The following is a 56,040-nucleotide window of genomic DNA, read 5'->3' on the forward strand; positions in this document are numbered from 1 at the left end:
TTCATAAGGAATAACATAATGAGTTACAAGGCATCTGACACACTGGCATGCTCTAACTTTTGTGTGTTGAGTATCAAACAAATGATGAGTACTGAGACAAAATTTTTGCATCAAAATGCATTGAGTACCAAATGCAATGAGTTTCAAAGCAGTTGAGTATCAAGGTACCACTGTACATGTGTGTGTGTGTGTGTGTGTGTGTGTATGGCCTTCCGAAAGGGCCTGAAAACCTTGCTCTGCCAACTAGCTGTGGGCCCCGATGGGGATTTTCCACTTTGGAGGTGGTTCATGTATTGGTCCTTTAAGCTCTTGTTAATCTTTAATGTTTTAATTTTAATGCTGAGGGTTTTAAATGTTTTGAATGCTCTCATTGTTTTACACTGTGCTTTAAAGATGTTGTAAACTGCCCAGAGTTGCTGGACAGAGAGATAGGCAACATATGAATTTAATAAATAAATAAATGCATTTAGTTGCTTGGGGAAAACAAGGAGGAGATAAGACAGTACTGTAAAGGAAAGACAAAATTAAGAGCAGGCATAAAATGACTAGCACTAGCACTGATGATGTTACCTCATTTGGTAATAAAACGTCTGCAAGAAAACAACCAAGCTTCGAGAGCACCAAGGACCCTTCATTTCCACCCTGAACTACAAATATTCTCCTTTATTGATAAAATAACTAAACTAACAAAAAATGGCTATTATGTGCAACACGGACAATATTAGGTTTTCAAATTCATTTGTTTGTTTATTAGGCTTGTTTTCCACTCAACTTTATTTCTTGTCCTCCAATTTTCTTCACCAATTCCCCACCCACACTCTCCCTCCTTTCCCCCTCTTCTTGGAAATAATTGTGCATACACCCTAACTCCTTGGCAACTTCGAACCAAGCATCTGAGAAAGTATATTGAAATCCACAGAAATGCATGGTAGTGATAAATAGACCAATCTTCAAGGTATCACTAGATTCTTGTTTGCTGGGCGGCTGCAAAAGACCAATGTTTTGAAATATGAATTAGAAATACATGTTAAATGAAAAATAAACATGGCTACATCTCCAGAAAATGTTATAATGTTTGCAAAACACTAGAGGGTATTATAACACCAAGCACCAAGCCTAGGGAGCACCATACCGTAATAACTAATTCCACAATTTATTTGGGTGGCTTACAACACTACACTGATCTGTATTGGTGATTATCCTAGTAAGTTGCTCTTGTGTGGCATATTTAAAGATGGACAGCCATTAATTCCTAGGATCAGCCAATGGTGGTCATATTAGCATTCTTTATCCAGCTAAGCTGATTTAATTCCTAAAATATGTATAATACTGAAACCGCTATAATCAAGTTTTCTTGGGATCACAAAAGCAGCCTCACAAATACAGGACTCCATTGCAAGGAGTCTTACAAATTCTGGTTCAATGTAGGCTATCTGTAATGTACCATAAGGCACTCTGGTAAACTCCAGAGAACAGGAAGTGTTGGGTGGTTGCTTAACAGTTGTTGAAGTGTTCCCCTGTGATTTTCTGTAGCTCCATTCACGGAGACGTCATAGCGGTTACTGAATGTGCCCATTTCCTGGATTTGAACAGTATGCTGAATCATAAATTAACCAACCGATCATCATAGATCAGAAACCCTTCAAAAGCTCATGTATGCTATAATTAATTAAGCTTACTCTAATATATGTTGCAAATAATGTTAAGTGAGCGCTGTTGACCGATGCTGTTTTTGGAAAACTGGGATCGCTTTTTATATTCTTGGACATTTGTTACTTGGATTGTGGTCCCGATTAAAAACCAAAAGTACAGATATAAACTGAGTGAAACCAGGCTTAATAGCAGTAACTGTGAGAGGGATCTTGGAGTCTTAGTGGACAACCAGCTAAATGTGATCCAGCAGTGTGCAGCGGCAGCCAAAATAGCCAATGCAATCCTAAGTTGCATTAACAGAGGGATACAATCAAGATCAAGTGAGATACTAATGCGACTCTATAAAGCCTTAAGTAAGACCATACCTAGTAGTACTGCATCCAGTTTTGGTCACCACACTATAAAAAAGATGTTGAGACTCTATAAAAAGTGCAGAGAAGAGCAAGCAGGGTGAATAGGGGACTGGAGACTAAAACATATGAAGAACGGTTGCAGGAACTGGGCATGACTATAGTGAAGAGAAGGACCAGGGAAGACGTCATAGCAGTGTTCCAATATTTGAGGGGCTGCCACAGAGAGGAGGGGGGTCAAGCTATTTTCCAAAGCACCTGAAGGCCAGACAAGAATAATGGATGGAAACTGACTAAGAAGAGATTCAACCTAGAAATAAGGAGGAACTTTCTGACAGTGAGAACAATCAACCAATGGAACAGCTTTACCTTCGGAAAGTGTGGGGGCTTTATCTCTTGAGACTTTCAAGAAGAGATTAGACTGCCATTTGTCAGAAATGGTGTAAGGTCTCCTGCTTGAGCGGGGGGTGGTGGTGGACTAGATGACCTATAAGGTCCCTTCCAACTCTGTTAATCTGCTATTTTTAGTTTTAATTCTTGCCCGCCACCGAGAGACATTGTTGCATAAGATAAGCAGCCATATAAAGGATTTAATATAAATAAATCAAATAATGCAGTCACTGTGCTTTTAATTAAATACAGCTGAAGCCTGTGTTGTGAACACAATCTCTAAGAAGAAATCAGCTTATGAAACATGTAGGATTACATCCCTCAACTGGAAATGTCCTACGAATGTCTTCGGAAGATGAGTAAGAATTCTGGAATCTGCAGCCTCAACATTTCCAAATCCTGAAAGGATGCAGAATAAAGAAGCCCAATATGGGTCATCATTATTCAAATCACCCCCAAGATACACATTACAAGTTTGTCAAGAATCATCTCATACCCTGCAAAATGTTAATCAGAGCAAAATGCTAATTCTCATCATTCGGTTCCCATCTTTTCTTCGTCACCCATTTATCCATAAAATCAGATGCCTCTATTGTCTCCAATAAATTATTGACTCCATCAACACATTTAAAAGTAATAATCTGAACTGCCAATTCTTTTATTAAAACTCCAAAATTAATGTGAGAGACGGGATCAAATCTCATGGGGGTACTCCAAATCTTTTGTATAACATGCTTACTGTAATTAGATCCTTTAAGATTCTCTCTGGTTAGTTTTAACTTTGGTTAGATTTCCGTGGTTTAGCCTTTTGTACAAACCCTACTCTCTTGGTTAGTTTATAAGTCAGTGTTTTTTAAGATCTCGGAAAAGGTTTAATTCAAAAACTAAATTAAAAGTATTAGATTAAGTAAAAGCCAGGGAGCTCAAACTGGAACGTATTGATTTCTATTTTTATTGCCTACATTTTGAGGCCAGGTTTTTTAGATGAAAAATGTCTAGTGTGATGTAAATATAAGTCCATGTAATACAATGCTAATGTAACACAAAATATATGCAAGCAATTGATCAGAGATGTTGATTAAGCTTTAATAACGATTTTAAAATATATTTGCAGTAGGAAACCAATCATTGAACTAAAGGGGCATTAAGAGAGGATAGAAAAGTACCACAGAAATTGAAATTGAACGAATGTTTTATGGTCTTCACGTGGAGGATACAAGCCACGCATCTACACCTCAGCTGATTTCTTCAGAAGACCGTTTGCAACAAAGTGAGTTTTTTTTTAATGTAGCTATGTTTTGCTATATTTACTAAATTAGGCAGATTCTGGTTACCCATTATGATTTCGCCACAACATCCATTACTATGTCCCTTCCCGTCCTGCTCTGTTCTATTTTGATTTTATTCCAATATTTAACTATGATTTTGGTCTGTGACCTTAGTAAGGTAAAGGTAAAGGTTCCTTTTGCACATATGTGCTAGTCGTTCCCGACTCTAAGGGGCGGTGCTCATCTCCGTTTCAAAGCCAAAGAGCCAGTGCTGTCCAAAGACATCTCCATGTTCATGTGGCCAGCATGACTAAACGCCAAAGGCGCATGGAATGCTGTTACCGTCCCACCAAAGGTGGTTCCTATTTTTCTACTTGCATTTTTACGTGCTTTCGAACTGATAGGTTGGGACAAGTAACGGGAACTCACTCCATTTTGCGGTGCTAGGGACTCGAACTGCTGGACTGCTGACCTTTCTGATCGACAAGCTCAGCATCTTAGCCACTGAGCCACCCTAGTAAAGGTTGATTTAAAATTGCGACAAAAAGAAGTAACAAAACATGAAGTCATACCTCAAATTGACAAACTAAAAACAAGTTCTCTGAGACCAGATAACAAACTCCAAAGAATTCTTGAAGAACGGTAATTTGAAATTGATTTTCTTTTCACAAAAATATGTAACCTGTCTAGTTTTACAATCTGTTTCCAGGGATTGGAAAATAACCTCTGTGACTGTTTTTTTTTTAAGGGATTAAGTGACATTAAACTGTTAGCAACAGTTCTTGGGAAAGTGGCTAAAAATATTATAGAAGAGAAAATAATGGTGATTCCTAAACAGTTTTGCTGGAAAGGAATCAACATGGCTTCTAAAAATGTAAATTTTGACTTACAACTTTTAGACTTGTTGAGATTGGCAGTAAGTGTGTAGACAAGGGTGACTCTACAACTCTTATTTACAGGTAATCCTCAATTTACAACCACAATTGACCCAAAATTTCTGTTGCTAAGTGAGTTAAATGAATTCTGCCCCATTTTACCTTTCTTGCCACAGTTGTTAAGTGAATCACTGCAAGTGTTAAATTAGTATCAGAGTTGTGAAGTGAATTTGGCTTCCCTATTGACCTGGCTTGTCAGAAGATCGCAAAAGATGATCACGTGACCCCAGGATACAGCATCCGTCATAAGTATGAACCAGTTGCCATGCATCTGAATTTTGATCACATGACGGTGGGGATGCTGCAATGGTCAAAAGGGTGAAAATGGTCATAAGTCACTTTTTCAGTGCTGTTGTATCTTTGAATGGTCACTAAATGAACTGTTGTAAGTCGAGGACTACCTGTACATCTAAATGCCTACCGTATTTTTCAGAGTATAAGACATACCAGAGTATAAGATTCACCAAGGTTTTGAAGAGCAAATTTTTTTAAAAAAAGTTTTTGTACTCTGCAAACCTCCCCAAAATGGCCTGTTTTTCATGAAAACAGGCCTGTTGTTTTTTTAAGGGCATTAACCACCCTTAGGAGGCTTGTAGAGTGCTCCTGGGAGGTTGGGGAGGCCAAAAATGAGCAAAAACAGCCCATTTTTCATCAAAAAAAGGGCATGGATAGCCTTTAGGAGGTTTATAGAGTGCTCCTGGGGGCTGGGGGGGGGCAAAATTGAGCAAAAACAGCCCATTTTTTGCTCATTTCTGCCCTCCCCAGCACCCAGGAACTCTCTGAAAGCCTCCTACAAGCTATGCAAAGCCATTTTGGTGAAGGGGCAGGGTTCCGGGAGGCCAAAAAATGCTGTATTCAGTGTATAAGATGCATCCAGATTTTCAGCCTCTTTTTTGAGGGGAAAAGGTGCATCTTATACTCCAAAAATATGTTGATTTCCCCATCAAACTCAATAGTCATGGAATAAGAGGATAAGCAATCTGAGCGAACACCAGAGCAGAAATAAAAGTGAGTTTCTGGAGAGGAATTCCTCGGGAACTTACGTTGGGTTCAAGCTTTTTCAGCTTGTAGATGCATGCTTTAATTGAGGATGAGCACAGAAGTGACCAATGGGATGCGGTGGCTCAGTGGTTAAGATGCTGAGCTTGTCAATCAGAAAGGTTGGCAGTTCAGCAATTCGAATCCCTAGTGCCGCATAATAGAGTGATCTCCCGTTACATGTCCCAGCTTCTGCCAACCTAGCAAGTAGAAAAATAGGGACCACCTTTGGTGGGAAGGTAACAGCGTTCTGTGCTTCTTCGCCGTTTAGTCATGCCATGGGTACTTGAGAGACCGCCTACTGCCAATTACCTCCACTAGACCAATAAGATCCCACAGACTAGGCCTCCTCCAAATTCCATCAGCCACCCAGTGTCAACTGGCGACTACCCGGAGGAGGGACTTCTCTGTGGCTGCTCCGACCCTGTGGAACGAACTCCCCGTGGAGATTCGTACCCTCACCACCCTCCAGGCCTTCCGCATAGCCCTTAAGACCTGGCTGTTCCGACAGGCCTGGGGCCAACTTGTGAGTCCCCTTCGGGGAAAAGGGCAGCATATAAATGTAATAAATCCAAATCCAAATCCAAAATGTGGTGAAACTCACTTAAAAATGCTTTTGCTTAGCAACCAAAATGTTGGCTCAGAAACTCTGGCATTTGAAGCACACAAGTCTTGAAGCTGTCAAGTTACAAGACCCTTGCACCCCTAACCCTTTAGAAAAAAAAACCAGGGGTGTTCAAACTTGACAGCTTTAAGACCTGTGGACTTCAACTCCCAGAATTCCTCCTCTCATTCTTCATCTTGATGATGTGCGGACGGGCGGGGAGAGGGAGCTGGAAGAGCACTGTAGATTTGTGGAAAATCTTCTATAGAAGAGGTTAGAACTGGCAGGAACCCACCCCTGGATCATATCTATGGACAATACCAACTATTCAGCATGTTTAAATCAAAAAGAGATAATGAAAAGTTTTTAAAGGATCTTCAAAATGGCAACAGTAAGTTAAAGTTACCACAAGTAAAGTGAAGCAAGCTGGAATAACAATTCCAAATATTACATTAAGAGGAAAAGGAACAGGAAAGAAATGTTGCTGTCACTGTAACACCAACATCCACAGTGAGCATTCAGTGTGCGGCTAATTTCTTTTTTTTAATCTATGCTTGGAATCATTAGTAGGCCAGTTCATAATAGAACATCAAGTATAATGAGGCCTGTTATGAAGCTATGCCACTGGAGTATTGTATATAGCTCTCGCCATCACACCTTAAAAAGAATATAGAGATGGAAAAGCTGGAAAAAAGGGGGCTGAGAGATATCATATTCAAAATCAAAATTACTGGCTGAAATTAAATGTATGCAGGTGCAGACTGCAGCATCCTTCACCATCTATCCTTCTCATCTTTCCTATTACCTGTTTCCTTGCCTTCTTATGACTATAACCTCATGGATTGTATTTTATGATTTATACTGATTGTTTTATTTAGTATCCTAGTCAGATTTGTGTTGATTGCCTGTTTCGTATTTTAAGACTATCACTGAATGTTGTATCTCATGAATAGAATAGAATTCTAAATGATTGGACACACAAGGAATTTGTCTTTGGTGCATATGCTCCCAGTGTACAAAAAAGAAAAGATACATTCATCACAAATCACAAGGTACAACACTTAATGATAGTCATAGGGTACAATTAAGCAATCAAATCATACTAGGAAACAATCAATATAAATTGTAAGGCTACAAGCAACAAAGTTACAGTCATACAGTCATATGTGGGAGGAGATGAATGATAGGACGCTGAGAAGATTAATAGAAATGCAGACTTAGTAAATAGTTTGACAGTGCTGAGGGAATTATTTGTTTAGCAGAGTGATGGTGTTCGGGGGGAAAACTGTCCTTGTGTCTAGTTGTTCTGATATGCACTGCTCTATAGTGTTGTCGTTTTTGAGGATAGAAGTTGAAACAATTTATGTCCAGGATGTGAGGGGGTCTGTAAATATTTTCACAGCCCTCTTTTGCACTCATGCAGTATACAGGTGCTCAATGGAAAACTAATAGTCATAGTTTTTTTTCTCCTGCAGTTCTAATTATCCTCTGAAGTCTGTGTCTGTCTTGTAGGGTTGCAGAACCAAACCAGACAGTTATAGATGACAGAGCTTATGCACCAGAGACAAATTCCTTGTGTGTCCAATCATACTTGGCCAATAAAGAATTCTATTCTACTAAGTCAAGGACAGTCAGTAGCGATGGCTTTATTTAAAGGGGACTGAATTAGTTCATGGAAGATCAGATGGCTGTTTTTTTTAAAAATCTCTTTTAATATTGCCTTCTGTTTAGTTTAGTTTATTATCATTGCACCTCATATAATGAAATTAAATGCCATCTCAATGTACATTACAACTATAAAACTAAAACACAAACACACATCCTTCACATTCTATACAATTGAAAACTCCTGATATTGCATTAATATTGCACTATACAGTAGAATTCAATACACTTCCCTGGGATAGAAGCTGTTTTTCAGCCTATTTGTCCTTGTTTTTATTGTCCTGTACCGTCTGCCAGATGGTAATAGTTCAAAAAAAAGGTACCCAGGATAAGATGGCTCTTTAAGGATGTTTTGAACTTTCTTAAGGCAGTGGAAGCTATAAAGCTCTTCCAAAGAGGGGAGAGGGCAACCCATGATCTTCTGGGCAATGATGTTAACCCTCTGGAACACTGTCCTATCTGCCACTGTGCAATTGGCAAACCATCCACATGTACTAGAGAGTTCTGGGGGAGTTCAGGTTCTGGGGAGTGACAACTGAAGGGATGCATCACCCTCCGGTCTTGCCTTGAGAACTTCCTGAATATAAAGTTGGCTACATCACCCAGAACGCTTATGAACCAATTCAGCAGATGTCTTCTTATGGTTTGGTGATACCAATACTCATTCTTGGTCCCAACCTCTTCAGTCTGATATCTATGGAGATTCTCAGTCATTCAGGTCATGGTGGCCCCAAAGGTGCTTTTTCAGGAGGCAACTGGATTTTCTTGGGGTTTTTTTTCTTTGAAAATGAAGAAGCTTCTTGGATGAGAAGTAAAACATTTTCAAAGAAAAAAACCCAAGGAAATCCAGTTGTCTTTTGGAAAAGTCCCTTTGGGACATTCAATCAGATAAGCATCCCAAGATGCGTCTGTCAACAAGAGAAGATTATTTATTTGTTTATTTGATGTGCTCTCAAGAAAAAAGTGGAATGCCACCTTGGTTGTGGGTAGATCTCCCACCTGCCTTTTATTGAAGTCAAGCAGAGGTGGGATTCAGCAGGTTCTGACCAGTTCTGGAAAACCGGTAGCAGAAAGTTTGAGTAGTTCAGAGAACTGGTAAATACCACCTCTGACCGGCCCCTTCCCCATCTATTTTCTGCCCCTCGAGTCCCAGCTGATGAGAGGAAATGGGGATTTTACAGTATCCTTCTCCTGCCACGCCCACCAAGCCACACCCACAGAACCAGTAGTAAAAACATTTGAATCCCACCACTGAAGTCAAGCTATCCCAAGATAGCTCCTCCATAAACAGGAGGGTTTTGGGGTTTTTTGGTAAGTATCTTCAGAAAGAATTATTTGATTAAGTGTACTTGAGTTCTAAACGATCTTCCTGGATTCTTGGAACAACTATGAAAAATGGATCTTCATCAGCTTGCAGTCAATCCTGATGGACTGCGCCAAGAAAACCGTTGGCTCCAGCTCAGCGTGGCAACGCGGTGTTGCAAAACACGGTTTGTAGTAATGCTGGCTCTGGATGGCTTGGAAGATATGCAAAATCTCACATGTATTCAGAAAATGGTGTCCCCGGATCACACTGTGAAAGCCCTGGATGTTTGATGTTACAATGGTTACATTTCTTACCAATACAGTATTTAAACATGGAAGGCATCAGAAGTGATATTCAGCCAGATCTGACCAGTTCTAGTAGCCGAAATTTTGAGTAGTTCGAAGAACCGGCAAATACCACCTCTGACTGGCCCCACCCCCATCTATTCCCTGCCTCCCGAGACTCAGCTGATTGGAGTCAATACAATACAATACAATAGCAGAGTTGGAAGGGACCTTGGAGGTCTTCTAGTCCAACCTCCTGCCTAGGCAGGAAACCCTATACCATTTCAGACAAATGGCTATCCAGCATCTTCTTAAAGACTTCCAGTGTTGGGGCATTCACAACTTCTGGAAGCAAGTTGTGCCACTGATTAATTGCACTAACTGTCAGGAAATTTCTCCTTAGTTCTAGGTTGCTTCTCTCCTTGATTAATTTCCACCCATTGCTTCTTGTTCTACCCTCAGGTGCCTTGGAGGATAGTTTGACTCCCTCTTCTTTGTGGCAACCCCTAAGATATTGGAACACTGCTATCATGTCTCCCCTAGTCCTTTTCATTAAACTAGACATAGCCAGTTCCTGCAACCGTTCTTCATATGTTTTAGCCAGCAGTCCCCTAATCATCTTTGTTGCTCTTCTCTGCACTCTTTCTGGAGTCTCCACATCTTTTTTACATCATTGCAACCATTGTGGCGACCAAAACAGAATGCAGTATTCCAAGTGTGGCCTTACCAAGGCATTATAAAGTGGTATTAACACTTCATGTGATCTTGATTCTATCCCCCTGTTTATGCAGCCTAGAACTGTGTTGGCTTTTTTGGCAGCTGCTGCACACTGCTGGCTCATATTTAAATGGTTGTCCACTAGGACTCCAAGATCCCCCTCACAGTTACTACTATTGAGCAAAGTACCACCTATACTGTACTTGTGCATTTCATTTTTGTTGCCTAAATGTAGAACTTTACTATTTTCACCATTGAATTTAGATAGTGCTGGGTCTTCTGTTGCCCTGCACAGGAAAACGGAGCTGGAAAGGAAGTTAGTGGGGTGTGGAGGGAATGGGGATTTTACAGTATCCTTGCCCTGGAGTGGGGTAGAAATGGAGATTTTACAGTATACTTGCCCTGCCATACCCACCAAGCCATGCACACCAAGCCAAGCCAAGCCCACAAAACCAGTAGTAAAATATTTTTGAATCCCACCACTGGAAGGCATATAAGTAGTCCTCAGCTTATGACTATAGTTGGGATCAGACTTTCAGCTGCTAATAAAGCTGGTCAGGCCCAATTTTCCCTTTTTTTGCCAACTCTGTTAAGCAAATCACTGCAGTTGTTAAGTGCATCACAAATCCAGTTTCTCCCTTGTTGGAGGCTAGCTGAGAAGGTCCCAAATCATGATCATACAACTCTGGGATCCTGCAACCAAAATAGGAGGGTTGTCAAGTGTGCAAATTTTGATCACCTGACTGTAAGATGCTGCAATACTCATACATGTGAAGACCTGTTGTAAGTCATTTTTTGTAAATTCCCATGGTCAATAAACAAATATTTGTAAGTCGAGGACTACCTTAGTTAAAGCCCCTAGTACAGTGATGGCTAACCTTTTTGTCATCATGTGTCAAAACACGCCCGCACCCATAATTCAATGCTCATGTGAGCTGCCCCGCGCATGCACCCTCCCTGCCTATTTTTGGCTTTCAGGTTGGTGCAGAAGGCCTTCCAGGCCCAAAACGGGGCACGGGGTGCATGCCAGAGGTGGGTTCCTATCAGTTCGGACCGCTTCAGGCGAGTAGATAGTAACTTGGCCTGCCACGCCCCTGAACTGGTTCTATTGGCGGCGCTATAGGTGCTGCATTCTTGTTTTTTGCTTCTGCGCATGCACAGCACTCTTTTTACTACTGTGCATGTGTGTGTAGCGTGCATCAAGCGTGCGTGTGAACTGCGTCCCAGAGTGAACCGGCAGTAGCAGAAGACAGAACCCACCCCTGGGGTACATGGCCTCCTGCACCAACCTGAAAGCCAAACCGGGGCACAGGGGAACTCTGCGAGGCCCCAAAATGCTATGCAAATACCCCCTGCACATGCGTCCCCCCCACCCCCTGGGCGTGCATGGCAGGGACCCGAAGACCAGCTGGCCAGCAGGAGGCTTGTGCACATGCGCTGTGGAGCTGGGCTGGTGCGATGGCTGGTGTGCCCACAGAGAGGGCTCTGCATGCCACCTGTGGCACGTGTGCCATAGGTTTGCCATCATGGCCCTAGTATGACCATCACAGATGAGGGGAGAAGGGACAGCTTTTGTGCTTGAAGGCCTGACAGAAAAATTGTGCGGTGGTGTGAATTTTATAAAATGCCCAGCAACTTTTAGTATTTACTATGGTATCTACCACAGTGTCCCAAAGGTGCTTTTCCCCACCACCACCATCCAGTCAGAGCCGAAGAAGCTTCTTGGATGAGAAGCGAAACGTCTTGAGAGAAAAACCAGAAAGTCCAGTTGCCTCTTGAAAAAAAAACACCTTTGGGACAACCATGACCTGGATGGCTGAGAATCTCCATTAGATATCCAGCACAGTGGCTCTTGACCTTTTCTTCATCACAGACCCCCTTTCAATATCTTTTGTGGCCACAGAGCCCCAAGACTTAACTCAAGATTTAAATCATAATAGTTCTTCAAGCCTTGTGAACCTGTGATGACATCTCCACCCCCGTTTCCCCGAAAATAAGCGCTTGGCCTTATTTTCGGGGAGGTCTTATTATTTTTGAGGTGCAGGAGGTGGTGAGCGTGGTCACCTCATGGCTGCTGCTGTGTTGCAATATTTTCAGGGAGGGCTTATTTTAATGCATGAGCTCAAAAGCCCAATTGGGCTTATTATCCAAGGAGATCTTATTTTCAGGAGAACAGGGTAGCACTAGCATGGGTGTTTACTCCTGAGAGGAAACATATAACATGTGAAACACCCGGCCTTCCCCCCCCCCCCCCCCCCCCCCCGCAACCTGATCCTTTCCAGGTGAGGTGGTTTACAAGCCCCACCAGAGCCAGGGTGGCTGTGGATGAGGCAACCCGGCCTGTGTGAATTGTGGAAGGCACGTGTTTGCGCAAAGGATCTGTGTGGAATGGGAGAACCACTGGATTCCATGCACGGAGGTGCAGGAAGAGGCATCGGCTATTACGGATCAGAGAAGGGCCGCCTGATTCTACGGAGCAGAATCTCCTCGTCGGTCTCCCGGGGGGGGCGGTCCAGAACCGGAGAGCCCTGAAATAAATAGGAAATCTCTCAAATGAAACATTTGCGACAGACCAACCCCTCCCTTCCTGTCTTCACCGCCCGCCCGCCAGCCTCCCCCCCCCCCGCCGCATTTGTCTGCTGCCCGCCCCGCCCCTTTTCATTGTCCTCCCCTTCTGTTTACACACAAAGACCCCCGTCCTCCCCCTTTCCTCTTTCTTCCCGTCTCGGGCTCCGTCCTCCCTTCGCTTCCGATCTTTCCTCCCCTTCACATTCCCTCCTTCCTTCTCTCTCATTCTCTCTCTCTCTCTTTCTCTCCCCCCCCCCGTCTCCTCTGAAAAGGATTTTAGCAGCCGGGCGGAGGTGGAGCTCGGCGGCAGAGGGTTAGAAGTGGATGCGCTCAGAGACCGGCAGAGATTTCCTTCCACCCCGTCGCCCGCCCGCTCCTCCGTCGTGTGCCGTCGCCTCGCCCGCGAACGCGTCTTCTTGGAAAGCAGCCGAAGAAAGGAGGAGGAGGAGGAGGGAAAGGATCGGAGCGCCCCAACTCGTCACCTCAAGCAAGAACCCTGACTCAGATCCGCCTAGTTCCCTCCCTTCCTTTAGACTGAGGGGGAGAGAAAAAAAGGAAGAGAAAGCGAGGCGGCTGGGGAAAAAAAATCCCCTCCATTCCGAGCTAACCGACCGGCTGGAGCCAGACGAGCTTCCTCCAAGCCATGGACCAAGCGAGGGATCTTCTTGTCTCTCGCCTGCCTCGGGCTTCCAAGATCCAGCTGGCTTGAAAAGCGTACGTAGAGGGATCCATTCCTTTGCTTCCTGGTTGGAAGGATCAGGGGATTCCTGGCGGCTGGGAGGAATCGACGACCCAGATCTTCAGTTGGGGTTCTCCTCAGATGGTGTGAGAGGGGGGGGGGATCCCCATCTGCTCAGCCTCCAGATCCCGTCTGATTTTCCTCTGGATCTTTGAAGCATTCCGCGGGAGGCGGGAAGTGGAAGGGGGGAAAGGGTCTTTGGATCTCCCTCTCCTGGATGGTACAGTACACGTGTTGCTCCCTTTCTGACGTTTCTACGGATCCAGCCCTAATTCTCCGGAAGAGAACTTCCCCAGCTCCTCAAAGGGTGTTTTTTCCCCCCATCCCCTGCATCGCTTTTGCATATCTGGAGACTGTGGAACACACTAACGTTTTAAGAAGATTATTTTAAGGCTTCTTTTCCAAATTCCTGGAGGTATCAGTTCTTGGAAGACTCCGGATGTACGCAATTCTTTTTTTCCGGGAAAATGACCAAACAGTATTTAGTCTTTTAGGTGCCTAGATTCTAAGTGAACTCTGATCTTCCCCATCCTCTGGTTAGATGTCTTGGCTTTCCAGAACATAAAAGTTGGATTGTGGTACCAAAACGTACTCGGGTGTTGCCATTTGTTCCTTCCCTTGTTTTTGTAGGCTTGTGAACAGCTGGAATTAACATGAAATTCTGACGCTGGGATTCTGGTAATTTTGAATTATATTTATTTTATTGGCCTTTCTATCACGAGCCCCTTCCTGTCCAACTTTGGGGGTTTTCTTGGACCAACCCAGAATCCCTTTTCTTTAATAACATTTAGTTTCATCCTCATTTGCTTTTGAACATACTAACATTTATCACTGTTGCTACATTTCTCTTGTAAAATCCATCCAAATCTTCTGATTTCTGCCAATTTGCCAGTTAGGGGTTCTCGAAACCACCTCCCAGTGTAATGTTTCAGACTAAAGACATGTCTGCTATCACTCTAGAGATCTGTGCAAACATTTGTGTCTGAAGCGCCAATTTTACTTAAACAGACCACGAGGAGGGAAATCCACTCTATTCCTCCTGGATCACCTTTGTTTGCAATTAGATTCCCTCTCTGGGGTGAAAAGCCTATGCTCCCGCTGCAATCCTGTACGCCCCCTTGCCCGTGAGTAATTCTTACTCCAGGCTTATTTTCTGAGTGGATGGCATAAAACTGCCCTGTAAATAAACCTGCCCCATTGTCATGTCCCTTGCCTCTTTCATATCACTGCACAAGGCTTTTTAAAAAAAAAATCTAGATTGCTTACTCAGGCATAACTATGTCCTTGCCTTCTTTTTTTTTTATTAACAGCCATTAAGAAAGGTTAGATTAGAACACCCGATAGTAACACAAGAACACATGGAAGCTGGTTTTTTTTAAAATCCCCTGTAGTTCCTCTTCTCCTTTTTCATGCTCTTCCACCCTTTAACTGCCCTTGCACTGGCCATCAAGATTGGGGGGGGGGTTGTGTCAAATCTTGTAAACAAACCTAATCTTTGACTTGCAAGGATGCCTGGATTCCTTGTGTAAGGAGCCTCCGTGTAGAACTGTCACCTCCCCAACACACCAGGGACAGTGTGTGTGACATGAGTTGGAAAGAGTGAGTGGATGAGGAGAGGGAGGAGGGAGGAGGAAAAACATCAAAGGTTGAGCCTGAAGGAAGCCTTTTATCTCTTTCTCTCTCTCTCTCCCTCCCCCCTCTCTCTGTCTCTTTCTCCCCCCTTTCTCATAGCTAAAGGGACTTAATTTTGCAATATCTTCTGACAGATCATCTTCCTCTTCCTGATCCTTCAAGCTACTCTTTCCCCTTTTCTTTCTTCTGAATGTATTCCCCGTACTCTCCCACCTTTCCTTCTCCTTTTCCAATCCAGTTCTCCCTCATTCCACCTCCATCTGTCACTTCCTACCATTTTCCTCTGATCATTTTTCTATTTCTGAGCCTCCATTTTCTGTTACTCTAATACTGTCTGTCTTCTCCTTTCCAACCGTTGCCCATTTCTCTAAACCCTTTCTACTCATTTCCAAGCCTGTTCCAGATCCTCTTTTTTCTCTTTCATTACTCCCTCTTTCATTCCATTTTTTTCCTTGCCACTTTTGTTTTTGTCTTGCTTTTCGTGTTCATTAAATTGCTCTGTCAAGCCCACTTTCCTGTCTCTGTTTTCCCTTCCTTCTCACTCCCTGAACATCCCACCAAATCTTTTCTTTTCCTTTTTTTTTCACTCCTTTCCCCCACCCCCTAGATTTCCCTCCTGTTTCCTGCTATCTCATACCTCCAGCAAAAATGTCTTCAACTCCTCCACTGCCAGAATGGAAACTCCAGTTACTGGAGCGTCGGCGAAAGGAGGAAGAGGAGACGCGGCGGCGGGAACAGGAGCAACAAGACCGCATGGCTAAGATGCCAGCTTGGAAACGGGAAATCATTGAACGACGCCGGGCCAAGCAAGGTTCAAGCACTTCTTTTTCTGAACCAAGCGGACCAGGGGAAACTGAGAGTGGCCCATCCTCCACGCCTGCTGCAACATCATCCTACCAAGAGGGGGAGCCAGAGAGTTCTGTGCTACAGGAGAAGATTGGTCCAGTCCACCAAAATCCTTTCATTCAACTGGAGAAGCGCCGCCATCATCATGAGTCTGGCCCTCCGGAAAATGAACTTGCGAACACCAAAGCCAAGCAAATAGTGGATCTGTGTGGGCAGATTCCAGGCGTCCGGACCCTGCGGGCAGACAATGTCATTATCATTGAAACAGCCCATGGGGCGCCACCAGCACAGCTGGCTAGCGACCGCCACTCGGCAGAAGCCAAATCTGGCAGCATGGAGTCCCTCAATGAGCTGCTGGCCCGCCGTGGGGGCAGCGTGACTGAGATCCGTGCAGGGGAGGTCTTCATCGTCAAGTCGGCTTTGAGCCGCAGCGTGGAGGATCTCAACGCCGTGGGCCGAGCTGAGCATCGGGCATCGCTGCCCGAGCAGCGCCAAGGGCGGGTGAGCAAACTGCTTAGCCGGTTCAGCCAAGAGGACGGTGGAGGGATGGTGATGCCATCGCCCCCGGTGAAGTCCCTCAGCACTGAGAATTTAACTGAAAGCAGCAGCTTTGGAGGAAGGAAGCTAGTCCATTCTCCGGCAGACCCCATCCTGGCCCGGCTGCCCTGTGTCAATCGCCTCCCCAGTCCTCCCTGTGACCTCCCGGGACTGACACCCCCAGGCCCTTGCACTGTGGCATCTTATCGAAGCCAATTTGAAGCTAAATCAAGCAGTGGGGAGGGCTGGCCAGATAGTCCCCCAAGGCGCTCACCCACTGGGAAAAGGTGGGGAAGGGAGGCTGTGTCCCCAGACAGAGGGCCCAGGATGGAGACCAGTGATATGGAGGCGGCAGTGGAATGCCCCTCAGCTGAGGACGATATCCAGGGCAAAGCCTTGGCCAACCTGCGCCTCCACTCCAGGAACTCCTTCATGGTAGTGCCACTGAGGGCTTCAGCTTCCCCTCCCCCAGAACCCAAGCAGGAAGCCAGTCCTTCTCCTCCTTCAGCCAAGCCCCCAGTCCCCACTTCCTGCTCTTCACCCAGCTGTGAACAACTTCTCCCGGACGCTGTTGAGGAGCCGCTGTCTGAGGCCGAGGCCATGCGACGCAGCAGCAACAGCAAAGTTAAGGAGGACGTCAGGATGGGAAGCCTGGCCCGGGGCTCATCCCCGCATCCAGCCATGCAGCGTCGCAGTGGCAACACCATCACAATCAATCCTCGGAAGGCCCCTGTGTCACCTGTCACGGCTGTGGAGAACGGCATCGAGAGCTCTCCGCCAATGGCCACGATGCCCATGAAGAAGCGTTACCCCACAGTGGAGGAGATCCAGGTGATTGGAGGCTACCTCTCCCTGCAGAGATCATGTCTTGCAAAGAACGACCGACATCGGAAAAAGGTAGGTGATCCTCCAAGCCTTCCCGAAGGTCAGCTTTGCAGCTGTTTGCATTTCGTAAACATCTGCACTTTTGCATTTGTCTCGTTCTAAGGTCTTTGGGTGGCCACAACTTTTTCAAGTGCTTGGTTTTACTCTTTCACTTGTTACGCCCATCACCCCCCCCCCCCCGTGATCACTATTACCTTTTCCTGCATTCTTGTTCCTTTATTCCTCTGACACTATTGGAGACATTTACCTCAGAAAGTGAATATTTCTGGAACAATTCAATTTCTAGAAATTCTTGTTGATGAAGGATGCAGGGATTCGATTCAAAGCTGGTAACCAAACTACTCTTTTCCTTTATTAGAACTTGATATTTTTCATGTAATACAAAACTTTGGCTTCTGTAAAGCAGATCCCTAATTCCTCCCCTTTTTTCAGATGAGCAAACAAAGCAAAGAAAATTGAATTTGTTCTTGGTTGGCACACAAGTTCAGGACCCACAAGGCTTTAAATCCCTGTCTCCAACTCAGTGATTTAGCCTTGGGTTCCTGACTTTCCATTGACAATGTAGTTGTAATACTAACCTTTCCTTTTATGCTAACTACAATAGCGCAATATATTTTTTTGTCTGTTGAAAGGTCCTTGGGATACAGAGCAATTTCACACCCCGCCTCACACAGTAAAACAATTAATCTCCAGTACCTCTGATCACTTGTTCAGCAGAGGTCAGTGAGGTTGCCTCCAAATTGAAGTCTTGGAGACCCACCTCTTCAAGGATTGTGTGAAGCTGCTGTTTTCTTTGAATGAGCTTTCCACACTAAGAACAAAGATGGAAGGAGCCATACAAGGAAACCAGCCCCACCGTCCCAAAATTCCATGAATGATTAATTCTTCATCCAGTCATGCTGTCCTTTTCTTCCCCTGGTGCAATATTGTCCCCAGTTGCTCTGTGTTTATCTCTTCCACACGGTTCTGCCTTGTAATTTCCCCCTTACCTTGAGTTGTCAGCAATGCTCAGAGGAAGACAGCTACATCCTGCGAAATGCATTAAGGTTTCCTAATATACGATTTAAAAAAACAAAACATGCTGGATTTGAGGCTTAAACCATCATTCTTGATAGGGATGTTTTTGTGCAAGCTGCAAAATATTCTTTGGAGCTGCCCTTGCACGTTTCAGGGTTTGTACGATGCCTAAGCAAAAGGAAATAATTAATACAGGCAGGTAGAATTGTTTTGTTCATTTGCAAATTAGTTTAGCAGGCCAATTTTTAATATCCTTTAGACATATGTGACATTTATAGACAGACCTCAGGAGTGCCAACTATAGCCCAGCTCCTTTGTTGTGTTGACTGTATTTTCCAAGCACACTTCCAGAATACAAATCTTCGCTTACTTCAAAGGGTGATCAATATAATGGTTGTAGTTACTATGCCACCGCCTGTTCGTCTGAAATTTCACCAGGTGTTGCCTGTAACCTCTTGAAAGCAGTTCCTGCTAAAAAGTCATTCGTTCCTATTATGGAATGAGACATTAAGCACTTTACTGAACTTTAGCATCCATTCTCCGATCCTTTTGTTTATGGCGTATGTGTGCTACCAAATCCATATAGATTCACAGTGGTTCATGGCACATGAAGAAACTAACAATGTAACATTATTAGTTAATTATAAATTATAGTAACAAAATCATACAATAGTGGGAATACCATGATTCACATAATGGCAGTCAACCACCACCATTTTTTTCTGAGCAACATACACCTTAGCACGTCCGCATGTATTTGTATAAAATGATAGGATAGAAATGAAAAGTTTGCGTTTCCCCAAAGACCATGTCAAAGAGTTTTTTGAAGCTCAAATACTTTTTTCAGCTAAATATGACACTTGAGCACCGATTTTCACATCTTCTGCTTAGAGCCAAGCATGGTGGTGGAGACTGAAGACTAGAAACCCTGCTGCCAGGATAAAGAAATGGTGAAGAAGAGTGATTTGACTTCCCCTAAACAGTGTCTCCCCTTAACTTTGCTTTCCTTCATCACCTGCTTTCTAAGTGCTTGCTTAGAAACTTTCTCAAATTTCAGAGGACAATATGGTAAAAACATGAGCAGAAGAATTAAACACCTGCGTACCATTACTTTCTATCTGCCGGTTCTCCCATTTAAGAGCGCAATGCTGCTTTAAAATGATTGTGAAAGTTCCAAGACACAATTCACTATCGAGCATGTGGTTTTCTTCCTCAAAGCGTATATGTGCAGATCGGGTGTGTGTATTTTTAGGCTGATGTATGAAGTGGGCCTGTTACCAATTTTCCTTCCCCCCACCTCCCCCCAAATGAAAGTGGAACGGCAGGAAACATGTGTAGGTGCCAATTGGACCATTTAGTAAGAAGATTGATTGAGGTGTGAGGCTGGCAAAGGAGAAGTATATAAAAAGCCAAATGAGCAGAGAATGTAAAGAGGTCTCTAGAGTAAGCGATATAACGACAGGAGGAGACCTGGTCAGAGCAGTGAGCCAAGGAATGTCTGTAGCAGCAGCCATGCATTTACTTTTTAGTGGAATAAGATCCACTTTGAGACTTCCAGGTAGAACTTAAGATGGGAAAAGCATTCTCATGTTGAGGTTCCATTGTGACTTTGAGAGACAAAGGGATGTCTGGGTCATTTGTTCTCCCTATCTGCAAAACTTATTTGGTGGAGTGAAGATCAGTCATAACTGGACACCCTCTTAATTAGCTGGAGATTATATTAGCATCAACAAAAAGGTTTCCTCAATTTTCATCCAAGTCTGGTTTCCCTCCGTTCCTTGTACAGAAGAGACAAATCTCTTTTTTTTGGGGGGGGGGGATAATGTGACATTTCTGCTAAAGTGTCATGTTTGGCAACTTAGGACCAAGCATATCCGCTTGTCCTCTTCCTTGAGTATCAACTCAACAAACTTGAGCCTGAGGATCCAGAACTTGCTGCCCAAAGTTCAGTGTGTGTGAAACAGGTTGGTGGTCAGGCTGGCCTTGAGAACATCGTGGTACTGTTTGCACACACATTTCCACAGAAGTCTTAAGTCCTCCTCCACAAAAGCCTTTTCACCCTAACAAGTCTACCCCATGGTCTCGGGTCACAAGCAGAATAGAGGAAGCCTGTTTTCCCCTCGTCCATCATAAGAAAGTTATTTAGTTAAATCATTAGCAATTGAAGGGATCTCTGGAGACTATTTTCCCCCTGCAGCTGGCTTTGCAAATTTTCTAGCCCCTTATTGTGAATCTCTTTCCCTCCCCCTTATGCTTATGAACGGGGTTTCTTCTCAGTCCTTCCAATTTCATGGCCAAGAAAATGGCATACATGTCACGGGTGGGTTCTGGCAGAGACTACTGCCGGTTCACTCAGGGATGTTCTGCACGCACATGCACAGAACAACTAAAATTGCTCTGCGCATGCACAGAAGCAGAAAACAAGATGGCGGCCAGGAAAACCAGTTAGGGGACGTGGCAGGCCTGGGTCTCTGCCAGTTCCAGCAACCCAGGCCACCAAGCTACTATCGGTTCGGACCTGAACTGGTCCAAACCGGTAGGAAACCACCACTGATACACGTACTGATGAAGTCATGGAATCAAGTAGGACCCAAAGGAAACTTTGCATTTATAAGCCACGTATAATATCCATTCTGATTAGTGAATGAAAAGGAGGTGGGGTGCCTGGAGTAACTAGCTAACAATTTAACTAAATATAGCCCTTTACGCAGATCTTTTGTCAGGTTTTCATTATCACTTATTAAGGAGAGCCCTTCTTCTGGTAATTAATTACTGCTGGAACATGGGATTCTGCATATTATATTGCATTCAGCGAATAGATGTAAATGGATTTTAAGATACTTGACTTTTCAAAAGGAACTTTGGGTGTTGTATTTAGAAGACAGAGAAGTGGTGAGGGAGAATGGTCATTTTTAAGGAGTACAATTAGGCATATCCCAGGCTAATGGCTCAGGGTCTTGAGTATCTTGGAGACCACCTGTCAAGCACAGGAAATCAGAAGTCCAGGCCATTTGGATGAATAGATATAGGTTTACTGTATGCTACAATTCTCTACAACAATCTGAACCACTAATAGTCAAAGTTGGTGGTAGATAAGAGTCAATGGCATTCAAAGTGGGCTGGATTTAGATCACTTGTGGACACAAAGGTACTTGAGATGGATGACATGTTTGACTGTTCCCTCAGGCTCAGCCTGGTCACCTACATCAGCTTTCCACAACAGTTTTCTCCTTTCCTACCCAAATAACTGGGAAGTACCTTCTGATGGTCCTCCTAGTAGGAAGAATGGAAATAAGAGTCCAGTGGTGCACATACTCTATTCGTGGCCGTTCTGGAAGAGCTTGTTTCCTGGAACCATATGGTTCCCACCCTCATAAGCCGTCCAGAAGATGATGAAAATGTGGCCCTTCCAGAGGGCCTTTGGGAGGATTGACAAATCATGATATCTATCATCCCTTTGAGGAAGGCCAAATCAAGCAACAAGTACCAGCAAGATTCCAAAAATTCTCCTTTATTGTTGCAGGCTATATTAAAAGAATTTTGAAAGCCTTTTCAGAACCTTCTAAAGACAACAAGGGCTATTCTGAGTCTTCTTTTCAGATATTCTACTTTCCCAGCCACTCTTTCTTCTCTCCCACTTCCCCCTCAAGGCTGGGGCTCAATTTCTTGAAGCCATCACCTCTCTATTTAATCATTTTTAGTGTCATACTTTCATTAATGTTGGAAGATCCGAAGCACCAGGTGAGGGATGGATCATTGTACAGAAAATGTGGCTGTTAGGAGTTGAAGCCAATTTGATGCCCTATAATCAGTCTAATCATAAATTAATGTTGGATTTGTATCTTGTTAAACCCTCTAACACTGCCTAGAGTTTGGCTGGTTTCAGATGGTTAGATAAAAGTTTATTAATAAATTAAAAATAGGGTTACACTTGTCGCTAATGCTATGGCCAAGTAGGGCTGCAGATTCGCTAGAAAAGCATAAGTTGCCATTGTCTTTGATATGTAAAAATCAGCTTGGGAATGGTCATATATTGGTGATAGAGATTGATATGTCAGAACAAAAATCTCTTTGCTAAGACCACAGCTACTGGTAAGGCTCTGAATATCCCAAATGCATCTCAGTCTCACATGCAATCATTTCCAAACTGTTGCAGAGATAGGGTCCTGCACACAATCAGAAGAAGGAGAAAAGAAAACCATAACATTGTTTTTCCTCATATCAGCCTATAGAAAAGTATTGCATATTTGCAGGCAGGATTCTCTGAATTCCAGCTAATCTTTGTTTGAAGAAATTCGGAGACTCACATTCCAGAGACAGCTGCCAGATCTGTGTTTTCTGAAAATTCTTCACTACCATGAATACATTTTAATCCTTCGTTCTTTACATCATAAATCATATGTAAAGAAGCAGTACAATTCTGCAATTCATAATCACATTGAAGGAGAAATTCAACCAGCCAAATCTTTTTGTTTAACTTGCTGCAACAGGTACAAAGGTGTAAGAACAGAAACAGTAGCAGCGGGTAAAATTCCACTGCTGATGTAACTGAGGGTGTCAGAACTTGACAATCAAGCACATTTTTGGGACCTTGGGATTTCCAGTCAGTGTCAATCAACAGAGGATGGAGAGATAATCCTGCTCCAGTTCTCTAACTGCAGCTTTGCTTGCAAGAGTCAGCAATGAATGTTTTCATAGCAAAGGCATAAGAATGATCAACTGTTTGTACCTTCAGATTAAGCTTTATTAAAGAAAGGTAAAAAGTAATTGCTAGTCAAGGGAAAAAAACATGGACCCATTGGAAAGGACATTAGAGAATGCAATTCCTTTGGGTCGCGGAGCTGTGAGGTTTTCGGATCTCATTCCTGAGAATTCGGGTAATTGATACCTGAAGGAAGAAAATTTATATGATGCTGTCCTCACTGGTCTCTCTATGATGGATGAAGGTGGGGTATTTTTTTGCTTTATATATATATATATATATATATATATATATATATATATATATATATATATATATATATATTTGCATGTAGTGGACTTGTGACGCAATTGCTCTTTCAGGAAAGAAATAAGTTCATTCTCGGATTTTAGATCACAGAACATAGAAATGAGAAAAAAAACAGTAGTTAACAGTTGTGGGCAAAATGAAAGTTAGATTATCTCTTACTCTTTAAAGGGGGACATCATGTTGCTTCAAGGATCAACCTCTACTGTCAGAGCTAGCTGCCACAAACTCTTGAGTTCAAATGGATTAATTCTAATCCATGATTTACAACCATTCGGATGCTTGGCAACTGGTTCATATTTATGACAGTTTCAGTGTTGTGAATCTGGAAGCCAGATTCACTCCACAACTGTGTTGCTAATTTAACAACTGCAGTGATTGGCTTAACAACTCCGGCAAGAAAGCCTCGTAAAATGGGGCAAAGCTCACTTAACTGTCTCGCTTAGCAAATTGAATTGTGGTTGTAAGTTGAGGACTACCTGTCTTTATCATGCAGTTGGAATTGACCTGTTCACTCACTCCTGTTCAGGTCTTATGTTCAGTTCTCATTATTCTGAGCATGCAAATGAAAAGAAGGTTCCTCTGCTTACAGCTTCACTGTTGGCAGTGGAGAACCGAGTTGCTCATGAGATTGGTTTGAGGCAATGTACACATTCAGGGTTCCCGGCAGATTTTGGCTTCCTGTAACAGACCATCAGGTTTTGAACATGGAAACTCCCTCTTCATTTGCTGCATGAGTAGCAGAGCTGAGGGGCAGATTACCACTGCTCTATGTTGGGCATAGAAACCTTTTAACTCTCTGCTAAGTGCATTCCTGGGATTGCTTCTGCATAATGGGTGAAGTCTCCTGGATAGAATTAATTCCTGTAGGTTCAAGAAAAACAAATTCATAAAAAAGAAAAAGGAGGAATTGAGTTGGTGGCTTTATTCTATTCTTTTGAGTTACCAGCCATTACATAGACCAGTGGTTCTCAACATTTTTCTTCAGTAGAATAGAATAGAATAGAATAGAATAGAATAGAATAGAATAGAATTCTTTATTGGCCAACATATGAAGAACAGTTGCAGGAACTGGGTATGTCTAGTTTAATAGAAAGAAGGACTAGGGGAGCCATGATAGCAGTGTTCCAATATCTCAGGGGTTGCCACAAAGAAGAGGGAGTCAAACTATTCTCCAAGGCACCTGAGGGTAGAACAAGAAGCGATGGGTGGAAACTAATCAAGGAGAAAAGCAACTTAGAACTGAGGAGAAATTTCCTGACAGTTAGAACAATTAATCAGTGGCACAGCTTGCCTCCAGAAGTTGTGAATGCCCCAACAGTGGAAGTCTTTAAGAAGATGTTGGATAGCCAGCTGTCTGAAATGGTATAGGGTTTCCTGCCTAGGCAGAGGGTTGGACTAGAAGACCTCCAAGGTCCCTTCCAACTCTGCTATTGTATTGTATTGTAAGTGTGATTAGACACACAAGAAATTTGTCTTTGGCGCATATGCTCTCAGTGTACATAAAAAGACAAGATACATTCGTCAAGAATCATAAGATACAACACCTAGTGATAGTCATAAGTTACTAATAAGCAATCAAATTTTACTAGGAAACAAAATAAAACAATATAAATTTTAAAGATACAAGCAACATGGTTACAGTCATGTGGGAAGAAAGAGGTACTAGGAAAGAGAGAGGTACTAGGAAAGAAAGAAGAATAATAGTAATACATTCTTAGTAAATTATTTGACAGTGTTGTGGGGATTAGTTGTTAAGCAGAACAATGGCATTTGGGGAAAAACTGTCCTTGTGTCTAGTTGTTTTGGTGTGCAGTGCCCTGTAGCGTCGTTGTGAGGGTAGAAGTTGAAACAGTTTATGACTAGGATATGAGGGGTCTGTATCAGAGGTGGAATTCAGCAGGTTCTGACCAGTTCTGGAGAACCGGTAGCGGAAATTTCGAGTAGTTCAGAGAACCAATAAATACCACTTCTGACAGGCCCCGCCCCCATCTATTCTCTATCTCCCAAGTCCCAGCTGATCTGGAGGGAATGGGGATTTTGCAGTAACCTTCCGCTGCAGTGGGGTGGGAATGGAGATTTTACAGTATCTTTCCCCTGCCACCAAACCACGCCCACCCAGCCACACCACACCCACCAAGCCACACCCACAGAACAGGTAGTAAAAATTTTGAATCCCACCACTGGTCTGTAGATATTTTCACAGCCCTCTTTTTGACACTACAGACCTTCTTTAAATGCCTTTTGTGGCTATGGACCCCCAAGACGTAACTCCAAGATTTAAAGCACTGGATTTAATGAATGAGGTTGAGAACCACTGGCATAGACTCTTGATCTCGTCTTCCTTTTGCCAATCAAGCTTTTTCATATTCCTTCTCTTTCATCTTTACATCAAAGGGACTTGTGTATTAGAAGCATGGCTGGCTGGGAATTTGTGAATTTTGAAGTCCACAGGTTTTAAAGTTGCCAAGATTGGACACACTCTGATTTAGAGCATTCCCCATAATGAGATTCTAACATACCTATTATGATTGATTAAGTCAGCCTAGCAGCTTTGGAAGATGAGCTGAAAAAAGGCCTCAATTCTCTACTGGTAGGTAAAATCTGCTTCATGCTTATAGTTTGCCTACTCTGTATCAACTGATTCTTGTATAGATAAAAGCTTTCTCTAATTTTATTATCATGCAATATTTTAATTTCTACATTTAGAACTCAGAATCTACCCAAGGCCTTTTTCTGCTTCAGGCGTGAATGAAAAGGGGCTTCCTGCTTCATCACATACACTTAAAAAAAATGTACAAGCCATTCGACCTTACTATGAATTATTGCTTTTCATTAGTTTTTCAAGGTAGTATCCATAGCTCTCTTGCCTCCATCTCTTCCAGCCAATGACAGCCTGAGCATTACATTGTCCTGAGTGAATCTCTAGCCATAAAAACATAGCTCTTTTCTAGCCAAAAAAGCATAGCTCTGTTCTCCAACAGAACGAATAAAGCAGACTTAGGCATTTTACAACCCCTGGGCCACATTCAGCCCTTTGGCCATCCCTATCTAGTTCATGTGGATTGCTTTTATTTTTAAAGATGATTACAATATTTTTTTTTTGAAAAGTGTGTGTGTGTGTGTATTTGTGTGTGATCACACATCTTCACAGCCCTATTGGTATGGTCCTCCATGACAGTCCTAGTTTCCCATGTTGGGAAAAATAATTGCCCACCCCTGGAACAGAGGAAAAAAGCTATTGTATTAATGCCTGAGACAACCTCTTCCCTTTAATAGAACATTCAGTCTACTTGTCTCTGAAAATAATATCCATCATAGGAACCAAGAGTCCCTTGGACTGCAAGGTGATCAAACCGGTCAGTCCTAGAGGGGATCAACCCTGACTGCTCTTTAGAAGGCCAGATCCTGAAGATGAAACTCAAATACTTTGGCCACTTAATGAGACAGAAGGACTCACTGGAGAAGAGCCTAATGCTGGGGAAGATTGAGGGCAAAAGAAGGAGACAACAGAGAATGAGGTGGCTGGATGGAGTCACCGAAGCAGTCAGCATGAGCTTAAATAGACTCCAGAGGATGGTAGAGGACAGGAAAGGTAGAGGAACGTTGACCATGGGATCACGATTGGTCGGACACAAATTTGCCACTAACAACAACAAGGAAGCAAGAGTTTTCCCCGCAAAGATTGACAGGATTTTTGAGAACCCAAACACAGCTGATTAAGGCTTAACAACTTTAAATAAGCAATGAAAACTCTTGCCCTAATTGTGGTTATAAGCTGAGGACTACCTGTATGCATTCCATAGTTAAATACTGTATTCCAGTATTATAAAACCAAACAAAAAGGGTTTTCACACTGTGATCCGTAGGGGGACTGCTGTCTGAATAGAGGCTAGATTTTGAATATCCGGCAAGCCATCCAGAGGCAGCATTCCTCCAAATCGTGTTTTGCATTCCAGAGTCGCTACTTGTGACTTTCCCAACTGGCTTCCGACAAACAAAGTCAATGGGATAAGTTGGATTCATTTAATGACCATGTGATTCACTTAACAGCTGCAGTGATTTGCATAATAACAGTAACGAAACAAAAGTCAGAAAATCAGGCATGATAGGCCCCATTAACATCTGCTCTTGAGTAACCATTAAAGGGAAACAGAAGAGCCTAATTTTGGATCTTCGTCCTGCCCCACCCTTGCCCTTTTCTGTCTCTCCCTGACTTGTCTTATTCTGTCCAGTCTCTTTTGTGGCATCCCTTAGGAAAATTCCAGCCTTTTAATTCCCTCTTAAGATTCTTTTTCCTTTCTCCCTTCACAAATAGCCCTTTTATCTAACTGCTTGCCCAAAGCAGCCAGCCTTCACTGGATTTCCCCCTCCTGCCTCCAGGCTGCATTTCATTGGCGTGAGCTGTCACTGCCTGGCTGGTGTCCAGAGCTGACACAACAACCTCTCAGAGGAAGCAAAGCCAGCTGACATCAGCTGAATGCAACTCTTTGCCTGTTGGCCTTCTTCTTCCTCTTTTGAGCAAGCAAAGCTACGGAAATTCATGGGCTCTGACTTCTGGCTTGGGCCGAAAACCCCAATCATGAAAGACAACATTCAAAAGGATTGTCAGAGGACCTGATCAGCTCATGTGCTGGGGGGCTAGGGGTGGGGGTGGGGAGTCAGGCCAGTGTGTTTAGCAAAGATGGAAAACACATGAAGAAGACATTGAGTGCCCTAGGAGGATCTCAGGAGGCTTCTTAGTTAGCATAAATCTTCCTAAGCAGCAGCTGGTCATTTTTGTTCTTCTCTCTGAGGAGCACTTCTGCTAGATTAAAACAAGTATAGAGTTATGAGTCAGACCTGGCCGAAGGATATAAGCTCACATAGGCAGAATTGCCATGGAACTGTTGGAAATGGCAACTCCACTTCAGGGTGTGGATCATTTAAAGAAGAACAACGAAAGTGGAATGTTGGAAGTCTTTTATATCATAGCAGCTAGTTGAGCTACTTGCTGAGGAAGGAAGGAAGGAAGGAAGGAAGGAAGGAAGGAAGGAAGGAAGGAAGGAAGGAAGGAAGGAACTGGAGATATGGTTGCCTTCACACCTGAGAAGGCCTTGGGTCATTCCTCAACTGCAGGGCAACGAAGGAGGGAATCAACCATACAAAAGAGCTTTGCACACTTTGTGTTTGGTGTCAGGTCCCAAATACTGTAATTCTGGGCCTCAAGTAGGATAACCTAATGCAAGAACTTGCATCAAGACATTGTAGTGGGGAGAAAGCAGCTGTTCCATGTATGCATCATTAGCATCTGAAACACCTGCAGGCAATTTTAATACTTTCCAAATCCAGAACCACTTTCATCTCAAGGGGCAAACTGAATAGTGTACTTTACATATTATTTTTACTTTCATTAATTTACCTGGCAGTTGTGTATTTGGAGGGGGGAGAAGGGGAGGGTGTCTTCTCTCCTCAGCTGAATTGAACAGATGGCCGGAGACGATAAAACCAGGATGCACTGCATCTTCCCTGTTTTGATGCCTTCAAGTCAGTGTGTGCAGGGACTTTCCTTCAACATTTTCAAAGAGCTGAGACAATGTGGTTGGTCCAACGTCATCCAACTGGCTTTGTGCCTAAGGCAGTACCTGTCTGTACCAGTGATTTGGTAATATACATTCATGCAGCACTTATTAGAATGGCCTGTAAAAATCCAGACAACCACCAGGTGATAGGAAAGTGTTACAGAAATGTCTTAACTATTTCCTGCCATCTAATGATCATTTAGGGAACTCAGCGGCTAAGACACTGAGCTTGTCAATCAGAAAGGTTGGCAGTTCAGCAGTTCGAATCCCTAGCACCGTGTAACGGAGTGAGCTCTTGTTACTTGCCCCAGCTTCTGTCAACATAACAGTTCGAAAGTACGTAAAAAATTCAAGTAGAAAAATAGGGACCACTTTGGTGGGAAGATAACAGCATTCCGTGCACCTTTGGCATTTAGTCATGCTGGCCACATGACCACCGAATTGTCATCAGATAGCACTGGCTATCGGCTTAGAAACAGAGATGAACACCACCCCTTAGAGTCAGGCACGACTAGCACATATGTGCGAGGGGAACCTTTATCTTTAATGATCATTTCAGTTACTGTAGCTCAGATCTGGTAGTCTCAATTTATGGTGGGTGAACCAACCTACCTGTCTTCTTGATTCCCTCAGTACTATAGTAGCCTTTTAAATTCCTGTGTCTGTGTCTGTGTTCGTAGATTTTCACGGGTACAGGTATGCAGGTTTTGATGTATTCACACATATATATAATACATTTATATATATAAACTGCTCATTTTTTTCTGGGTTCTTTCCCATGTAAGATTGAGAATATATATATATAGAGAGAGAAAATATATAAATAAACTGCTCATTTTTTTCTGGGTATCCCAGGTCTATAGCTCATTATTAATTACAGCGTTATGGAATTTATGTGTTCTAAACTGTTCAATCTTCACCAGATCTATTCAGTATTGCAGGGGTGTCAAACTTGTGTCGTCACATGACGTATCGCAACTTTCCTCCTCTTTCCTAAACCAGGTGTGGGCGTGGCCAGTGTGTCATGCATCTGGCTCATGAGTTTGACAGTGCTGCAGTACTGAGTCCCTCTGAGCTTACAAGTGCTTATTTCTCAGGGGATAAATTAGCACATCATATTTAGTTGGTTTGTTTTAACTATAGATTAATAACTAGATTATAGCCAGCTGGGTCCACACACAATACCTGTCGCAGAAGGCTGGAAGGAACTTTGAAGATTACCTAATGCTGGTTAGTGTAAGACTGTGCAATTATAGCATTCCCAAGAAAGGCAATTTTGCCTTTGTTTAATGGAACCATAGGCAGGCGGTCCTCCATGTACAACCATTCATTTAGTGACATTCAAAGTTACAACAGCCCTGAAAAAAAATGAAGCATAGATGTTCCTCCACCTTAAGACTCTTGCAGCGTCATGTGATCAAAATTCAGGTGCTTGGCAACCTGCATATATCCACAACAGTTGCAGCTTCCCAGGGTGATGTGATCATCATTTGCGACTTTGCCAGCTGACTTCCCAGGAGCAAAGTCTAGAAGCCAGATTTGCTTAATGACTACACGATTCACTTAACAACGGCATTGTTTGCTTAATTAACCACGGTGGCAAAAAGGAGATAAAATGTGGTGGTGATTCATTCAACAACCCCTTGTTTAGCAATGGAAATTCTGGTCCCAATTGTAGTTTTACGTTGAGGACTATCTGTAGTGTAATGATTTGAATAAACCACAGATTTACACCCCAGGGAAGAAAAACACAGTGGTTGGGTTCATATGCTAAGCAAATAACAAGCAGGTCTTATTATGGCTTATTACAATCTAGACCTGTGATGGGAAATTTATAGCACGTGTGCCATAGGTGACATGCGGCACCTCTGTGGCCATGCGAGCCATTAGCCCAGTTCAGCTCTGCTGCATATATGTGTGTGCCTCCCGCCAGGGAGCTAATCTTTGGGTCTCAGCTGCACATGCCGTGGGGGGGGGCATATATGCATGTAGGGGGGAGCGGGGTGCATGTAGGGGGCAATGTACGGGGCAGGGCACATGCACACATGCAAGGGCAGGGCACATGCACGGGGGCATGCACCAGAGGTGGATTGTTTCCGGTTTGGCCCAGATCGAGCGAACTGGTAGTAGCGGCAGCAGGAGGCTACGCCCACCCGCCTGGTCGCTTCTGTGCATGTGCAAGCGCATGCAGGAGCATGCCCGAAGTGGTAGTAAAAAAATTAGAAACTCACCTCTAGGTTGCTAATTGCATTTATGGGGTTCAAGCACGCGCTTTGGGCACTTGGTCTGGGAAAGTTTAGCCATCACTAATCTAGGCACTTGCCCCGTATACTTCTAGCCTGGAAGAATACATTGTTTGTATCTAATCAATCCAGTCTATGCAATTGCTTCACAGGCTAGGCTACGGCTATCGATCCGGACTCCAACAATCCAGTTGATCAATAGGTGGCTGGGAGGAGGTCTCTTTGCTGCCATCTAGTTATTCTCCAGATGTTTACATGACAAATCTGCAGGGTATTATTAAAGTGGCTGTCTATCCTGCTGCTCCATGCTTAGGGATGGAGAAATCACAGACTCCAATTAAAGGATCTTGTGAGAAAAGGATTGGAGGCAAGGCAACCCCATTAATCTTCTAAGTGGCTTAGTAGGTCATGTAGATATGTTCACTGAACTTGGCATTATTTATTCTCAAGGAACCGTTACAGCTTATTATTTGCATAATATATATTATAATTATGGCTTATTTTTTGCCCTCATTATACCCATTCATACATCCAATCTTGACAGAAAGCATTGGTGTGGGGGTATAACTATCCCCAATGAACGTATTAAGCTTTACCACAATGCAGTTTGAATATTTCCTTTTTTTTCTGGCACAATCCTTCTGTTGGCAGAGAATTCATCCAAGACCTCGGCAGATAAGATAGTTTTCCTTCCTTTTTTGTCTGGATAGCAGCTTCTGCCAAGAGAGGATTCTCCTTTTTGTTCTGTAATTTCTTGGTTCTTAAGATGTTGGCTGATCCTTACCTTGGCCTGTTTCTTACCAGCTTCTGACTAGCCATGTGGCTGCTGAGTGAGCACCGAGAGACCATTAGGGCATTTGAGTGACGGCAACCCTGTGGCGGGATGGAATTCCTCACTGTTACTAACAGAGGCCTGGTTCTTTTCACTTTTTCACTGTTGCAATCTTTTTTATCTGCAAAGGACTTGCTTTAGAGGAATTTTATTCTTTGCCTCTGGATGCCATTCCCATTCCTCACTGCAAAAGATTTTCTAGGGTTTTAGCAGAAGAAAAGAAGAAAGGAAACCTTTTATGGCATACGCATGTGCTTTTCACAGCTGCTTGACACGTAGAAATCTAACAAGGATTTAATCTAAAAGGAAGCTTTTTCCAACACTTAATTTTTAGCTTGGAAAAGCTCAACCCATTAACTTTCTTTTAATAGGTTGCAGATCAACATACAGTAATGGGGCAAGCACGAGCGATTTTCTTTATGCCCTTAATAAGATAGTTTATGGCCAAGGAAACCTGTATTAGCCTTTTCATTTATTTATTTTTTGCAAGAGAGTAATACAGCTTTCAAACGTCTCCATCTTGATTTTGACTATTTTAGGGTGCAGTACAAATATGCCTTGTAAATACAGAGGAAGTCTCTTTCATATATCACATTGATATATGATATGATATCAACATATATTACATATATATTCTATATGATATATAAACATGATCATGAATGGTGTGGTGGCTTAGTGATAAAGACACTTGCCTCCCACTTGGAAGATTGAGAGTTCAACCCTTGGTAATGGTAGGTGTTTCTCTCCTAGGGTGCAAAGAAAAAAAATATTTACTGCAAACTCCGTGTGGCATCAGGAAGGGCATCCAGCTAGTAAACGCTCAGTTCCATCTATCCCAAATTAAGGGTAATAAAAAGGGAGTTATTGATATATAAATATAATCGTATATCATTTCATATACACAGAACAAGGATAGATGGATGGATGGATGGATGGATGGATGGATGGATGGATGGATAGATGATAGATATAGATAATATTTGGTAGCTTTACAAACATGAGGTTTAAGTGGCATCAGTGCAATAGCAATAGCAGTTAGACTTATATACCGCTTCATAGGGCTTTCAGCCCTCTCTAAGCGGTTTACAGAGTCAGCATATTGCCCCCAACAACAATCCGGGTCCTCATTTTACCCACCTCAGAAGGATGGAAGGCTGAGTCAACCCTGAGCCAGTGAGATTTGAACAGCCGAACTGCAGAACTGCAGTCAGCTGAAGTAGCCTGCAGTGCTGCATTTAACCATTGCGCCACCTCGGCCCTATAGTGCAGAACAGTAGGTCAAGCCCTCCCCCTCCTAAAAATAAGAGTTTAGCCCCTGTCTTTCTCTTTTATAACCATCAGTAAAATTGGGTGGATGAGGATAAAGAACCAGTGTAAAGATAATATTTGGCAAACAGGTTAACCTTCTATGTTTTAATTTATTTTGTGATGCTTCCAAATGACAGATATTGGGCGAATTGGATTCAGACTAAGACTAGTGAGGCAAAAACTTTTGATTATTCTAAAATAAAAATTTAGCTGTAAAGGCATGGGAGACCATTCAGGTCTATCAAGGAAAACAGTGCTGGAGACCAATGAAACTGAGACCCATGTTTAGTAGTCAGGCAATTATTCTTGTAGCGAGACATTTCTACAATGTCTAGAAAATTGGTCTGCAAAGTAGTTAAATTTTATTTAATTTGGAGACTACTCGTGTCACTCACAGAGTTCCATTGGCACTTATCATATGATGAAATGGCTTAATGCTGCTTTTTGGTTTGTGGCTTAGAGTAATGGGTGACACAGATAATGTTGACTGGCAAATCATGGTTAATATCTTAATCTTATGTTATGAACCAGGCTGCTTCAACAAATGTGGCTGAGCATAATTTGTGAAGTCAAGCACTGTAACCTAACATGGAGAACACACAATCAAAGGGACCTGAATGCTCAACTTTATTGCAGAAATCTGCTAAATTCTTTCTGGTTTTAGTCAAATGAGATGCTCCAATAGGTAAGAGGCCCAACATTTGCCTGACTTCATAGTACTCACAATTAGGCTGTAATGGGAAGTTTCTTCATCCATCCCAAATATGGTTTTTCAAGAGGCAATTGGATTTTGTTTTTCCTTGAAGATGTCTTGCTTCTCATCCAAGAAGCTTCTTCAGTTCTGACTTCTCATCCAATTCTTATCATTCCCATTCTTCAGAACTGAAGAAGCTTCTTGGATGAGAAGCAATTGGTCTTCAAGGAAAAATTCTTGAAAAAGCACCTTTGGGACAACTGTGACCTGGATGATTGAAATATCTCCATAGACCTTCCTTCATCTAAATCTACTAATTCTAGTCAACACCAGAAAAGCCCAGCTTCTCCAGATATGTTCTTGCCTGAGTGGGGGGAAATTACAGCTTGATTTAGAAGAAGCGAAAGAAAGCTTCCTCTAGCAGAAGCTGCCTGCTGTGTTTTTCCAAAGGAAGTCATTAACCAGTATTGAGGTATGAGTTGCCACAGTTACAGTAGAAGGCCTCTTTTCACTCTTCACCTCTCTATGCCAAATGCCTTTAAGCAACCACCCAATATATTCGGCTCACCTCCTTTTTCTATGTGTGAAAATGGATGTCTTTCACCAGATGTTGAGTTGCTAAATTTTTTAGTATTAATTTCACTGTAATCTGTGCTATATTCTTTTGTCAAATTTTGTTATCCACCTTGAACACTCGTTAGAATCGTAGGACATAAATGAAATAAAACTAGGGCTGGTTCTGTTCAATCCAGAAAGGGATATGCTGAGGAAAGAATGATAATCTCCAACTGAGGCTGTGAGTGACCAACAGATTAACCTCAATTTGAAGTGATGGATCATAGTCTGGGCCTTTTTGCTTGCTCTTTTCTTGGAAAAATAGTTTCCGAAGAATTTATAAATCCGACATGTAAGCAGCAGTTTTGTAAATAGCCTGCGCAAGATACCACATTCCAGGCATTTCTTCTTTATACATAATTAATAATTTGTTTTCAATTATTTCTATTTGATTTTCATCTGTTTGCAAAGCTAAATCACTTTTACCCTAAGGTGGATTGATTATGATGACTGATGTAGGCTGAAAATTTTTTCCCTGATTACAAGAACCTAGGCTCTTCAAAAGAACGTTAAAAACCAGGGGCTTTGTTCATACAATTGTGGCCACTGCTTTTGGGAGGTCCCGTCTTCACAAATATCCCTGATGATTGTCTCCCCTATAGGGAGTCTGTCGCAGAAACATGAAACAGTCAAATCTGAATTAAAACCTTCAATTTTATAGTTCAAATAACAGGCTAAACTGGGTTTAATTAAAGACAAGTCTATTTTTAATACACCTTTCCCAAACACATCTAATTTTATGGCTGAATGTGATGGCCTGGTTCACATAATACGATGTGCATCACAGTGTGCTGAACTCTAAACCATCCAACACAATTTTTCCCCTAAAGGAAAGCCAATTCAGCCTAGTGGTGAAGGCTCCAGATTAGAAAGCAGGAAAAGGTAACTTCAAGTCCCGCCTTAGCCATGAAAGTCAGCTGGGTGACTTTGGGCCAATCACCGGGAGACTGAGAGTTCTAGTCCCGCCTTAGCCATGAAAGCCTGCTGGGTGACTGCAGGCCAGATACTCTCTCAGCCCAAATCATCTCCCTGTTATTGTAGGGAAAATAGGATGAGGAAGGTGTGTTGTATATGCTCACCACCTTGAGTTATTTGTAAGAAAGGAAGGAAGAGAGAAAGAAAGAGAAAGAAAGAAAGAAAGAAAGAATATTTTACGGAATCCAGCCATTTGGGTGACAGTATCTGATCATCTAGGGGCAGGGGGCCAGTATCTAGGGGCAGGGGGACTCTGTGTTACACACCAGAGTTCTATCCTTTAGGAGTGCGGCAGAGTGTAAATATTGTACAAATACAAATTTAAAAGTTTTGCTTTTTATCAGCATCACCTGGTTCTCCCTTTCTCAAGAAGCAATGGGTGGAAACTGATCAAGGAGAGAACCAACCTAGAACTAAGGAGAAATTTCCAGACAGTTAGAACAATTAATCAGTGGAACGACTTGCCTCCAGAAGTTGTGAATACTCCAACACTGAAGGTCTTTGAAGAAGAGATTGGACAACCATTTGCCTCAAATAGTATAGGGTCTCCTACCCAAGTAGGGAGTTGGACTAGAAGGCCTCCAAGGTCCCTTCCAATTCTGTTAATTTGTTCTTCCTCTTCAGACATTTGATGTCAACTTTCAGTGTCAACGTCCTTGTCCTAGAAAACGTTCCAGGACTCTTTGCAGTCCATTTTAATAGTTTCTCTTTGGAGAAATATTGATCGTAGTCTGCTATTTTTGTCCGATTGGCTTCGAACAATCTTAAGATAGAATGTGCCAGATCTCAGTGACTCCATTGTTAACTCTTTCTGACTATCCTACCTTCAGCATATACTATATTTTTTTTGCTCCTCTCTACATCCAGTTTCATCCAGTTCTTCTCCTCTCTACAGCCACTTCTATCTCAGTTTATATCTTTCTAATCAGAAGAGGCTCTCCTAAAAGCACAATTTATTTTCCCACTTTATCGCCAAAGAGGGGATTAACTGTTAATCAGAGTGCTTGGGAGTTGCCATCTTTCACCACTACTCTTTATCAGCTGTTTTGCGGTGCCAATCTTTAGATGCACTTGTCTTCAGCCTCAACCGGGAAAATTCTTTGCCAGCTGATTTACACGCAGTACATTTATTAAAACACAAGTATATTTTGAGCTGGGTTCCTCCCTTCCCCCTTCCCGAAAACTGGAAATCCTTTTGGTAAATAATAATTTGGAAACAACATGCTTGCAAATGCTCTGGGACCAGACAAAGGAAGTATTTCTTCATCCCTGGCACATTTTGTTTAACTTCTTATCCAGCTGTTGAGGCAAACAGGCAACTGATTTGCTGCACAGGAAGTAAAAGGACAGATGGCTAACAAGGCTATCACTTGCGCTCCTCCCTTTGCTTCCATGCTTCCATGTACTGGTGGGTTTCCTGAGATTTCCCTTTTACAGGAATTACATCATTTGCACAATGACATTATGGCATATGTGATGTCACCATGGCTTTCCCAACACTTATGTTGGGAAAGAAGCTGAGAGAAAATTCTGGGATTGGAGTCAGTGGTGTAACAAATGGGGTTACTAATTCTGGGCTTAATGCTTTTGTGGAAAACCCTTTAATTTGGGAATAGACATCATTTTGTTCTAGAAAAACTGTGGGAGGGAAGGAAGGAAGGAAGGAAGGAAGGAAGGAAGGAAGGAAGGAAGGAAGGAAGGAAGGAGCATCATCTGTACAGGTAGTTCTCTCCTGACAACCATTTGTTTAGTGATTTGTTCGAAGTTACAATGGCATTGAAAAAAATGGATTTACAACTGGTCCTCACAGTTACGACTGCTGCAGCATGCTCATAGGATAAAAAATTGGACACTTCGTAACTGGCATGTGTTTACAACAGTTGCAGTATCCTGGGGTCATGTGATTCAGAAGTGGCTTGCTCCCGGTTCAGCCCAGATTGGGCGAACTGGTAATAGCGGCAGCAAGAGGCTCCACTCACCCACCCGGACGCTTCTGCGCATGCTCAAGCATGCAAGAGTGCGTGAGCGAACCAGTAGTAAAAAATTGGGAAACCCACCACTGATGTGATTGCCATTTGCGACTTTTCCAACCGGCTTCCGACAAGCAAAGTCAATGGGGGAAAGTATCATTCACTTAATGACTGCATGATTCACTGAACAACTGTAGTGTTTTACCTAACAACCATGGCAAGAGGTCATGAAATCGCCTAACACTCATCTTACTTAGCAATGGAAATTCTGATCTCAATTGTGATTGTAAGTTGGGGATTCCCTGTGATTAGATATATGTTTACCCCACCAACTGTTGACTATAAAATGTTTTAAAAATATAAGAAGGAGAGAAGGCTGCAAAATCAGCAGGTCCTGGAATGCCATTTATTTTATTTTATTTAAAGGATTGATAGGGCCGCCCAAGTCTTGTGACTCTGGACCATCTCAAGTCTGGTATTGACAAAGGGCTTATATGCTGCTTTTCATGTCATTTGTCCCTCTTGGTGATCACCTGGGCTTTTCTTGGGCTGCTTAGTCCTGAGGTCTGTCTTGTAAAATGGGGGACACTACAGATCCAGTATTTTTGAAGTGAAGCTGATTTCTGAATCCTGATTTGGTATTTTCTCAATTGGCAATAGCGAGTTTGAATCATCAGCAGCATAGAGTATCACCTCAAATCCATAAATTTTACATTGCTCTTTTTTAGTTTCCACTGGCCCAGTCTATTATCTCAATGAGTAAAGACATTCATGATTCCAAGGGATGATCTGCTTTCCAACTCTTAGTTTCCTTCTTGATTTCCTGCCCTTTGAAAATGACAATTCTAGTCACAGTTGTGCAATTTTACCTTCTGGGTAGCTCTTCTTCCTTCTGGTAATTTGTTTTATTCTTTCGTCACAATGTATTAGGGCTGAGTGAGCAGAGTTGCACAAAGTAGCATGGAGAAAATGCAAAACAGCATATCCTGGGTGGTATGACAGGCAGAAGGTGGGTGGGGGGAGAGAGACAATAGCACAATTGCACACTGGGTTGGGATTGCAACCACTGCTTTCCTGTTCCCCATCTTGGCTTCGTTTGTTCAACTGCGCAATAGTGCTTGAATCCACAGAAGTCAACAAAGAGGACAGTCCCACAGTCAAAATTGTATTCAATTCTTTTTTTTAATTCTGGTTCTGTATGGCTCACATTCTCCTTTGCTGTTTGGGCATGCTTTAAAGCTATATCTATGCCTTACCAACAGTATACATTTGGCGTTGCCTCTTAACCAGTAAAATGGGCAAGAAAGATTATCACTTCCATATTTATTTATTTATGTGTTGCCTTTGTTATTTTTATAAACAACTCATAAATACCTAATATTCCTTCCTTCTCCTATTTTCCCCACAACAACAACACTGTGAAGTGGGTTGGGGTGAGAGAGAATGATTGGTGCAAAGTCACTCAGTGGGTTTGTTTATATGTTTATAAAACCTATGCCTTGCTTATCACATCTTGAGAGATAATTTCTGGCCCAGGGTGTAACAACAAGCTGTTTGACAGCTGGTGTGTTATTTTATTTCTTCATTTAATTTTAGGACATCTAACAAGAAAATATCTTGCTGGATTAGAGCAAAAAATTATCCAGTTGATTGTGGGTGGCATATTTGGCAACAACCGTGTTACTAACTTAGTGAGTGGTGTGATTCATTTAACAACTGTGGCAAGAAATGGAGGAAAAGTCATTTAACAACTGTCTTATACAGCAACAAAAATGTTGGGCTCAATTATGGTCATAAATCAAGGGCTATCTACATACGTATACATATGCATAGATACCAATTAACAATTTACAAAAAACCCCAGAAGAATCAAAATGCAACAAACAGAAAAAATAAATGGTATGTTACTGGCCACAATATACTGTATCTTGCATCATCACCTAGTCATAATGAAACTCTCAGGATGATATATGCACTCCACTTTCCTTTTGACTCTCAGAGCAGAGGGATGTAGATGCTCATATTCAGTCATGCCCCAATGTGCAAGTCTTTACGAAACCTTCACCCCCATAGTGCAGTGTTTCTGAACCTTGGCCCCTTGAAGATGTGTGGACTTCAACTCCCAGAATTCCCTAGATAGCCATGCTGGCTGAGGAATTCTGGGAGTTGAAGTCCACACATCTTCAAGTGACCAAGGTTGAAAAACACTGCCATCGAATTCTAGATGTTTGATTAATCCCAAAAGGATGAAATTGGTCACATGCCAATCAGAGGTGGGTTGCTCCCGGTTTGGCCCAGTTCGGCTGAACCAGTAATGGAATTCAGGCCTGGGTCACAGAAACCCAGACATGCCATACCCACGAACCGGTTCCCTTGCTGCCGCTGGGCTGCCACCATTTTGGTTTTTAGTTACTGCGCATGCGCAGATCACTGTAAATTGTTCTGCACCTCCTAGTGGTCAATGTACCCATGAAGAGTGGACATTTAAAACATTATCAGTGAGATAGATAAGTTCACTTACCCAGGAGTGGATGGGACAGCATGGGCAGGTTCTGGGACTAAACTGTAAAATGATTATTTTGGTTTTTATTTTGTGAACCATCTACTCTGGCTTATGAACTATGGTTTAGCATGTTGTATGAATCCATTCAGTTGTGGTTTAGTCCGTGAAGTATGGCTTGGTTACTAGATTTCCAGTTCTTCATGCTGGCCTACTTAGGCCAGGACTTGGGGAGAATTAACAGTACTGTAGGAGTAGGAGCATCTCCCAGCTTCATAGCAGTCCTGAGACGTAGGCTGGGTCTGAGCAATGATGTTTATTTATTAGATGTTTATTCCAACTCTATTGCTTTATAAGTAACTGAAGGCTGTGAATATACCTGATATTCCTTCCTTCTCCCATTTCCCTCACAACAACAACCTTATGAGGTGAGTTGGACTGAGAGAGAATGACTCACCCAGAGACACCCAAATAGTTTTCATGTCAAGTTGGCTCTTGCAACTGTTCTTGCAAGTTATAAACTAAATACAACTCTCGTGTGTATTTTTATGTTTCTATTAGGTAATCCTTAACAGTTTGGTCTGGCTCCATAAGATCCAGTTCATAGCTATTTAAATTGTTTTCTGAGCACTACCTCTATAGTTGTTCTGAAAACAGGAAATTGCTAGTTTTTTTGGTGGTGGGGGGGGGATGAGGGCAGGCATGAGAGACGCAGAGGCCTCTACACAGAAGTAAAACTCAGGAAGTGGGTTACTGCATTTAGTGAAGAAGGAAGGAAAGGACATAATAACGTGCCAGGAATGGCTTGGTGTAGCAAAGTTAAAAACAGGGCAAAAGAACAGAATATAGGATTCTGGGATTCTTGAAATTCCCTACTTAGACAAGAGAAAATATAGTCCCCATTCTTTACTCCCTTAAAAATATCTAGCCACGTGATTTTCTAAACCTAGAATGGTCCATAAAGATCTCTGCATCTTCTGTACTTGTTAGCAACTTGGCATGTTCTCCTGTGGTTTTCCCTGATGGAAGGATTTGGATATCAGAAATAAAAAAGAAAGTACTCAGCTATGAAAATCAACATGGTCTAGGCTGGGTTCACAAGCCATGATTTCCTTATTCACATTATAGGTACCATAATCTTTGACTTACAACTAAAATTGAGCCTGGAATTACAGTCAATTGTTATCACATGGTTGATCCAATGTTTGCAGTTGTCATTAAGCAAATGCCACAGTCACTAATTGAACCCATTGTCCCAATGGAGGGACAATGAGTTCAATTAGTTCAATGGGTTCAATTTTTTGCCAGAAATTAGAATAGACTAGAATAACAGAGTTGGAAGGGATCTTGAAGGTCTTCTAGTCCAACCCCCTGCTTAGGCAGGAAACCCTACACCACTTCAGGCAAATGGATATCCAACATCTTCTTAAAAATGTCCAGTGTTGGAGCATTCACACCTTTGGGAGGCACGTTGGAGATGCAGAAAACAAAGTAAATTGTGATCTGCAGGACAGTGCAAAGTGTCTTTTCGGGAGGGTTCATAACTTTGAACAATTGCTAATGAATAAAACTAGGGATTTCATTGGGGCTAGGTGTAACCTCTATATTCAATAAGGGCCTCCCATTTATAAAATAAAACTGCTTCAATTGGAAATAAGCAAAATATTCTTGGTTCTTTTTGTATATAGGTAGTCCTTGATTTATGGCTGTAATTCAGTGGTGGGTTTCAAATTTTTTTAGAACCTCTTCTGTAAGTATGGCCTGTTTTGTGGGAGTGGCTTGCTGGCCATGTGACTGAGTGGGAGTGGCTTGCCAGCCATGTGACTGAGTGGGAGTGGCTTGGCAGTCATGTGACTGGGTAGGCGTGGCCAACTTGTAAAATGTGGTGAAACTCACTTAACAATGCTCTTGCTTAGCAACCAAAATGTTGGCTCAGAAACTCTGGCATTTGAAGCACGCAAGTCTTAAAGCTGTCAAGTTATAAGACCCTTGCACCCCCTAATCCTTTAGAAAAAAACCCAGGGGTGTTCAAACTTGACAGCTTTAAGACTTGTGGACTTCAACTCCCAGAATTCCTCCTCCAGTCATGCTGGTTCAGGAACTCTGGCATTGAAGTGTGCAAGTCTTAAAGCTATCAAGTTACAAGATCCTTGCACCCCTAACCCTTTAGAAAAAAAACCCAGGGGTGTTCAAACGTGACAGCTTTAAGACTTGTGGACTTCAATTCCCAGAATTCCTCCTCTCGCTCTTCATCTTGATGATGTGCGGACGGGCGAGGTGGGGAGGGAGCTGGAACAGCACTGTAGATTTGTGGAACCTCTTTTATAGAAGAGGTTAGAACTGGCAGGAACCCACCCCTGCTGTAATTGAGCAAATGATTAGAGTGATTTTGTTCAGGAATTTGGTTAGCTCACTTTCTGAGATATTTTCTTTTGTTAATCCCTCAGATCTTCCTGACCCCCAGCAGGATAGAACTGGGTTAGGGTTTTCAACTGTTGCTCCCGTAGTGAAGTATACTTTCTTCTCCCTAAAGGTCTTTTATACATTTGCAAATCCCAGGGTCTCCACAGCTTGCTAGAATGTCCCTAATGTGGATGAATGCTACTTAGCGGTCCAGACTGGAAGGAGGGGAAGACATCTTACAGATGTTTCTCCAACAAAGGCAGGTTCTTTGAAGTAAGGCTTGTATGGTGTAAGCACCCTGCTTTCTCACAAAACATCCTGGCTTTTTTTCCTTTTGTTTTCTGCCATCCCTCCACATCTGGCTTTGCAGTTTTGCCACTGGGCATCTCCTCCTCCACCAGGATCTCTTCTCCCCCTCCTCCCCCCCCCCACAGCAGCTGCTCTGCCCCACCCGCAGGCCTACTCCCCTAAGGAATTCGCCAGGTCTGAGTCACCCTCTCAGTTTCTAAATAAGGGCAGAAGCGCTTGGTCGGGGTGGGAGGGCCAGGAGGACAGCTGCCTGACGCTGCTACCTCTTGTGAGAAGCGAGGAGAATTTTGCAGAACCTCCCTTCCTGCGCATGCTGCTGCCACAGCAAAGGGAAAAACCCAGATGAGAGTGTGGTACTCCTCCCAGAAGAAATGCTTTGCTGTCCAAAAGCTAATGATGAATCAAATGCCACATACCCATTTTGTACTGGTAGTTATAGTCTCTTGCTGTACTTAAAAGAAGTTTCCATGTGTCAATCTTAACTCCTGGTGTCTATGTAAATATAGTCTTAGCACCAATGCACGAATAATTCTTTCTTTCTTTCCTTCTTCCTTCCTTCCTTCCTTCTCCTCCTCCTTTGTCCCCTTCCTCCTTTTTCTTTTCCATCCCCTTCTTCCTCCTCCTTCTCCTCCTCCTCCTCCTCTTCCTCCTCCTCCTCCTCCTCCTCCTCCTCCTCCTCCTCCTCCTCCTCCTCCTCCCTACCTCTCCTTTTTCCTCCAATTCCATAAAGTTCTGGGCTTCCTTCATTTTCCCTCCAAATTCTAACTCTGCTCAGGCAATCCGAGTTGTTCTGCAACCAGAGCAACAGTGCTGGTGGCCATAGCCCAGTTTATCCAATAAGCAGCTATGCCAATCCCGAATCAGCTGTGAAAGTTTAAATTAAAAATTAAATTTGACATAGAGGCTCCTGGAGGGATGAATGGAATTGAGTAGGGGGTTATGATGCTTTGAGAAAAAGAACCAAACTCATCTCCTACCTTCTCCAAATTAGTGTGGTTTAAGCTCAGTTAGGATTGTTCACTTTTTACTCTTTTTTTCTAAATTTGCCCTTGGTAACTCAATTCACACGGAAAGCCTACTCAGGGTAAATAATGGTTTGCTCAATTCCTTCAGTTTTCTGAGTTCGCAGATTACAGAGAACCATATACTATTCTGCACAGGCTGCATTTGAAGAATACCCTAGATTAAAACATGATTCAACATGGTATTGTGCAAATAGAGCTAGTGTGTTAAACTAAAACTTAAAAATTGAATGTGATACAATCCCTTTTTTGCTGACTTGGGTGTAAAAGGTGAACAAAAGCCAGTTTCTCTGTACCTTCAATTACTTTGTGGGACTATTTCAGAGCCTAACTTAACCATACATAGGTTTGTGTGACCCAAGGCAAAAAAGTGTTCCTCTGACATAGGTTTTTTGGAGACAGGGTTAGAAGCATATTCACTGAATCAATCATTCATGTATATGTAGCTATACCATACATATATACACACACCACTCATAGGGAATAGAAGAGGGGAAGAGTGCAGAAAAGAGCAACCAAGATGTTTAAGGAGGTTAAAACATATAAAGAATGGTTGCTGGAATTGGGTATGTTTATTTTAATGGAAAGAAGGACTAGGGGTGACATGATAGAATTCTTCCAATATCTCAGGGGCTGCCACAAAGAAGAGGGAGTCAAGCTATTCTCCAAAGCACCAGAAGGCAAGACAAGAAGCAATGGATGAAACTAATCAAGGAGAGAAGCAACCTAGAACTAAGGAGAAATTTACTGACAGAACTATTAATCAGTGGAACAACTTGCCTCCAGAAGTTGTGAATGCTCCAACACTGGAAGTTTTTAAAGAGATTGGATAACCATTTTTCTGAAATGGTGCAGGGTCTCCTGCCTGAGCAGGGGGTTGAACTAGAAGACCTCCAAGGTCCCTTCCAAGTCTGTATTTTGTTATTCATCCTAATGGATGGATTGGTCTTCCTCAATATGGGTCATCTACCAGAGTCTGGGGGGATTCAGCACAGCATCTTAGCTGTCTCTCTTCTTGACAGAGAACTTAGAACATAAAATCCTTGGGTTGGAAGGGGCCTCTGAAGTCTAGTTCTGAGGTTGTTCCTGGAGTCTGTCAAAGCCACTCTCCCAATTTAGGATGCACAGCCCCTACTACAACAGGGGCCTCTTTGGCCTTTTACTTTGTTCTCTTTCTAGTTCTCGCTTCAGGCCCTGGAACTTCTCCAGCTTCTTGTACTCCTTATGTTGCTGTCACTTGGCACTGATTTTTAATTGTAATATAATATTAATTAACTGTGAAAGTTGGACCATAAGAAAGTCTGAGCACCAAAGAATTGAGGCCTTTGAATTATGGTGCTGGAGAAGATTCCTGCAAGTCCTTTGGACTGCAAGGCAATCAAACCAGTCAGTCCTAGAGGGGATCAACCCTGACTGCTCTTTAGAAGGCCAGATCCTGAAGATGAAACTCAAATACTTTGGCCACTTAATGAGACAGAAGGACTCACTGGAGAAAATTCTCATGCTTGGAAAGACTGAGGGCAAAAGAAGAAGGGGAGGACAGAGAATGAGGTGCTGGATTGAGCCACTGAAGCAGTAGGCGTGAGATTAAATGAACTCCAGAGGATGGTAGAGGACAGGAAGGCCTGGAGGAACATTGTCCATGGGGTCACGATGGATCGGAAACGACTTCACAGCTAGCAATAACATTAATTAGTAATACAATATATAATATAACTAATTAATTGTAGTTAACACCCAGTACTTTCTGTCAACCTTTAAAAAAAAAGAAAAGAAAGTGATGAAAAGGGATATTAGATGGCAAGGGATAATAGCAGAACAACCAGAACAGAAGTGCCTTTTATTGACATACCATATTTTTTGGACTATAAGACGCACCTTTTTCCCCTCAAAAAAGAAGGTAAAAATCTGGGTGCATCTTATATACTGAATACAGCATTTTTGGCCTCCTAAAACCCCACCCCACCCCCCTTTGCAAAAATGGCTGTGCATAGCCTTTAGGAGGCTTCCAGAATTCTCCTGGGGGCTGGGGAGGGCAAAAATGAGAGGAAAATGGGGCCATTTTTTGCTCGGTTTTGCCCTCCCCAGCCCCCAGGAACACTCCTAAAGGCTAGGCCATTTTTGCAAACAATGGGGCATTTTTGGGTGGTCTATAGCATGCAAAAACTTTTTTTTAATTTGCCTCTTCAAAATCTTGGTGCTTTTTATACTCCAGTGTGTCTTATACTCCGAAAAATACGGTACATGGGAAAATAAAGCATTCGGTCAAAGGGGGGTCCTGAGTTTGTCAATCATTTCAGTGCATCATTCAAAATCAGAACAGAGCACCCACAAGTACCCTAACTCCATGGCTTGAAACCTAGCTCTGTTGAGAGCTGGACCATGAGAGTTGTTACCCCACACATCTAGAAGGCCTGTGATTGAGAAGATTGATTTAAAGTTTTATTAAGACCGTTGTTGAGGAATCCATGTTTCTTTGGACTTCATGCAATAGCATTTTATTCATATAAAAACAAATAAAAAGAACTTCCTAAAATGTTTGGATTGCTTGCAGGGATAGCATAGTATTATAAAAAGAGAGACGACAGACTTTGTATCACATTAGGAAATATACATATACAAACATATAAGTACAAGGACCTTGAAACTAGGCCTAATAACATACCCGTTGGATAGTTTTGCAGGTATTTGAAGATCAAGTTGGGGTTAAACAGAGCACATTGTTGTCCGAACCAGCCTCTGCATTACCCCTGCTGTGAACTTGATCTACAAAGCAATCTCTGCCTCTCCTCCTCCTCTGCCTTCACCTCTACGCTTGTCATTAATAGACTTCACCTAATTGGGATTAACTTGGATTAATTCCCATGGGAACTGCTTGGGAAGGAGATAATGTCAAAGATCGCATGTTCTTCCGAACTCTATGCAGCAGGGCTGGGAAGAACCTGCACTGAAAGCGGGAAGCAGCAAAAGCAGGATCCTTAATACCATTTCAGTTGGTCCTTGACTTATGATCACAGTTGAGCCCAAAATATCCATTGCTAAGCAAGACAGTTGTTAAGTGAGTTTTGCCCCATTTTACGACCTTTCTTTCCATAGTTCTTAAGTGGATCACTGCAGTTGATAAATTAGGAACACGGTTGTTAAGTGAATCTGATTTCTCCATTGACTCAGCTTGTCACAAGACCACAGAAGAGGATCTCATAACCTCACTGGATACTGCAACGTCTCATAAATACACACCAGTCGTCAAGCGTCCAAATTTTGATCACATGACAGCAATAGCATTTAGGCTTATGTACCGCTTTACAGTGCTTTACAGCCCTCTCTAAGCGGTTTACAGAGTCAGCCTATGGCCCCCAACAATCTGGGTCCTCCTTTTGCCCACCTTGGAAGGATGGAAGGCTGAGTCAACCTTGACCCTGGTGAGATTTGAACTGCCAAATTGCAGTCAGCAGAAGTAGCCTGCAGTACTGCACTCTAGCCACTGCGCCAGCGTGGCTCATGATCATGAGGATGCTACAACAGTTGTGTGAAAAACAGTCATGTCACTTTTTCCACTGCTGTTGTAATGTCAAAGGATCATTAAAAATGGTTGTAAGTCGGGGACAGTACAGGAAAGAGAAGCATGCAGATAAGACCTCACCTTTCTTGGGCAGAATTGGTGAAGCTCTGCTTACGGATTAAAAATAGGCTTCCTGAGTTTGCAAACCTCAACCTGTGCTATGAATCATTTATAGAGTACATTTGAAAGCGGTGTACTGTAAATGAGATGCTTGGTGTTTCTTTCTTCATGTCTTTTCTTTGCATTTTTTTTTCTTTGTGCCTTTTCTTATACCAACCTAAGTGGCAAGTGGTGCCAACGAATATATTTCAAATTCAGGGACTGTGGCCACATAGGCTGAGAATTCTGGACGTTGACATCCCTATATCTTGAGTTGGGAAAGGATTGAGACTTTCCCCACCTTCTTTCAATTTTGCAAGTGGTATTGGAGCAAACTAGGCAAGATTGTTACCTTCATGCCCTTCTTTCATAAGAGGTGAAAAACAGGATCTTCAGTTAGACCTAGCAGATTGCCTCTTATGCTTGACTTCCCTTAGCATGGAATTAGATTTGTAGGACAAAACATTTTCTTCCGTATTTTTTTTTCCTGCCACCCACCTCTTCCTATTGCTGAATTTTTATCTTGCTAAGAAGCCTCATAGTCTAGTTTAAGCACTTACCTCAGCTGTCTTAATATAGTTGGTAATCTGTTTCAGACTGTTTCATTCATTTGCTACAGTGAAGTATTGTGGCAGAAGATTCTTCCAGGTCTATAAAAATCCCAGGGCATACAAAAGATAACCAAACAAAAGGTTATCCCATGGATAAGAACAAATGGAGCTCAAGATGGAATCTGCTACTAGTACAAACCCTCATTCATTAAAAGCATTCATGGGACGCAGAAAATGCCTGCTATACATGCTCACAGTCACTCTTTGTTACTTCAGTGTTTCTGAATGCCTGCTCCATACGCTTGCTGCCATCGAAGTAGGTTCTTCTCAACTGCCCCTTGATCTCCAAGGCCAGGGCAAGCCCTTGACCCAGACTTTCCATCCTGTTAGATAGCTTTCATTCTAAATAAGATCAATTCTGCAATCTGTTGCATGATTATTACGGAATGCACCCATTAAGCTGTGTCTCTTGAGATTTAGTCAGAAAGCTTTAAAGAGAAGCTGAATCTTCAGGAGCAACTGGGAAACTCTTTGGAAACTTCAAGAACAGGTCTACAAGACGGAGCTAGCTAGATGGACCAATTGACTGATGCAGCATAAGGCAGCTGCATGTGCCTTGAAGGTGTCAATTTGCCACTCTGATCTCTCTCCCCTTCCCACTATGCATTTACTTAACATCGTAAGCTCCCTGGGTAGGGTAACTTTGCGTTTGTACTCATGTATTTGAAGGGACGCGGTGGCTTGATCAGAAAGGTTCGGCGGTTCAAATCCATAGCCCCGTGTAATGGAGTGAGCTCCCGTTACTTGTCCCAGCTTCTGCCAACGTAGCAGTTCGAAAGCACGTAAAAATGCAAGTAGAAAAATAGGAACCACTTTTGGTGGGGAGGTAACAATGTTCCGTGCGCCTTCAGCATTGAGTCATGCCGGCCACATGACCACGGAGACGTCTTCGGACAGCGCTGGCTCTTCGGCTTTGAAACGGAGATGAGCACCGCCTGCTAGAGTCAGGAACGACTAGCACATATGTGCTAAGGGAACCTTTACCTTTATTTGATATTTCTACCTCCTTTATTATTTTTATAAATAACCCAAGGGGACATATTTGCCTAATACACCTTCGTCTTCCTATTTTCCCCACAACAACAATCCTGTGAGGTGGGTTGGGTTGAGAGATAGAGACTGACCTAGGGTCACAGAGCTGGATTTCATGCCTAAAACAGGTCTAGAACTTGGTCTCCTGATTTATACCAAACTGGCTCTTGCTGGGGGTTTTGTTATGTAGCACATGCTACTGTACACATATTGATGTGTACCCCAAATGGGGATCATCCTTGGGGATGGGGGGGTGTCTGTTTTGAGATCAGTTACGACAACTACCTGCTCATCTTGACAATTAATTAATTGTTAATTAATTTATTAAATGTGTATACCATCAAATTCCTGATGACTTTGAGAAATTCACATGGGGTACACATCCTCTCTTTTTCCTCCTGTTATTTTTGACTGCTGGGCTTTCTTGCATATTAAGCTAGAGGATGATAAAAAGCACACCTGGTTCTAAAGTCATAGAATTGGAAAAGGTGATGAAAGGAACCTCAAGGATCATCTAGTCTTGATTCTGTGTAGAGGGCATGAAAATAAATCCCTGAGAAGATAGCCTTTCAGTCTCTTCTTAAAAATCACCAAAGATGGCAAAACCCATACGTTCTTCTCTTACACAAGAGATACCCTCTTGCCACAGGAGTGCCTAATATTATTTTCTGAAAGTTTTTCACCTGCTGTAGTTTGCACATTGTATCGGCTGGAAAATGGTTGTAGGGTGTGACCTGGGATGGTGAGGAGACATCCTAGGAAGCCAAGGGAGAAAGATTTATTGGCTAAAACATTTGCAACCTTTTTATTTACATATCCCAGGACACTGCAGCCCTTTTGCTTGAAGTCCTTCAACTTTTTTTTTTAATATTACTATTTCTGCAGTTGAACCCAAGCAAACTACAGTAAATCTTTTCAGGATGAGAAGAGCCCAGGAAGCAGGACATAAGAGGGTTTTGAGGGGTCCTTGGTATTCCCTGGGTTTGGCTGTTTCCTTGCAGATGTTTTGTTACTAAGTAACATCATCAGTGCTAGCACTGATGATACTACATAATTTGGGTAATGAAGCCTCTGCAAGAAAAAAACGAAGCTCAGAGAGCACCAAGGACCCTTCATTTTAACCCTGAGCTACAAATATTCTGTTTTTGATAAATGGGTTCTGTTGCAAGGCAGACGTAATTGGATGTCTTGCCTGCATCCTTTCCCTTAATTTAGTTCTCCAGAGGCCACACACACTCAATTACACACTTTCCTTTAACATTACTGGGCTTTCCAGACGCACTGTGCTTCTACTTCCATGATCCCATCCTGGATTCTTCATGTGTAATTCTCCTATGGCTCTAAATGTAGTTACTGTACTATAAGTGCAACTCAAACTCATTAAGCCTTTGTTTTCTTATAAGGCATCTTTGGCCTCCTAAGAGACTTAACCCCTAGAGTCTCACAGACGTATACTATAACCTCCCTTCGAAAAGTAAAGGACCAAATTTTAATTTGCTACAACAGTTAACAAGAAACTTTAAAGACCATCCCTGTTAAGTAGAGAGACTTAAGGTAGAAGCAGATCAGTGGTGGGATTCAAATAATTTACCGACCAGTTCTCTGCCCTAATGATCAACTGGGTAGGCGGGGCTCAGTGGACATGTGATCGTGTGACCATGGCCAAGTCAATGTCACTCAGGTCGATGGGCACTTCGCCTTAGTTGTTACAATGGTAATAAGGGTTAACTGGAGAGGCAGTTTCTGTAAGCAGGGCAATAAAGATTAGGCTAGAAACAACACCAGAATGTTTCCTTCCTGCCTTCCTTACAGGATTAGCCCTGTAAAGTGGGAAAAAACAAAAGATTTCTTCCAACAACCGGTTCTCTGAACTGCATAGAAAGTTACCAACCGGTTCTCCCGAATAAGTGCGAACTGGCTGAATCCTACCACTGAAGCAGATGTATATCAGTAGCATTCATTTACTTACAATTTATATATTTGTTGGTTTATTTGTTTATTAATCTCATTGGCCCCCTAACTTTGCGGCTTGGTGGCCTGGCTGAGGGAGAGGGGAACTGTACCACGTTTGGGGGGCAGCACATAGCCCTTGCCCAAGTGGTGGGCCAGCATGCACACATGCACGACAATGTGCCAGTTCTGCAAATTAAACTGCAGGTGAGTGCTCCATCTAGCCACTCAGGCAGACCAATTCCAAATAAGCCCTGACCCGGTAGTGGGCTGGGGTTCGAGGGTTGGGGATTCAGGATTTAGCCAATGATTCTGGACAGTTTGCAACATAAAAAACATTGAGAAACATTAAAACCATCATAAAAGCACAACAGATAAAATCATTAACATGAGATGGTTAAGAAGTGAGCCAGACACACGGAGGGCGTGGAGAGGGGCAGGTATGCTTGAATTTTGATTAATCAACTACCTCCAGTACAAAGCTCCCCCATTGAGCCCCCGAGCCACCTGATGTATGATATGGTAATATGATGTAATTTACATCCCACCTTTCCTTGAGCTCCTTGGGGAGCTCAAGGCATCCTATGTGGGGCATGTTCAGCCTTCTCCAAGGCTTCTTCCATCTAAGCACCTTAAAGGGCCAGATCTACTGTATGATGATTTAGCATAATATGCCCCTTCAAGTTGTTTTTCAGGGTAATGTATCAAAGTGGTGAATATTGATCATTCTCCTAAATTTCCTAAATTATACTATTGAAAATGGAGGGTAAATAGAAAGGGTTTCTTGTGCTGATATCTGGGGATTTCTGATACTCCATATAATGGAGTATCAGATATGTGTATCAGATATATGTGGTTCTATAATTTGACCTGTATGTTCTTTGCATCAAGTTTTGATTGGCAATTCTCTACCAGGATTTTACTCCCAAGAGCAGAGTTCTTGCAGGCTAGAAATTGCCCCTGCCATATGGGTACAACACATAGGATGAGCCCGTGGGAATAAAATGACCCTGCCTGTACATGTTTCATCCTATACTTACTTTACCTGGCACAGAGTAAACCCCATTAAATTAATAGACTTTATTTTTGAGTGTGCATGCACAAGATTTTATTGTTAATCTAGTGAAGGCTTTCCAACTGATGTCCTCCATAATGTACTCTGTTCTCTGGGGATTAAGGGGATGAAGTCCAACACATTTGTACGGCATCTCAAAGGCATCAGATTAGAGAAAGCAAATCTAGTTTGAGATGGGCCAAGGCAGGGGTGAAATTCAGCAGGTTCTGACAGGTTCTGGAGAACCATTAGCGGACATTTTGAGTAGTTTGGAGAACCAGTAGCAGAAATTTTGAGTAGTTTGGAGAACCGGCAGCAGAAATCTTGAATAGTTTGAAGAACCGGTAGTGGAAATTTTGAGTAGTTCGGGGAACCGGTAGCGGAAATGTTGAGTAGTTTGGAGAACTGGTAGTGGAAATTTTGAGTAGTCCAGAGAACCTGCAAATGTCACCTCTGGCTGGCTCCAGAGTGGGATGGGAATGGAGATTTTGCAGTATCCTTTCCCTGCCACGTCCACCAAGCCACACCCACCAAGCCATACCACACCCACAAAGCCACACCCACAGAACCAATAGTAAAGAAAATTGAATTTCACCACTGGGCCAAGGGCATAATCTTGCATAGCCAAAAGTCAATGGGGTGACTGCAAGTACGGACTTGTGGTATTTACCATCCATGTCCATCCATCCATCTTTCCCTCTTTCTCTCCCCACCTGCAGCTTAAGATTTCATTCAGTGAGAATCAGCTGGAGAGGACATTCCAATACCCATCAGAGAGTTCCCTACTGGAGGAGTTTGGGCCCCCAGAAGAGTCAGAGTCTTTGGTTAGCACAAACCCCCTTGGAGATGAGGAAGAGGAAGAAGAGGAGTTGCTGCTGCTTCATCGTGGCCTCCCTGGCCTGCTCAGGAGCAAACCACTTATTGTAGGTGAGTATCTGGAAATTCCCTGGAAATGCTTGGATTAAAGTGGATGACAAAACCTTTCCACAATCACACTTGATACAAATTCTGTCTCTTTTTCTGGGTTTTGAATTGTAACTTGTACAATTGTAAATTGCGAGTTGAGCTAAAATGGGGTGACGACCTGTTATAGAATAGAATAGAATAGAATAGAATAGAATAGAATAGAATAGAATAGGAGTTGGAAGGGACCTTGGAGGTCTTCTAGTCCAACCCCTTGCTTAGGCAGGAAACCCTACATCACTTCAGACATTATGTTTATTGGTAAGAGAAGAAAGGTCTTGTAGACAACTGCCATCGTTTTCACACATCTGTCTGTTGTTTGACTTGCAATAGCAGATGTTGTATGTAGTGCTTGAAAGCTTCCCTAGGTTAAAAATTCCCTGCTTATCCTCATACAGTGGGAACTTTCAAGCATGCTATAGCTGGAAAGGCTGACAAATATCAACCTCTGCTGATCAAAAGAGCACATTCACTGAGCTGAATTCGAAGATTTGTTTCAGGAATAATACCATCTATTTCCATGATAGACAGAGCTTTCGACAACCCTGAAGAAAGATTGTCCCTGAATATCAGTGTGATGATTCTGATGTCTAGAACTATATCCAGCAATAGCAACAAAAGGAGAGCAAAGTTTAAAAAATAATGATAATCAGACTACAAGTATTTGTAATTGAGATCAGATGAAACACTAATTTTCATCCAGATCTCCCTCCACCAAAAAAAACCCAACCCCTGTACCATTATAAATAGAGAAGTAAAACCAGAAATGCTATAGCTGGAAGAATAGTCATAAACAGGAGCTTTAGAAATAATACTGAAGTGCCATCTAAAGGCCTTTTTAACAAGTGCAGAAATGGGGAATGCAAACTCAGGAGTTGTTGTTTTCCTCGTTTGCTAACTATGCCAGTATTCTTTCTTTTCCTTTTTCTAGATGAGTCCTGTCGGCGATAGCTTTTCTTTCCGGTGCAGGAAAAGGTAGAATCCAGTTCAAGATTGAAGTCGTGTTCCAAACCCTTCAGCTGGACCTTGAATCTCTTTTTGTCTTCCAATGACTGACATACCAAGGAAAAAGAAACAGGGACCAATAAAGACCTATCAGCCTTTCCCTACAGCTTTGAAGGCCAAATGTTTCTTTCTTCGGGTGTTACGCACCATCTTCACCCGCTCTTCTCTTTGCGTTGACCCTGAAAACAGAATCTCTTCGCTTAGGAAAAAATATCCCACATCTAGATGGCTCCAAATGGTGCAAAATGCAGTCCTATCTTAGAGGGGAATCTCAACCAATGCTTTTTCTGCCGCTCCTATCAGTCAGTGAGGAGCCTGTGGACATGTTTTAAAACTTTCCCTAAGGAAATACCATTGAACCTTCAAACACCAAGGGCTAACATCATTGACCTATTTTACTCCTTACCATCAACCACACAGCATTTGAAAATTTCAGCTCCGGGCTGAGGGACATCGATGTAACTTTGTCTGGTTGTTGTTGTTGTTGTTTTTCTGCTTTTTTTCTTTTTGATAAAGTATCTTGTCTTGTTATGATGTTTAAAGGAAAACAAAGCAAAGCACCATATTTCGGGAGGGGAGAGCAGGGAAGGTTACACACTGCTTTTATCAGTATTCGGGGGGTGGGAGGGGGGCCATTGAAGAGGAAGTCAATTCAACATAGCATGACTCTAGGTGTGAGTAATATGGCATGTAACTGGGCAATGGGGATGGGCCTCTCTGTGTTTTAAAAGAAGAGCACTTAGTAAGGCATGGAATTGAGCAATTAGGGAAAAGTTATCTCTGCACAGGAGGCAGAGACCGTTGTTCTTTGTGGTGGCATTTTGTGTTTTCTCTGTCTTTGACTTCAGGCTGGGGTGGTCTTGTGGGACTGCCAGGCTAAAGTAAGTAAACGGAACAAGGGGGGGAGGCAGGGGGGGATGGAATGGACAAACAAAGCAGAATCAGGAGAAAAGTACAGCTTCTGGTTTTAATTGCATCCATTTCATGTTTAGAATTCACAACTCATATGGACGTAGATGGGTGGGCATGAAGTGAAGTGAACAGAGCCATGAATGGTTAAAAAAAAATGAAGCGATGCTTTCAGGGGTGGCCACAGGGAATGGTCTAGATGGTGTCCACAACACACTCGGACTGCCCCTTCAGTTGGACAATTGTGGCTACCAAATTGACCTTTCCCCCCCACTCACCCCAGGGGACTTTGGATTATTTGGCCAAAACAGTATTATTACTACTAGCAATAATACTAATAATATTATTCTACCATCCATTTTGATAGGTACAGTTAATCTTCGCTTAATGGCCATCTGTTTAACAACCTTTCAAAGTTATGATGGTGCTGAAAAAAGAGACTTACGGCTGGTCCACACGCTGCAGTGTTCCTTTGTGATTGTGATCCAGGCACTTTTGAATCAGCTCACTCTTATCAATTTTTCAATCATGTGGTTGCCATTTGTGACCTTCTCAACCAGATTCCAACAAGCAAAAATTGATGGAAAAGCCAGCAGGAGGTTGCAAGTCACAGTCACATGATAGCTTACTTAATAGCCATGAATGATTCACTTAACGACCTCATTGCTTAATGATGAATTTTGCTCTCTCCATCATGATTATAAGTTGAGGACTACCTGTACTTGCCATTCTATACTGCATAGTATTTTTAACTAGGACAAATTCTTAATTAAGGTTAAGGAAAGCAAAGCCATGGTGCATTTGTTTGAAGATGTTTTCCTGGCTACTTCTATGCATCACCTGAAAATCTGAGCACTACTGCTCAGCTTGCACATCTTGTGCATGTTCATTTTTGATGAGGAGAAGGAGGAGCTATATAGCTTTTGGGTCTCTCAGGATGACCTTCCACCTTGGGCAGTGAGGCAGGGGGCAAATCAT

The 56,040-nt window shown here is 42.6% G+C and overlaps 1 protein-coding gene across 3 annotated transcripts; it reads left to right on the forward strand.

Moving 5' to 3' along the window:
• The first annotated feature begins 12,901 nt into the window (after positions 1 to 12,901).
• Positions 12,902 to 55,208, forward strand: PPP1R18 (protein phosphatase 1 regulatory subunit 18). 3 transcript variants are annotated; one of them, XM_032210724.1, is made up of 5 exons: positions 12,902 to 13,492; positions 14,148 to 14,195; positions 15,757 to 17,429; positions 52,905 to 53,112; positions 54,080 to 55,208. In XM_032210724.1, exons 3-5 carry the CDS (start codon positions 15,798 to 15,800, stop codon positions 54,097 to 54,099), a joined length of 1,860 nt encoding a protein of 619 aa, XP_032066615.1. In that variant the 5' UTR covers positions 12,902 to 13,492; positions 14,148 to 14,195; positions 15,757 to 15,797; the 3' UTR covers positions 54,100 to 55,208. The 3 variants fall into 3 exon arrangements, with proteins under 3 accessions (XP_032066615.1, XP_032066612.1, XP_032066613.1); XM_032210721.1 differs by having other exon boundaries at positions 12,902 to 14,195; positions 15,249 to 17,429; XM_032210722.1 differs by having other exon boundaries at positions 12,902 to 14,195.
• Positions 55,209 to 56,040: the final 832 nt, after the last annotated feature.

Source organism: Thamnophis elegans, chromosome 2 (assembly GCF_009769535.1).
Source record: "Thamnophis elegans isolate rThaEle1 chromosome 2, rThaEle1.pri, whole genome shotgun sequence".
In the NCBI taxonomy this organism is placed as follows: domain Eukaryota; kingdom Metazoa; phylum Chordata; class Lepidosauria; order Squamata; family Colubridae; genus Thamnophis; species Thamnophis elegans.

Bases quoted from the DNA above. Each gene is read 5' to 3' on its own strand.
- PPP1R18 (XM_032210721.1), top strand. From the start codon at position 15,798: ATGTCTTCAACTCCTCCACTGCCAGAATGGAAACTCCAGTTACTGGAG. The intron at 17,430-52,904 runs GTAGGTGATCCT...CCCCACCTGCAG, and splicing joins ACGACCGACATCGGAAAAAG to CTTAAGATTTCATTCAGTGA. The intron at 53,113-54,079 runs GTGAGTATCTGG...TCCTTTTTCTAG, and splicing joins GAGCAAACCACTTATTGTAG to ATGAGTCCTGTCGGCGATAG.